The sequence below is a fragment of the Pholcus phalangioides genome, unplaced genomic scaffold (assembly GCF_987345545.1).
Source record: "Pholcus phalangioides strain wild (caught in Gottingen) unplaced genomic scaffold, Ppha-v1.0 ptg000008l_1, whole genome shotgun sequence".
NCBI lineage: Eukaryota > Metazoa > Arthropoda > Arachnida > Araneae > Pholcidae > Pholcus > Pholcus phalangioides.
Window position 1 is genome coordinate 53260778 of NW_028301601.1, and position 72089 is coordinate 53332866.

General features: G+C 38.9%; 2 protein-coding genes and 1 pseudogene across 3 annotated transcripts; 1 reads left to right on the forward strand and 2 right to left on the reverse strand.

The window, feature by feature from the left end:
• Positions 1-5705: 5705 nt before the first annotated feature.
• Positions 5706-8978, reverse strand: LOC149084510 (coatomer subunit beta' pseudogene; annotated as a pseudogene). Its single transcript, XR_016192983.1, has one exon. The product of XR_016192983.1 is annotated as a coatomer subunit beta' pseudogene (transcript).
• A 1386-nt stretch (positions 8979-10364) lies between these two features.
• Positions 10365-32966, forward strand: LOC149084511 (syntenin-1-like). Its single transcript, XM_089234916.1, has 8 exons — positions 10365-10501; positions 12735-12810; positions 18186-18374; positions 21141-21302; positions 24072-24247; positions 26654-26795; positions 27127-27248; positions 31979-32966. Exons 2-8 carry the CDS (start codon positions 12760-12762, stop codon positions 32031-32033), a joined length of 897 nt encoding a protein of 298 aa, XP_089091042.1. The 5' UTR covers positions 10365-10501; positions 12735-12759; the 3' UTR covers positions 32034-32966.
• Positions 32967-56349: 23383 nt separating this feature from the next.
• On the reverse strand, positions 56350-57042 carry LOC149084512 (uncharacterized). Its single transcript, XM_089235324.1, has one exon. The coding sequence runs from the start codon at positions 57040-57042 to the stop codon at positions 56350-56352; it is 693 nt and encodes a 230-aa protein (XP_089091450.1).
• Between the last annotated feature and the right edge of the window lie 15047 nt (positions 57043-72089).

Here is a 72089-nt window from a genome sequence, read left to right on the forward strand (position 1 = left end):
ACTTTAGTGAAGCTATTCACTTTTTGGTCATTCCTCACTTTCTAGGTCACTCGCTGATCTGGTCTTTTGCTCTCCAGGTCATTTTTATGGTCACTCACATGCTTGCATACAGTTTTGTTCACTCAGATGTTTGCAAAGTCGTTAGATCCTTCTTTTGATCACTCACTGTCTTGGTCTTGTTTGCTCTCTAGATTATGGGAGTGGTCATAGTGATGGACTCACATCGTCCGGGGTTTGAATCCCACCGTAGCCACAGTGGTGATCGGCTGTAGATGGTTTTCCAACTTCGAGGCGCGAATGCGAGCCAATCTCCCCCGTTAAAAGTCTCGCTACAGAGAGCATTGCTCTCTGTAGCCTACAATGGTACAAATATTCAATGATTACACTTCACCTCTGAAATATAGATGGCAGCACTGAAAAGCAGACACAATACTATGTACACTGACTACCGGCAAAATTCACTCTGTAGTAAATAGCCCATGACGATAGACCGGAATTGTGCTCGATTTGAACGAAAAGAAATAACTATATCTCATGTTAAGCAAGGATAATATGTAGGGAGGGGTAGCTTCATTGGATCGCCGTGACAGACCAATTTTTCAAATGCAACTTCGGCTCCTGGGCTTGGGAAAAAGTTATTGCTACCATCGCCCCCCCCCCATTCCCCCCAACCGAGTTCTCACCGGACCCAGGTGTTGAGTGATCAACCTTACTTATGAAATTTCTGTATTTGTTATAAATTTAGTCTTAACAAACCGTTTTGGGACGCATGGGGGCATATCCGGGTGAGCGCATGCGTTAAGACGGCACCGCTCCTAGGTAAGACGCCTTCATATACTATGTACTATGTCATATACTATATTATGTATTAAGGAGTTCTACTCCTAGGCAGTGGCATTGGAACCAGAGGTGCACGAGCTCCCACAGTCTTTTATAGCACTGGTCTGAGCACCGCCAGAATTAATCCATAAATTAAAATTTCCTATAAGATCATTCTAGCACCCACAGGTCAACCACTTCTGACACCTATACCCATACGCAATGCCGTCTTAATGCATGAGGCGGTCATATGGAGGCCATTGCCCCTCCTCCCAGCATCAAAGGGTGAGCCGATTGATTTAATGTTATGAGCATATATAGCGTGACCATACGTCCCGTGTTTCCCGGGACAGTCCCGGTATTTTCTGTATTTTTGGCCGTCCCGCTTTTTTGGCAAAAGTGCCCCGGTTTTTCCCGTATTTTACACGAAGTCTACTTAAATTTTTATTCTTTATTGAAGTCAAAGATTGAAATTACTTTTCAACTAATAATTTATATTATGATAATTACAACTATAAATGAAAATATTAATCTTCCACATTTGTCTTGGCGAACGTTTTTTTTTGTGAAATTCATTTTAATCCACTGCAATTTGCAGTAATGCTTCATTTCCTCCCATTGTGATTTTTCCGTAGTTTTAACAATATTTGGCAACTTTGCTCGGTTTTGGCGATAATTGGCAATGTCCCGTATTTGTAATCTCAATATCCCGTATTTCTCTCGAGGAAATATGGTCAGCCTAAGCATATATGAATTGACTATCATCATAATGCCCCCCCCCCAGACTTTCAAGTCTATCTCCTATGTGTTTCTCCATAGAAAGCAGACTATCAACATGATACTTATATATATGTGCTATGCACCTCGCCCATACCCCTCTATCGATTTTTTAACAAATTGGCACATGTCGAAATGTGCGTGTATATGTTGTTAACCAAACGTGAAGTTTGTTTCTGAATAATGCTTGTTATGTAAGTTGCTCATGAAGTGCTACTACCACTACTTAACTCTGTACATGTACCTCGTATACATTCCTCAGCAGAATTTCTAGCGAATCAGTGCATCCCAGTATGTGTGGTCCCTAACATGTTTATTCTGTGTTCTTTTGCTTGTGCTGCCATCTATCCTCAATATTTAAAAGTAAAAATCCTAAATGCATGAATGTTCACACCTTGTAAGTATCATAATGTTGGTCTGCCAGCTCTCTGTCCGGAGAGGAGATGCCATTTGTGTAGTGCCATCTTAACGCACACCCCCCCCCCCCCGGCACGCCATGAATAGATCCGAAAACAATTTTTGAGAGTAATTATGTAAATCAGCAGCAGGAAATATTTCTGCAGGGAAGGGGGGGGCATCACAAAAATTACTTTGTGCTCGGTTGTCTACGACACCCTGCATCAATCTTCCAAAATCAGCAGCAGACAACATGGCAGGTTATACAGTCGAATCCTGTTTTAACAAAAAATCTTGTTGTAACAAAATCTTATATGCTAATCCTTAAATAAATTAACATAGAAACAATGTATATTGCGAAATATGATATTATGAAATGAAAAATCTGTTATAACAACTTCGAAAACAAGTTTCTGAAAATCAACAAAAGAGGAAAATCGGTTACAGTGAGTTAACTTGTTGAACTGATGCAAAAATGTTATGAAAAATCTGTTATAACAACTTCGAAAACAAGTTTCTGAAAATCAACAAAAGAGGAAAATCGGTTACAGTGAGTTAACTTGTTGAACTGATGCGAAAATCGACTTCCACAATACTGGTACAAAAAAAAAAAATTATGGATTACGTGCTTCTAATACTGTATGTTAACCTAGTGTTACCCATGGCTCGGTTTTGCTTGCATAAATTTGGTAATCTAAAAATTCCCCCTTCGTGGGGGGTTTAATTTTGAAAAAAATCCCTTCTAAACGAGTCTTCCCATTATGAAATAAAACTACCGACCAAATATCATGTGTATAGCTTCAGCAGTTTCGGCTCTGCAACATTGCTTCATATATTCATATATATAACATTTGAATCTCCCTAATGAACCCCCTTCAGGGTCAAATTACGAAAGACCCGTTCTTAATCTTTATGTCATGAAATAAATGGGAGGATATAGACTTGAAAGTCTGGAGGGTGGGGGGACACGATATCAATTCACAAATACATTAGATCAGACAACTCCACCTTTGACACTGGGGGAGGGGGGGGGGTGCACAATGACTCTCCATCTGATTCACTGAGCTTTTCAAATTCGGAAACCGTGGAAAGTTTGAGAAAAACTGCATAAAAAATCGTTTTACCTGCATTTAACGCTGGTTTTTTCCCCCCAACTTTCCACCATTTTTTGAATTAGTATATCTTAGTGAATATTGCACTTAGAAACATGGAATTTTTTTAGTTGTCATCAACTTCCTAATTGGGTTCTTACAACCCCTTGCAACATGAATGACATGTTTGAGTACTACATGTTATTTGGAAACTTTTTCTAATTGCAAGTATGCTTCTAAGATCAATGGTTCGCCAGTGAAATGCCATACCCTTTGCTACCTATGCACCCAGTATGTAATGTAGTAAACTTATTCAAAAAATAATAATTTACTGCTTAATTGGTTTGAGTTATTTTTTAAATTTAACTTCATTCCATTTATTACCTCTAGAACGTAAATCAGTAATTTTTTCCCCTCACAATCAAATACAACAAACTTTTCAAAGTAAAAAAATATTAAAATCTGTAGAATTGAAAATTACTTTAAAAAATTGTTATAATGAAATATGTTATTACAACGTTGCGTTATAACAAGATTTAAATGTATTTTGTTTGTAGTGCCCAGCTGAATATTTAAAATGTTGTAGTGCCCTGATTGCTCTTTGTGGAGAGACATTTTTAAACGGGAGTTCAGCGCGTGCGGCATATTTGCGCTTTGAAGTTGGAAAAACCACAGAAAAAAAAATTTGGTCATCCACCACAATGCCACCAGTGAGGTTTGTACCTGGATGGCCGCACGACTGCATAGCAGCTAGAAAGTGTACACCAGTTTTCCCTCACACACTAGTTTTCATTATTTTGATCGCTAAAATCCTACCTCGTCCTATATGCGTGCAAATACAGTAATTTGAGCATATATATATTGGGGGGGGGGGGGAGAATAAGGGCACAACTGCCCAGCTTTTCCGATAAAGGTAGTATACAAATACAACGCCACAACAGGCAAAATGCCCAACGAGGTGGGTGATAAAAAGATGCCCATAAAAATATGGATGTCATATATTTCAAAAATACAGCAACTCAATTAAAAATGCAATTAACACAAATTATAAACAATATATACACATGATAAAATATTATGCAATGCCCATAAAGAATACTTATGGTTGTCTTATTCTAAGAATGGATCGCTTCTCGATTTACCCCAACATGTTTATCGTATTTCTTTTTAAACATGTCAATTGTGTTACAATTTACTACCTCCGGGGGTAAGCTATTAATAACCCTATTAGAGAAAAATTCCCTGCGACACCATACCCTTGCATTGTCCCTCACCAATCGATACTGGTGTCCCCTTGTAAAAGCAGTCGATTGGCGGTGTACTAAAAGTTCATGGTCCATCCTATCCATCCCATTGAAAAAATTTTGAACACTTCGATCATATCTCCTCGACACCTGCATTCATCCAATGTAAACATATTCAAAAAATGAAGTCTTTCTTTATAACTCAAGCCCTCTCTTCTCTGCACCCCTTCAACCAAGTCTATGTCCCTCTGCAGGTATTGTCTCCAAAACCTTACAGCATACTGCAGTCCAGGACGAACTAAGCAGTGAAAAAATGGAAGAATGACTTTAGGAGAACGCGAAGACACCTTTTTGAAAACGAGACGAAGCATTCTATTCGTTTTTTTGATCACCGCTGAACAATGTTCAGAAAACCTAAGCTGTATCAGTTACAGCAAGTATGAAGAAATCAGTTACAGCAAGATTTGAAATTTTCTCTAACTTCAGCACGCATTATGCCGTATATGCATTTTTTTTCTGGTACATTTGTGATATACTTTTATATATACCAGTACATGGATCTTTCAATCTGTTGCCACCTATCATGTACAAAAAGCATCTAAACACACTCAATGCTCAATTTTACGAACCTCCAATTCACGAACATGCTCTTTTTTTTTTACGAAATAGTTCTGTTCCAAACAGCATGCCATATAGAGCTAGTGTTAAAATCCACTCTATATTACAAACTCAAATTTTTATATTTTATGAACTTCGTTTTTCATCAGCTATTTCTTTTTCTGTTAAATTATGCTTCCAGCAGCTTCCGAGTTCATTGTAATCAAAAGTAAATTTCAACATTCTACGTGTCTTAAGAGAAAATAGAGGAAGAGAAATTTAACATACGGGATAATAGCACACTAGCAATACTAAACAGCAGACATGCATTTCATTTACGGAGCTGCAAACAGAAGTACTACAGAGACAGCACGAATGTACGATGAGTGTTTTCCCCATTATACCGTATGTTACAACTGTTAGAACAGGTGCATACTAGAATAACTTCACAGGGCTGGCATCCACGCCTTTTATTTACTGTGACACAGATTTGCATACAGTTTTTTCTTCTTCCCCAGGTTACATTTGCACACATGGTGTTACTTTTCTCCTGATAAATTTCAACAGCAAACTTTAACGTTTGCGGAGCAGCCATTTCGAAACGTGCTGGCGAGTGCTGGCGAGTGTGTGTTTCATGTTAGACCATGCAAGCTTAGATGACAATTGTTTGTATTGGTCTGTACTACTACTTAAAGTTTTTCCCATCTTTTCTGAATCACCCTGTGTATGACGATTACTATACTATATAGACAGTACTATAGAGGTACATAATGATCCTATATTGGGAATTCCCACGAACAAAATTTTATTTTAGCAAAACTAATGCGTGCGAGTACAGTTGTGTTCTTACAGTGTTTTGTGTCATTTATGAATATTATAAATATTTTATACTTCTCAAACTTTGCAAAAGAAAACTACATTGAAAATGATTCATTTTATAAACCGAAAGTTAATACTTAGGTTTTTAAATATATGCATTGGGTTTGGATTGTATTGCACAGCGATATAAACATTTTCAGGGCCGTGGCACTTTCACATAAAAGAGTTGTAAAAAAAAAATTTCTCCAGCCCAGCTGAAGCCCCAACCACCGTTTTCGATTTCAGAAATGTCAACTAGTGTCTGATGGCGTGATTACCACAATGTCTTCCTCTTCTTCTAGTTGTTCAATCAGTTCCAGTTGTTCGGATATGTCATCGTTCCCGAGGACACCTTGACCGAGTTCCTCTTCGAACGAATCCAGACTTTCAATCAATCTATCTTCGGTATCTGCGGTTAATTCATTTCCTGAAGCCACAACGATTTTATCTCCGTCACCATCAACTAATTTTTCCCCCACATCTTCCAAATCTGCGACATATGTTCCAGATGCGAATGCATTTTTCATTTCAGATATAACATCTCTATCGACACTTGAAGCTGTGTCTGGATATGCAGATGCTGGCATCTGCTGTTGTTTCTGTTTCAAAAACTGATCCGCTTTGATGGCATCGGATAAATCAGGGAAGAGGTTCTCGTACTCGACTGGATCAGCAATGGCCTGGGAGGCCTTTTCATTTACTTTCTTGATGTTCTCCTTCCAAATTTTCACCACCTTTGATACCTGGCTCGGTAAATACGTCCTGGCAAAAAAGGCAGCTTCAGGAACACGGCCTGTTCTTAACAAGATGTCTAAAGCTTTTTCTTTGTTTCCAAGGAGAAAATATGACATGAATGCTATATTATTGATACCACTAGCTTCTACGCTTTGTCCCAGCTTTTCCACCATTGCTGCATTGCCGGTTGATGTGGCAAGTAGCAATAGTCCTCCATAATCCTTAGCCTGATGCAAGCACTCTTCAGCCAGCTGGAATTTGCACTGGGACATCGCCAGATCTGCCAGCTGTTTCCACTTGTGATCGGTTTCAGCCTCTGTAGCTAACTCGTAAGCGATATCCAGGTTGCCGAGTTGCAACGCCAACTCAAACTTGTGATCTGCATCAGTTGTTACAGTGAGAGCTTGTGCCTTATAGCCCTGTTTCTCTAAGAAGTGAGCGACTCGAGTTCGCTGCTCGATCGGCACAGATGGAAGGACACCCTGTGCAGTTACAAAATCCTCTCTCATGACTGCAGTTTCGTACTCCAAGACGGAGAGCAACAAGGAATATGATACAACATTCAGTTCTTTGTCACCAAGGTACAAGCGATTGTCTTTGGGAATGTATCCCAGAAGATACATGACCCTGTCCAAATGAGCGATTGTCACAATCTCGCCACCGACATAGTAATTCAGTCGATTTACAGAGGTTGTGTAAATGAAACAATCTCCAACCCACAGGCCTGTTTTCACAGTTTCTTGTACTTCCCCGATAACATCGAAAGCTTCTTCAATTCCATCCTCCGCTATTGTAGACTTTGAATGTTTGGCTTTGGCCACTGCTTCGGCACTATATCGCAGGATGTAAAATGAATCTTCCGCTGCGATACACAAAAGCTCTCCGCTCTCTGACCAGAAAATGTGCTTCGGTTGGATTTCTATCCTGCGTACCAGATCAAGCGTTTCCCATTCGTAAAATGTCAAGCCGCTCACTGACTTAACGCCCAACATGAAACCTCCAAATATTCCATCTGCTCCACCATCAGGTTTGAATACCTTTTTCTCTTTGAAGTTCTTGAAAATCTTTATAGATGTTTGACTCTCCTTGACGGCATACTCAGATGATTCCAGCGCCCACACAAACTCTTGAGCAGAACCAAAGCTTTTGTTTCTCAATGCCATTGCAGTATAGATGATGTATTCTCCGTCACCACAGATGACGACAAACCTACCATTGGGATTATGCGAAACTGTCTGCGGATATATCTCGCAGCTACCCATGTCTTTAATCTGCAACGGAAGTCTCTCGCCATCTTTTATATCTGCATCAGAGACAACTTTCAAATTCGCTTGCTGAAGTTCCGAATGCCTGGCCCAAATTATCTTCCCGGAGCTGTCCATGGACATAGCGGGCTCTTCACGGCCCAACTTGATGATGATACTTCCTTCATCATAACCCAATGCAACGTTATTTGAGCCCCGCAGACACGAAATTGACCAAACTCTCTCCAATCCGTAGTTCAAAGTGTTCTTAAGCCTGTAGGTATTTGCATGCCATATCTTGACTGTACCATCTTCTGATCCCGTCATTATTATCGGCAGCTCCGGATGGAAAGTGACAGCCGAAATATTCTGTGTGTGTCCCTCTAGAGTTTGGATACAAGTTTTATTCTGGTAATCCCATATCTTCACCAACCTGTCATCAGCACCGGAGATGAGATACGGCTTCTCGCCACCCTGATAATAATCAACACAGTTCACACCTTTCTCATGTCCCTCTAGAGTGAAGTTCGGGGACGTCGAACCCAACTGCCAGACCTTGACGGTCCTGTCAAGGGAAGCACTAGCGAAGGTGTTGTTGTCCTTAGGATTGATGGCGATCTGCATTACGTAGTGGGAGTGTCCCTCGAACACTTGAGTGCACGCCCAGTTCTTGTCCCAATTCCAGAGCTTGATGAGCATGTCGTCGCTAGAGGTCAGGACCAGAGGCTGAGTAGGATGGACCACGATGGATCTTATATAATCCGAATGCGCCTCGTACATGTGGACTCTTTCCAACGTGTTGTAGTTGAAGACCCGCACTTGCATGTCATCCGAGCCGGATAATATCCAGTTCTTCCTGGGGACGAACCGGGCCGCCCTCACCGGTAGATCGCACACCTCGAAGGACTTGACTGTTTGGAGCGACTCGTAGTTCCACACGTGTATTTGGCCGCTGTAGAGACTCGCCAACATCCACGGCTCCGTGGGATGCAAGTCGACGCACTTGACGCGATCGCTCCTCGCTAGAAGCTTGCGCTTCACATCCAATTTCAGCGGCATTATTATAATGATGATTATCTTATTGTTAAGGTTAGAGGGAAAATATATTCGCGTCGAGATATTTCGACTTCACATACAATAATAATTAAGGGAGTAGCCTCCTCCGACTGCAGCTGCTTTCGACTTATATACCGTAGTGCCAACACAGGAATGACACGTTTAATAGGTTGTAAACATGTGCTAGGGCCTTTGCAATGACTGGAATTTTGAACAGATTTGATTACTGCGATATTTGGCAGATGAAATCGTTTTACCAAAAAAAACAAAACAAAAAACTCATCAATTAACGAGAAAATTCACCGACAATTCATCGCCACTCAATTTACCGATATGAAAATTCACTGGCAACCGGCCGTCATCAATGGCTGAGCGACAGAGTGAGTGGACGTATCAAGTGAGAGTGTCAGTCACCGAGCTGTGGAGTCACTCACTCCACAGCTCGGTGACTGACACTCTCACTTGATGAGTGTGAGCTCACACTCTCACTGTGTGAGTGGGTTAGTTACAATATAACTGAGCGATTGAGTGAGTGATCGGGCGAGTAAAGTGGGTGAATAGCGATTGCAGGAACCACTAAATGCGTGAGTGACCAAGTGGGTAAGCAATTGAGCAAGTCAGTAACCGTATGAGTGATAAAAATGAGGCAGTGAGTGACCGAGCTGTTGAGTGAATGACTGTGTGAGTGGGTAAGTTACGATGACTGAGTGATTGAATGAGTGGCAGTATGATTGAGAATGACCAGGTGAGCGGGTAAGAGACAATGTGAATGACCAAGTGGGAGAGCTATTGAGTGATTGAACAAGTGACCGATTGAGTAACTTGCTCATTCGCTCACTCGTGTATTCACTTCTTCATTTTCTCACTCACTCATTAATATTGTTTGCTTGCTCACTTCCTCATCCACCTGCTCATCCACTCACTCATTGCCACATTGGCAGTGAATTTCCCCGGTGGTAAATTTTCAATTTCAAAAAATTGCATTGTGTCAGGGCTTCCGTTGCAAATTCAACAAGCGTGCTGCCATATTCGTTTTAACTTTGGAATTTGATCAGCAGTAAAAAAAAAAATCTTATACCATGAATTTGCTGCCATCTATGGTTTAAAAATAGTACCATCCGATAGTTTTTGTTTGCTATTCTAAATAATAGATAATATTACAAGTTCTACTTTTTGTTTGATTCTCATCGATAAAGTTCTCAAATTTTTTAGTAGAGGACAGCAAGAGCGGAAGTGTTCCAACATGGACTTTAAATTTCATCAGTGTTGGCCAAACATATTTTTCCCTGGAAGAAAAACAATAATTCAAGATTTTTAGCACCTTCCGCAAAAATTTAGAATAATCCTTCACAACTTTCAGCGACAATTGTTAATGTCCCGCATTTGTTATCACAATGTATGGTCAGTATTTGTATGACGACACATCCGTTTCGATCAATCAAGGGGGTTGTCTCAGAGATGGTGACGAATCAAGTCATGCGTTACACACCGCGCTGGGAAACCCGTAGTTGCAGGAAATCATCAGCATCAGGCATGTGACAATTGTTATCTAATGACGTAATAGTCATGCAATCGTTCATTTTACGGAGCAGGAATACAATTCTTTTTGACAATATTTTGATCGAGTAAACACCGAATTTTTTTTATTCCTAACACGAAGGAGAGATTTTTTATCGTAGAATAGGTAAATATACTGTTAATCATTTTCCTCTATTTATTAGAAATAGTGTTTTATAAATGATTGAATATTTCTCTTGTAAAACCCATAATTTGTTTACATATGTCTTTGAAGCTTCAAGTGCAACTTCTAGTTTTACTTCCTTAAGTGCATTCAGTGGCGTAGTACGTACACGCTCAACGCATAGCCCGCGGGCCCCCGCCTCATATGTTATGGGCCGCAACTAGGGGGGGGGGAAGTAGGCGGGTTTCGTGCCCCCGGGCGCTAGACCCGAGGGGGCCCAAATTTAATTCTGAAACCTCTCCTTCAACATTACAAGGAGGGCGTCAAAATGCGCTCTTGCCCCGGGTGACCAAGCATTTAGTTGCGGCCCTGTGACATCAAACCAAATTTTGTACAGATTTGGTAAAGAATTTGTAAAAATTCAGAGTGCTGGTGACGAGCGTTTATAGATCTCTTGTGCCAGGTGACACATTTTAGTGATCTCTCAAGTGGCTTGTGACGCATTTACTGATCTGTAACACATTGACATCTTGTAAATGAACCCCCCCCCCCCACATTCCACATACTTCAGTGGCCCACAGCATGTTTATAGGTCCTTTAGTGATCTGCAGTGCACATATATATTTACAGATCACCCAAGTGACCTGGGACACATTTGCAATCACCCAAGTGGCCCACGGTACATCATCACATTAATTTAGTGGCCACTTAAGCAACTCACAAAAAAATTACCGGATAGCTGAAGTGACCGGATAACATTTCCAGATCACTTCAATGAATCAGCACATTCACATATCACTTCAATGAATCGGCACATTCACATATCACTTCAATGAATCAGCACATTCACATATCACTTAAATAAACCACGGCACATTCACAGACCACTTAAATAGTCCGCAACACATTTTGAAACAAATGAAGGGTGGAATACAATTGGATGGCACACTCTAAAATGTTGAGCACCTTTACCGTAGTATGCGATAAAATCAGTTTAATTTTGAACTTTATCCACTCACACGTGGCCCCCCACACAAGGGGTGACAAGGGTTGACAGGTCTCCAGCCCAAGGGTCCCAGGAAAATATTCATAATTTTTTGTTTTCTCTTAAAATCACTGTAGGTGGTACCCCTGTTGGGAAGACCTCAACCTAGGGGTCCTGCTCCAGGATGTTTGGGAGGGTGCCATGCATTCACAATAAGCTTGCATTGTATGAATTTGTGAATTTGAAGAAGTTTATGTTTAAGTAATTTTCACGTCTTTTAACATCATAATGGAGCATTGAATGGTGTCTCCTGTCATAAATAGGGAAGAAATATGAAAGAAGTAATTCATTCATTCTGTCTTTAATAACTCTTTCAAGTTTGACAGATTGAAGATATTCTCTGCAATTACAGTAAATACAGTCATACATTGGCTAACGTAGACTGCCAAAATCTTGAGTTGAAATAAAATTTCTCCATAGGTTTAAGGAAAATAATGGTAGCCCAGATCAATTAGATAGCCTACTCAGCGAAAGTCCCAAAAGATGTTTAGAGGTGTTGCAAGTTTTGTATCCCTCTTGTCCAAAACTTTCCTTATTCGAAGGTATAACAGAAATGGTGAAAGACCACAGAAAAAAGATCGGTACCACAGGGAGCCCCACACTGATCGGTTAGTGCACAAAATCTCACAGTGAGTGTGAAAAGAAAAAGGCTGCCACTTAGAATCAGCAAAAATTGTAGGTCTCAGTCATGGCCCCACATTCTGGAGCAGGGCCCCTAGGCTGGAACCTTTGATGGGCCCCCATGTAAGCATTTTCATGCTCTCCTATATAGTTATTTTATATCATGAAAAATGATGACAATCATCCCAGGCCTGGAGCCCTTTCAGCCCCTTCCTTGTGGGGGGCCATGGTCCAGGTCTGATTAACCCTGGTCTGTGGAAAATGACTGTGGTGCAATAAAAATGATTGAATGAAAATCATTTAATTTGTTCTATGTACAGCCCTAAGTTTGATAATAAGGTTTATGAAACACTGAAAAAATGCTGTAAAAAATAAAGTTAACGAAGGTGAAAATGAACAGCTTCAAAATTGGGTAAATCAGGATTTACAGGTAGATAAGGTACTGATGAGAGATCTTTTTATATTACACTATATATGCAACCATTGCCATCTTTTATGCATGGTATGAATGAACTGTTTCTTTTTTTCATTTTGCCAATTTTTATTCATGTGTGTGTAATTTATTTTCAGATCGGTCGAAAATTGAGGAGAAAAAATGGCTTTGTATCCATCATTGGAAGACATGAAAGTTGATCAGATGATGAAGGTGAGCGAATCAATTTTGTGCAAATATTGTGTTGAATTTATAGTTTCTTGCTTATAGTGGGCTAAGTATAATTTTTGTCCCTGAAAAATATCATATATTAGTTCATTATTAGCCAAAGTGTTTAATTCTTACCATATTTTCTATTCTTGAGGTACATTCTGATGGTATATCTTTAAATGGTGTTTTTGACATAAGTGGTTTTTTCTGAAAAATCTCATAAAAGTGGTTTGAATATAAATTTTCTTTTATTTTAAGTATCTCAGTTGCTGAAAATTATATACAGTATCAAAATTTTTTATTCTGACTGCATTTTCTAACTTTGCGCTACATTCTGATGCTCTATCTTGAGCAAATTTATGAATGAGAATTGCATAACATATGTGGTGGGGGTGTTATTACCTTACAGGTTTTTTTCCTTCACAAAGAGGCAGCAACAGTAGGGACTTTACGGTCATGCTAAGGGCAGGTGGTCTTATAATCCAAAAAGACACCAGCTGCTCCTAAAGGGCAAGGACCAGTGTACTAGTGGTTACATTTCCTCACAGACATTTTCATTTTATTTCCATAGGAAGCAGCTCATTTCATACTGTATATAGCCAACAGGCTGAATATTGAATTATTTTTATATATTTTCAACTTTACCCTCAGTTAATCAAGGTAATCTACTGTACAGTTAATCTACTCTACAGCAGGGTTTAAGCTACGGTTGCATTTTTTGAAAAATACGAAAGAAGTGGTAGCCACTTTTGCAAAAATGCATACAGGAGGTACGGGGCGAGTAGACATCCAACCATCAATCATTGCATTAGCATTGTAGCATTTTGCTAAAGCTTTTCTCCCCCATTTTCGCTTTTTTGCAAAAGGAATTTTTTATCTAGCTTAAACCTTGCTGTACAGTAGTGAAAGCCAGAAATTGGCCAGTTCGTGAAATGGCCTGTGATCCCTGTCCAAATAATTTTCAGTTAGAAATTCCTTGGAATATGGACTGCGTCATCATTTGGTTAGGATGTACAGTAGTAAGTGATTTATGGAAAATAATCAGATATATACAGGGTGATTATAATTAAAGTTCTGATTCCAAAACAAGAATAAGAACTGCAGGTCAGAATGGCTTGAAAATTTTCATGGATCCATTGCACGAAGCAATGGAGTTTTCTTTTGTGAAAGAAAAAGTATTTTGAAATATACAAGTAGATGATGCTGTATTTGGCCAGCAGTATAATCTATTTTGCGCAACCATATATCATTTTGGCCCTTCAACAGCATCAGTGTGTGAATAGCAGGTATGGACAAATTCCAGATGCCAGAGTGACTAGAAAATCTGTCTTGGCACCTGAAATTTTATATGCATCATTGCTAAAATGAAGGGTAAATATGAGAATTTTTTTTTATTTCGTAATTATGTGTTTCTTACAACATGGGAATCAATCATAAAGTTCTGGGGGAAAAGAACACATTACTCAGGATTGTTTTTCTTGGGGGAAAAACATGCTTCGTTCTTAACAAATTTGGCTGGCGCCTTAATTTTTTTTTGATTTGTGGTGGATAGCATAACTTTTATCAAGATGTACATTACAACACCAGTGAAGCAGCTGCTGAAGAACCATTTTGACAATAACATGATACAACACCTGGTGCCATGCTCACCTGAATAACCCTATAACCCTTGCAATTTTTGGCTTTGGAGATACCCAAAAATGTCATGTGCAGTGGTCAGATTGCAAACTTTGGTGAATTGAAAGTACATCCATACATCATTACCATAATACACTCTGATCCATAGTTGAAGAAGCAGTTTTGCTCTTCCACCTCACAGCCCGATTACGGTGGACAGCATATTTAACATTTCTTGTGTAAGTTGTAGTTGTTTAAATGTCTTAATTTTTGTAATGCTCCCATGAATTATGAAATCATGCCATGCTAATTGCATTATCATTTTGCCTTGACTTGCTATCATATCCATTCTGCAAGCAAATTTCTCATGTGCTGGATGAGTACAGCCTCATCTATTTTGCATTTTAAAGTATTTTTCCCCCTTTCGTCATACAAAATTCCATTGCCTCAGGAACATACATACAAATTTTCAAGTCATTCTGACCAGTGGTTTTATTTTACAATGGTTTTAAATCAGAACTTTAGTTATAATCACACCCTGAATATTGTAAATCATTGTTAATTAATCTGCATTAATTATGCTTCATTAAACACGTATTTGCCTAGTTTTTATCAGTTTTTGCAAAATAGCATCCTAATTCAGTGTATTGAAAGTAACTGGAGAAAACATCTTTATTATAGGGTTAGTTATAACATAACCCAAAATATTTCATTGAGTTAAGCTATAAAATAACTAAATTGCAAAAGTTGGCTTTTATTCAAATGTAAGAAATATTTATAGATTAATTAATATATGTGTATGTGTGAAAATTGCATTAATTACATTAATAAATGTTTTATTTTAATTATTAAAAGTTTTAATGATTTTTTAGAAATTTTATTGTTTTTAATGTAAATGCTATTAAAACCAAAAAACCGGTTTAAACCAAAAAAACCCAGTTTTTGGTTTTTAAAAAAAAAGGTTTTTTACCAACCCTGCATATAACATATATTACTGGGCATTAAACATATATTTTTCCTTTCGAAAGCTCCTTTCTGGCCAGATATACAGACATTTATAAGGCAAGAAAAAAAAGCCATAATTTCTACAGCGGCATCTCAAATATTTCTGTATTTTTGAAAAAGAATAAAAAACACACTAAAGCTCACGAAATCGAGAATGGACGAAACAAGTCAAAAGAAAAATGGAAGAATCTTCAGTGACTTTGTATCTGCTTTAGGTTGTTAAACTAAAAAAAAAGTGCTCACAAGTGCATTCATGTATGGTTTAGGAAAGAAATGGAAATCTGTTCAAGGTTTGGGATAAATAAGAAATAACAAAAACTTTGAGTAGGAAATGTGTTTGATTTGATATATATCCATCATAACCACATCTAAAATAAAAGGTTCACCTCCTTGTTTATCTTTTCAATAAAAAAAAATGTAGTGAAACAAGAGTGCAGACTAGTTTTTAATTGAAAGTATTATTACTAACATCCCTATTAAACTATTTTTTTTCCTTAATAGTGTTTTTTTTACAGTTATGCTAATAATAATAAAAGTAAAGTACACATTTTTGTCCTTTTCTTTCAATTTTTGGGTGCTGCCGCCCACCCAAAAATGACAAAACTATTACAGAACAATCATGGCTGCTGCAGAACAATCTGGAAAAATTTAAAGAAAATTGTCAAACTGCTTTGGGAATTTTTACCACAACATTTCCAGTCAGCTGAGGGCTTGATGCAGATTAATGCAAAACATTCTGCTTTGCAACCCCCCCCCCATTTTTTAATGGGGTGGGGATTATTGGTGGGACCACTACTGGTACATCAAAAGTTAAGAGTGGCCCCACACTATTGGGACATAGACTTAGTGTACATTTTTATTTTTTTTACAAAAGATTGAATCGAGTTTTTAAATTTTTATTTAATAACGATGAGGTGTATCACCAGTATACTCACTAGGCATAGATCAAAAGCACAGAATTGTACTAGAAGTACAGCAACGAATGCAAGAAGGGTACAGTATCAAAGATGTACAGTCGGCCCCCCGTGTTCATGGGGTTACTATCTGGAGGTCACCGTAAATACGGGAAATATGTGAATAACCGAAACCATAATTTTTTTCTTGTATATCTCATTTATTGAACAACACGAGAAGCAGGGTTTAAGTTACCGTCGCATTTTGCGAAAAATGCGAAAGAAGTGATAGCCACTTTTGCAAAAATGCACACAGGAGGTACGGAACGAGTAGACATCCAACCACAGTCATTACATTAGCATTGTAGCATTTTGCTCAAGCTTTTCCCCCTATTATCACTTTTTTGCGAAAGGAATTTTTTTATCTAGCTTAAACCCTGATGAGAAGAGCAAGGTAACGCAGAGTTGTAAGGGAATGTAAAAGAGTGCAGCGATTTTTGGTGATGTTCTCTGAAAGAACATTGTGATTTATGTTTGCTGTTTCTTCTTAATATCATCAAGTATGTTGGAATATGATAACAGCTTCCTCTACCAATTTTTTCTACATGGGAAGAGGGTACCATAGAGGGATCTATTGCTGATTTGAACGTGTGAAGCCCTTCCGTTATGTTACTTATGGTGAACTTGTCTTCTACTTATTTAACTTGATCTTCATCTGGTACCGTTTCAGGAGCAGTCAACTGCATTAATTCCTCCTCGATCAATACCTCTGAATTGCTATTAATTAGCTGTTTGACTTCTATATCCATATCATTGAACCCTTCTCCACCCACCTGTTTTGCTAACGTGACAATGTCTTTTATTGTCTCTTCAGTTGGCTCTGTATAAATGGTTGTCCTTTAGCGTACATTGTGGCCAAAGATTAATCTATCCCGAGGTGACTGTTTCTCTCTTCAGAGCTGCCACAGCTGTAATGATGACAGTAATGTCATTAGCGAGCCATCCTAAACATGCACAACTCAAATTTTGTAAACAAAACACATGAATGATGATTTCTGAGTGTTGTGAAAAAAAAATTTTCCAATTAAGGAAAAAAATTGTGAATACGGAAACAGCGAATACATGGGGGAGGGGGCGCAACTGTATACAAGATTTTAGTGTATCCATTAGATTTCATACTTTTTTAATAAGCAATGTCTGTATAGTCCTCCTACCACGAGATGAGATTTGGCTACGGCACGTCATGTCACGTCAAGCGATTCTATTTTATCCTAGAAGGACATGCCAATCGTGAAAGCTCAGTCACTGATGAACTTTTCTCGATGTGCAATCGTTTTACCAAAGAAAATTGAATAAATTCATCATCCGACGTGACATGGCGCAGCGAAAATTCATCTCGTGGTCGGAGGACTATACATGTCTTGTAAGCAAGTTTTTTTTTCCTGCACTGTACCAATCACTGAATGCACTGCTATATGTACAGAGATGCCATCTGCATGCATCAAATACCCGAAATTATGGAAAAGGATGCATAAAACTTTGTTTCACCCGTAGACAATGAAAACAAAAAACATTTATAAGCGGGTAAATTAATCTTTTTTTTTTCAATGAACCTTTGGATTGATCATGTTTTTATAATTGTTGACATGAATTATTTATTTTGTTCATAGGATACCAGTGAATGATGGGGGATATACTTAAATTGTTTTTTGAGAGGGACCCCTTTTTCACTCAAAAAGGACCCAGATTAATTAAGGTACAGCAGCAAATCTGCTGTGTATGAGAATTTCGATGCAGTTTTGTTTTATGATGTTGATAAATTTTATCCGGTTTATCTCAACTGATTTTTTGTTTTGTTTAAAGGCTCAACTGCAGTACGAGATGGGCCAAGAAGCTATCCCAAACCCATCCGCACCCGCTCCACCTTCATACACAATGGCACCAACATCTGTATATGTGGCAGACAACAGATATGCTCACCTGTATCCACAGCTGGACGATTACGCTGGGCTTCAGCTTGCTGAATACGAGAGTGCTCTTATGCCTGTACAGGTGAGTAAAGATCTATATGCAGATTTTTCCTACGGCATATAGCTGGCAAGCTGCTCACACATCATAGACTGGGTCTATTTTTAACAAGTTTTTCTTGTTTTTGCATTTTTCTTTTAGATGTTCACCCCCCCTTCCTACTACTCAGACCATAAACAGGGGTCACTTAGACCCACTTTTATAAAAAAAAATTGTGTAAATTTTATGCTAGAAAATAACAAGAAATACTGTAATTTGTAGTCAGTTCAAACCTTTCTCTAAAAGACTAATATAATAAATCCACTTTCTATAATATTTTTATGAAATTTATATTTATTTTGGGTCAAAGTAGTCATATGTTTGGGTAACATGATGTGCTAAAGTCCTCTTTTCAATAATTTTGAAAGCTTGATCACTTGTGCGATATTAGACTGTTTTTAGAAGGCGTCTTTTTGCTGTTGGCCACTTCCAAGGTTTTTTTTGTAGGCTTCATATAATCCACAATAGTACTTTCTCAGCTACACTTGTAACCAGTCCTTTTCCCAAACAACTACTACATTTCCTCCTTCTAAAGTATCTCTTGGAGATTGTGTTTCTACAGTTTTTGGTGGAGTTGATTCCAATGGCTCATTTTCTGAACAGACTTTTTCATAGTTTTATCACTGCCAGTTCTTGATGTTGGCTCAAGCATTATCCGTTACTTTGTCCCACTTTTTTTAGGGACAAAGTAACCAGTGTTTTTTTGGAGTTACCAGCACTATTTTTTCATCTATGCGTTTCATTAAAAAACCTTGATAGTTCAACTAAACCATTTTATATATTAATCAGGATAATATTGGCTTTAAAATTTGGTACTTACCTGAACTAAAAAATATTCTGGATTCCTCACGCAAACAAAAGTTTGACTACAACAAAACCATATGCAAAGAATAGGGTTATGGAAACAGCACTACTGAAACCTAGTGGCGAATATTAGAACTCTATTGAAGGTGGACTTGCCTAATTAATGATGTGGCCTGTGGAATTGCCGGCTACTATGCGAACGTGAAGCAGTCAGCTTGTAGCACATGATTGTCATTTTTTCATTTTGTAACAAAGTAACACCCCAGGGGGGAAGTAGCCCACGTTTATAGTAGCTTCATTAATTTTGTATCTAGTACACCCTTCAGTAGAGAACTTAATTTGTGAAAGTTATTGCTTGTAGACAATTTTTCAGATGCATTTGTAAAATTTACAACCTTTATTTATTACTCCACACGATTCATTTGTTTGTAAAAATATCGCTTAAAATGAGTTGAATTCAACATGGGTAAAATAGGGTTTTCTCTTCAGAACCATTTTGAAAAATCAAACTTAATTCCTAGCAGCAAAACGAATCTTCGTGAATAAATTAACCATTTAAAATTGATGGATAAATTTCACAAATTTACACTACAGTCGAATACTGTTTTAACGAATACCGTTATAGCGAAAAAAAATCTTGTTTTAACAAACACTTTTCTAATCCCCCAGATAAGTTTACATAGGAACAATGCAAAAACCTGGAATTTCTTTACACCAAAATTTTGTTGGAACCAAGTGATTTCCGGTCTCTTGGAGTTTGTTGTAACTTTTAATTTTTTGATTTTGTATACGAATGAATGAGGTTTTGACTGTATATGAATGAATTTAATTTGCACTTCTCTGACTGTTCTCGACTGATTGTTCTGGTGACTGGATATTTCCCTACCTCTCCTGAGAAGCTTGGAATGTATGGCTCATAACTTTTGAACAAAATATTCAAGATTCAGATAAGCTGCATTCTTCATCCCTGTGAAAATTGATGTTGCAAGCCAGACAATCGTGGATATGTTAAATTTATATGACAGTTCTTTTTGTCTTGTTCTGATCATTTTCCTCTGATTAAGGTTCAGATGGTTGATGGGTCACTAAAAGATGTTCATTAGTGAGCTTAGGTGGGTTGGATTCAAGTGTTTCATGCACATTTATCTCGTCCACAACCTTAAATCAACAGTTTTGTCATATTCTCGACTCGCAATCACTTTACCTAAAAGAAAAGAATTGGTAGACGTGACATGATGTAACCATCTTTTGCTTGGAGGACTATAGTTGTACTGTATAAATATTTTTTTATATTTATGTTAAGTTTTTGCTTTTTTAATTTTAAATTTATCACATCAGGTTTTCAGTGCAACTATTATGCATACAACTATATGTATATATACATCATATCATTTTGGTAGATAGCTTAAGATTTTTTGTGAAAAATATGTATTGTGCAATTTTAAATGGCCGAAATATAGCCAGTATGTAAAATCCGGACAAATATTTTAATTTTAAAATTGAGTGTGGAATTGATTGCAACTCCACAACAACTAAGGTTCAATAAATCCAAAATGAAATGATAATTAAAAAGAAATTGGGAATTTAAGTGTTTCAGTTATGCTAATCTACTATAGTAGGATCGAGCATACAGTGAACAGCAAATCATTCAATATTTTCTACAAATAAAAGAAGAACGACACAGTTACATGGGAAAACTATCAAATGTCATTTTTTGGTGAATAGCTGTATTTATTCTTTGTTGGAAGTAATTTGCACGGATTTGTCTTAAAATTGAAACTTACTGGTTTTTTTTCTTAAAAAGTTATAATTTATTGTTTATTTATTAAAAAAGAAGACAAAGTCTCACAAATTGCACAAACTTTATTTTATCAGACCATTACCAGTTAAGAGTAAATTCTTTGTGGATACTTTTCTCAAATGTTTTGATTTTCGTTTTCTCTGTAGAACACTTCCCTGGCCACACGATCTCCTAGTCAAATGGTTGCCCCATTGTCTGGAAACTCAGCCGGTCTGAAGAGAGCTCAGGTCTCCCATGGAATCAGAGAGATCGTTTTGTGCAAAGACCAGAACGGCAAAGTTGGCCTCAGGCTTCAGGCAGCCAACAAGGTTTGTATTATGCCAGAAAACCATCCAAGCATCAGTTAATTGAATTTCTTGAATTAATAATTAATTTCTGAATTATTGTGTATTTAAGACCTTAAGAGAATCAACAGATGGTAGTATACAGGGCTCCCACTCGTCTTACTTTTCCTGCATTTTTATCAAATCCTATCAGCAAAATCTGTGTAATTGATTTTAATTGAGGAGGAGAATTATTGATATATTGCCAAATATTATAAATGTTGTAGATTGCAATTAATGATTTTGCCAAAGCATAAATTATATCATTTTTAAGGTTATTTGGGAGGAGGGGGGGGATGTGAATTATTTGGTTTATTAATTTTTCATTTGTTTAGTTTGAGGGTTCAACAAGTGGAGTGGCCATTAAAAACTTCTGAGTGGAAAAAATAATTTTGTATTTACTATTTCATGGTCTTGGACAGTAACTAACATTCATCATTCAAAATTATAGTCCACATTTGGTGTATAGGTGAAACAACAGTTTGCATTACAAAGCAGTTGAATACATAGGCCTATTCTAGGTTTGTAGTATTCAACAATTGTCTTGTGTATTTTTAGGGCATGCAGAGGCATAAACATATTTAAAATGCTCAGCAAAGAGCTAGAAATGAAAGTGTTTCATTTGTCAAAAACGATTATATCGAACAGTAAAATATGAACAAATCCCTTTTAAAAAACAGATGGACAACGCAGTGAAATCACCTGGTTCACCTTGACTTATTTACATCAGACCTTGTAATTTACACACTTTGCACTGCTTTTGGAAGTGGTCGTGAAACAGCGTCATTCTTAAAAAAATGAGGTCTTCATAATTTCATCAAAGAAGAGTTAATGTACTGGACTTTGGAAGACTCCAAGAAAGAATGCAATTTATATTGTGAGGAGAGATAAAAAAGAATTATCTGTGATTACTAGTACCTTGTTTTGGCCAAAAATTGTTTTTGTAATCAAGTCATTTCTCTGCTGGCTCGAGTCAATCTTACAGAATACTGAAATAGTTATAAAAAATTTAATTACAATTTTTTTTAGAAATGAAAAAAAAATTATTTTAGGTTTTTTTTAATTATGCTACAATTATGCTGTCTGGCAGTCCCCCATCCTACTTCTTAAGACTTACTTTTTCCTACTTTTTCTAATTTTTTGTGTGGGAGCCCTGTAATGTAGTAGAATGTTTTTTTAGCAAATTTACTCCTTTTTTTAAATGGATTACACTGTTTATCAGCTGATATTTGATCGCTGATTATCTCTAATCAGCTTGAAGATCATATTTGTTGTTGTAGCTCAGAGAAGCTTAATCACAGATGCTTTTACCTTGCAGATAAGATGTTCAAAGTTTGGAGGTTGTAATTGTTCTTATCAGTGTTGTGGGTAGGCTTGGTATTTTTATAGTGGCACTGATAACACTCATTGTCCTAGGTTTGACGTTCAGAATATCGTTTTCACATACATGTGTGGTAAAAATTACTCACCATTGAGCAATAATGAGAAGTTATTTATAATAACTTCTCAGTTATGAATATAATTATATACACACGCTTTCAAAAAATTTAGCATGGTACTGGAAATTCAGTATAAGCTATCTCTGGAACTGTTTTGATTTTCTCAAAATTTTACAGGAACATATTAAATTGAGTACTCTAATCACACACCAATATGCTTATTGACATGAAAAGAAAACAAGTTTCTACTCTTTATGTACATACTCTAAATGAGAAGTATTCTCCAAAGCAGTGTCTAAACCTTTGGTCCACATACCCCTGGATGTTCACTACATGGGGCATAGTGATAGATACAGGAGGAGGGTGATGGGAGAGGGCACCATCCTTCGTTAAGTAAAGAATTTGTATTATTGGCATATATGTGGGAGGGTAGAGGCAGGGCCGCAACTAGATGCTTGGTTACCTGAGACAAGCAGGCATTTTGGTGCCCCCTTGTAATGTGGAAAGAAAGGTTAAAGGGTGAAATTTGTGCATCAGACCAGCCTTCTCCCCCTCCCCCCAGTTGTGGCCCTAGATAGAGGTGGTATTCCCCCAAACCTGTTTATACACACACACTCATCCCCCCTGTTGTTCAAGGAACCTGTATACGCTTATGACGTGGTGTGACACTAACAGACATGTCAAAGCCCTTTGACATCAAAAAGTTTGGAAACTCTAAAGGAGCATATGTTAAACCTGCTTAGAATTAGAAAACAGGTTTTTATTTTGCTGTACAAACAAACCAAGTAAACTTCAACATGGAAATATGACATATCAGAATGGATGAGTGACAGCTTTGATAAGGCTGGGGGGGGGGGGGTGTTCTTGATCCTCTACTGGTCTTTGGTGGAACCTTCCTGTGCCAGAAGTTTTCACAGGCCCTTCTACAGTGAATTTGTAGTGTGAAAAAATAACATTCATATTGGGCCTCGGGGAAATGAGAGGCCTGTAAGCATCCCTTATTAAGATCTCATTGGTTTTGATAGCCCAAATATATTAATGGACTAAGCTGTTGAATTAAGAGCAGAGAAGACAGGAGTTAGGTGCAAGACCCCCAAAATGCCTATTTCTATTTTATTTATTTATTTTTTTGATTTTTTATTTCCCTCAGCTTATCAAGGTGAAAACTTATTATTCATTATCCCTTCTTTTGTAAAATGGAGTGTTTTTTTACATTTGATTGATAGCAACTTGTGGAAGTGAACAATGCGTTTATTTTGAGTGCAATAGGAGACTTTGAATGCAGTTTGCTTTATTTTTGTTCGAATAATTTCAGGGTATTTTCGTGATTTTGGTGCAGAAGAACACTCCTGCTTCTCTGGCTGGACTGAGATTTGGTGACCAGATCCTCATGATAAATGACATCATTTTGGCTGGATTCTCGAGGGACAAAGTGCATGACTTGATCAAAAAAGCTGAACCAACAAAAATTACCATGGTCATCAGAGACAGGTGAAGAAATAATAAAATAATAAATGGTTGACATTGTTACTTTTGTTCTTGTTTATGAAGAGCTATATCAGTGAATTTCAATGAGGCATATATTTGGTTGCAGGGCTGAGAATCAACATTTTCAACTGGTTAAAATTGTTTTTAAATAAATTAATCGACTGATTATATATAGATCATGTTTTAATAGAATATTTTCGAATGCTAATCATTCTTAGCAGAAGTGGCGATGGTAACTATAATATTAATCTATTTCCTGTGCACCTGTTCCTGAATGTATCTAAACAAATATAGGAATAGATTAAGAAATGAAGGCAGCTTGCTTGAATCTATTTAATGTGCTGAATATACTTGTCATATCCTGGAATTTCTTAATTTGGATCTTGCAATTTTTTTAATCAGTTATTTTGGGTTATTTATTGATCTAAAACTAATTTAGATTGCACTGCTACTTTTTTCCCTTTAAACTGTTCTTAAATGGTAATCGTGGGTGGGAGCAGATGTGTTTCCTGAATAATAAAAGTGCTGTTCACAGTGGAGATAATTAGTTTTTGCCTTGTGTTCTGAAACTGAAATCGTCACACATTTTTTTTAAAATGTGTACTTGTTGAGTTTTGTATATCTCCATATCAAAAGATTTGATCAAAATCTTGATTTAAGAATAATATTTGAATATGGTCACTTATTTGAAATGTAATGCATAGGAACATAATTTAAGACATCCAATCCGGTCCAGCCAAATAAATAAAGTGAAATTATAAACTTTCAATAAAAATTCTAATTGAGTTTATTGAGTAGATCAACTAAACTAAAATATTTACATGCGATTAAGAGTTGATTAATTGACCCCAGATTGATTGAACCAGCTTTAGTTGGTTGATCAAAAAAAAAAAAAGTAGGGGAAAAACACACACAAGCGTTAAATTTTCTCCAGGTCCCCATAATTTTATCTCGTACATTTGGGAAAAAATATATATATACTCATCAGCTAAAATAGATATTTTTGACCCTTGTTATGAAGGCCCCTAATGTCTTTGCTAAAAGTTTCTTAAAACTGAAGGCCAAAAGCAGAATATGCAGGAAACTGAAAACTGTGAAGCATGTCACAGAACAATCAATGCTGCTGCAGAACCATCTCGGGAAGAATTTCACTAAAGGTGTAGAAAACATTTATTTATCAGAAAATTTCCAGTCAACTGAGGGCTCGTTGCAGAAGAACGCGAAACATTCTGTTTTGGGGAGGCAAACTTTTTTACGGCAAACTTTGCCTTGACTAATATTCTAAGCTAGTGTTTCCCAAAGTGGGAAATATCGCCCCCTGGTGGGCGATGGAATGATCCGAGGGGACAATAAAAGCTATTGGTTTAACATAGGATTTTATGGTTTGCTTGAGTAGGGGAGGGGGGCGACGAGAGAAAAAAGTTTTTAAAAATGGGGAGCAATGGAACAAGAAGTTTAGGAAACTGTTCTAAGCTCTATAAGCAATGAAAATAGTAAATGAAGGATATTAATATCCTTTATTTTATATTTTAGTTGTTCGTAAAGCTTAGAATGAAATAAAGAAAATTGTAAAAGGTGTACCATAACAAAAACTTGTGACGTTTTCATGGAAGTTATAGTGAGAAACAACTACAGTTAAACCTCGTTACACTGATAAATCTCCCCACAATGATATTTTTTGAATCTTGCTTAGAATTGCCTATACTCTGATGTTAAACTCCTCTTGATACAATGATAAACCTTTACTATGATAAATCCCTATAATGATAATCTCTGAAGATTTTATCAAACTGTTACAATAATACTTATATTTCACTCAATCACAATTAATATATTTTTTAATTACTCACCAGTGTTTGTTCTTCCGAGGGTGTTTTATAACATCTGTATTTTGCACTATCTAGCCTTTGAAGTGTTAGTGAAGTTATGAACTAACTTTGTGTGCAGCACTCAAAAGTTTTGCTTGGGAAATAACTTTACAGGGTGAAACAACCAACTGAATTTTATTCATCAACTAATCGATATAGAATTTTTCACTGTGAATAAATTTGCAGTGAAAATAATTTATAAATGCTTTTTATTGTGGTAGTGACAATGACAATTCAGAAGAGATGCCAACAGCAGCATAAATTTGGTGGTGACCAATGATAATGCTACTTCTTGATATAACGATAATCTCTCTATAACAATATTTCTTTTTCCACAGTGTGTTATATCAAGGTTTCGCTGCATTTTATACTTCTGTTGAGATTAAACTGTATGTGAAATGTTTTTAGACATCCAATTTCGAAAATGTCTGGGATCTTTCGGTCTTGTAGAATTAAACAAGCTTATTCTGGATATCATTACTTATCTTTTTATTTGAAAACCTGTATTTCTATGCTAACATTTTTTAAAATGTTTGGTCAGGCCTTTTGAGCGAACTGTGACAGTCCACAAAGACAGTGTGGGTCACGTGGGATTTGATTTCAAAAATGGGAAGATCACAAGCCTCGTCAAGGATTCATCTGCTGCAAGGAATGGACTACTGACAGATCACCATCTTCTTGAGGTAACAAGATTCATACGAGAAAATTTTTTTTCTGCTGTTGATTTCATTCTTCATATCCATGCTTTGAATTTTTACGAGAAGGAAAGAAAAATGAACTCAACTGTATATTTGATAAAAGATTTGCTTAGATCTTTTGCTTTTAGAAATTTAACTTTAGTTTGTATGACAGAATGTAACACTCAGTTTTTCATGTTCTTGTAATGAAAGCTAAATTTTCATCACCACCTTATTATGTTGTGATAATCTCTTCTCAATGTTTAAATATCTGTAACAAATGTGATGTAAGCATGATTTCTATGAAATGCATAAGTAACGTCTTTCTAATTCATAGGTAAATGGACAAAATGTTGTAACTTTGCCGGACAAAGAAACAAAGGCAATCTTCAAGGCTGCGGACAAGACCATCACTGTGACTATAATGCCCTCCAGCATATTTGAGCATTTGATGAAATGGTAAGATGTTTTTGCGACTTAAGTTGTATTATTTATATCGTAATATTTAAGAACCAACCCCACCCAAAAAGAAAAACTACAGTTAATGAACAAGTGAGTAATAATAGGATTAGAGGAATGGAAATCACCAAAGAAATATTGTGATTTCAATGGTGGAAAATGTAGCTGGAGATGGGAGAAAGCCCCAAAGCAGAATGTGCCAAAATCTGTGACGTACGTCGCAGAACAATTAGCGCTACTGCAGAACAATTCGGAAGAATTTTAAGAAAAGTGCAAAAAATACTATTACGTATGGGAATTTTTACTGCAGAACATTTCCAGTCAGCCGAGGGCTCGTCGCAGAACAGTGCTAAACATTCTGCTTGGGGGGGGGGGGGGGAGAAAGTACCCAGTGTCAATGATTGCGCTGACTTATCTAATGTATACTGACATCATCATGCTGTTTCCTCCCCCAGTACTTTGAATCTATCTCCGATTTTGGTGAGAGAAACCAGTAGCAGTTTTCTCTTTCACCCGAATGGCAAAGGTGGTAAGATCTTCGTTGACCACTGTGAAGGTTGCCATCAGGTTCCAGGTTCAAACAAACGGAAAAATGTAAGCAATAAGATATTTTCCCTATTGAGCTTGAGGCACCCATGATAGATGGTGCTTTCATTTTCAACCACCTCATTAATGGCAGTAAATTACAGTAAAGCGGTATGACTGGAGTTGCTGTGTGGTGAAGTAGTAGTAGTAGAAATTTTTTAAGGCTTTCTTTTTCGAGATGGTTTTAGGAATTGACATTGTATTATGAATCCTAGAAGCGTTTCAATCAAGTGAGCAGAGCACTTGCTCATGATTGGTAACAGGCTGCGGCTTCTTTTGTTTGTCGTCACAATTTTCCACCTGATTTCCAGATGCTAAAATATCATTTAGGGTTCTAGAAATTACTTTCTAATGCTGTTTTGGCCATCATTTTAATTACTCAATATTTTCTCCCCACCACTTGTGGGTGAAAGTATGGGGGATAAATTTCCCCCCAGCTTCAATGATAGAGCTTACTTATCTAATGTATATGCATATGTATGAATTGGCATCATCATCATCCCACAAGCTTTCATTATCATCCCTGCCCAGGCCCGTCATTTAGGGGGGGGGGCAGGCGGCTCCACAGCTTTTGAAAATACATTGGAAATGGGGTATATATATATACATACAAATATATATACATACATTGAGTACATGTGCTTTGTCTCTTACCCCCCTCCCCCCCCCCTGGAAAAAGTTGAAATGACGGTCCTGTCCCCGCCCTAGCCTTTCATGTCTGTCGCTTATGCCACCACTTCTTGAGAAAGAGTTTTCAAAGATGAAATTTCCTACGGCTCTTGCCCCTGCTTTGAGCCATATAATATGAGAAAAATTTGTCTCTTTTATAAAACATGGGAGAATTTTATGGACCTATGCTATGAATCATTCCTTGCGACCTATAGCACTGGATCAGCACCTATTTCTGTGCGAAGCAACGAACACTACTTGTCTTTTCTATCGCAAATCACTCATCTGAAAGAATAAAGCATTGTAAAAAATGAAAATACAACAAATGGGAGACTGAATAAAACAAGATAAGGAGCTTGTAACATGTGATGACAACAGAATGGTATCAAAGTGTTTGTACTGTTCTTTAAGGGTGGAAGATATCTTTATAATATAAGTGACAAAGCTAGCTTTCTTTGCTGAAAGTCAAAATATAAAAATATTTTGATCCAACACCACTGTTCTATAGATAAATGGGCAGAGAGGAAAAACTGGGTTTTATTCAAAAGTTTTGACAGGTTATTATTATAAACCACAATGTAGTGGTAGTATAACATTAATTGACTTATTTTTCAGCTGGGACCATCAGAAATCGACTGCAAATAGGGGGATCCTAAAGAGTTTCTACAATCTAAAGGGGTTTAAAAAATGCTCAATTAAAAATTAATGTGAAAATTAATCAGAATTATAATTAATATGCTAGTTTTTTTGCATTGTAAAAATTTTGGGAATCGCCAAAAGTGAAAGAAATTATACTGAAATTATACTAGAATATATACACAAAGTAAATATACACTAAAATATAATACACTAAATTTTATGGTTAATATTTTCATTTTAAATATCAAACTATGCACAGTTATTTCAGTATACAACAAAATGACTCCAAAATGATTGAAATCAAAAACATCCAGATCATTAACGTAGACTCTGTCTAAAAATTTGTCACATTGTAGGTTTCTCAATAAAATGTTTCATACCACAGAACCATCTCATTTATTATGTTAATATTTTCAAAAGAGAACGTATCCACAATTAGTAAATTTACTGTAGAAGTAAAAATCATTTTTTCTCCAGAATGGGCTGCTTTACAGAAATGGAAAATAGCGGAACAGGTGGGCTTAGGCTTATATGGGAACTGTATAATAATATTTGAATATTATGTGTCTTGATCAATATTCAAGGGAGACATCCACATTTAAATTTGGAAATGGAAATGTTACCTTTTAATTAAAACTGGAGCTGATTTTAAGTGTGAAATTGGAAATTATTACACCGCCTGTTGATTTCAGAAAGTGTTGATTCTGTTTTGCCAAGGAAGGTACCCTTACTACTCTCTCCTGAATAACATAAGAAACATAACCATTCTACAGCAGAACCTTCACTAACGAACACTTTTTTAAATTACATCGACAGGACCAAATGTTATTTTACTATCTATTAACGGACATTCTTCGTTAGCAGACAAAATTTTTTGTTCCATGGGTGTCCATTACCTAAAGCATAGTTACCTAAACTTTTTGTTCCATCACCCCCTTCTTCAGAAATTTTTTCCTCGTTGCCTCCCAACTCAAGCGAACTCATTGGATCCTATGTTATACCTGTAGCTTCTATTGCCTCCTGGGCCATTCTATCACCCACTTTGGGAAATACTGATCTAGAGCGTAGTTTCTCAACTTTTTGTTCCATCTCCCCCTTCTTCAGGAATTTTTTTCTCTCATCGCCCTCCCCCACCTCAAAGGAACCCTTATGATCCCATGTTATATTTGTATCTTCTATCACAGCCTGGACCATTCCATCACCCACCATTGGGTAATATTGCCCACTTTGAGAAACACCGATCTAGATATTCTACTGTAAATGTGACTCATGACTTTTTCATAAGCGCTTTTGGAAAAATGTGCTGTTTTGAAAGAATCTCTTAATGCCAGTAGGATAACAGCTTTATGTTCCCTTCTGAATGGAAAATACCAAAATAAATGATCAAGTTGGATATGTTCCCTTTTGATAGAAACAAACAACTTTGCATTGTGATTTCTACCAAAAATATTCCCCTCAGGATAAACCCTGTTGCATAATCTAACAGAACTCATATCAAAGATTCAGAAATCATTGAAAAATACATTTGAAAAAAAAAAAAAAAAAAAGTGGAAAGGTTTCCTATTGAAAATCAGCTCCTCATTTGAAGTGGATTTCTTTGAAGACAGCTATTTTAATCATTTACTACCGATCGCTTAACAGCCTGATGAGTTTTTATTCATTTGACATTGAATCAGTGAAATTAAAATTTGCAAATACAATCGTACCCTGTTGTAGCGTCACCATTTGTCCAAAGACTGTAGGTGCTATAACGAGTTTGGTGTTATATCAGATCATGCTCAGAATAATGTTTCAGAGAAGTTCCATTACATAAATTGACTCATTTATTATGAACTACTGCATCTACGTGGCTCATTAGTGTTATGCCATAAATAAATTAAGCTATTATATTTATGGCGTAAAATGAGTTGAGGATATTCGTAAAATGATAAGCACTGTACAGTTACTTAAATATTTCTTGACGTAAAACTTTACATAAAAAAGTATATCTAACTTTAAAATTATTTTAATTCTACATGAATTTAGCGATTCATTTTATAAGTACAAAAAGAAAATAAACAAAATGAAATAATGACATTGCTCTTAGTCCGTAGTAGTTTGGTAACCACAAATTTCCAATTTTTCAGATATTCAAAGAAGAACAACTTTCAACATGAATCAAGGAGATGATTTCTTAATGACTGACCTACCACTCGAAATCTAATGACCAGAAATTAAAAACATGCACTGGGGAAAAATTTATCTTGGCAATGTTGAACAAACTGCAGTATGCTCGTTGTTCACTTTCCTTTATCAATGAATCCGTTTCTTTGAATAGGATGGTTGCTTAGCTTTAAGATCCCTATGCACGTTCAGGTATTCATGAGGAATGTGTGCTTTCTAGACTCCCTGACCCAACACCCCCTAAAGGAGACACCCCTTTTCTAAGGGTTGTTGCCTGACTACACCATTCTTTATAAGTCATTTGCTCTAAACTATTGTCGTGTTGACTAAGAGTGAAAAGGATAAATTCTCAACTCCTTTCAAAAATAAAATAAAGCAAAATTATAGAAGAAATGTGGAAATTTTCTTGAAAAACGACATGTGAACTTTGTATACATCCAAACAGTAGTTGGCGGTATGACGAATTGGTGCTAAAACAAGTTTTTTACATTATAATTCCTATATGGAAGATTTGTTCACTGAAAATGTGTGGCGCCAAGTGGGTTTGGGCATATAACGGGGTTCGATTGTAGTTTCATAAAACCAAATAAATTTCATAATTCAAATTTTTGTTTTGGTTTGTAATGTACTTGACACGTACGCATTAATCAACGTTATTGTTTCATTTTCTGTAGCACTGCATCAAGTTTCTTGAAGAAGACCATGGATCACTCAATTCCAGACATATAAGAGGCTTCCGCCCTCCCCTGCTCCCATCTACTCTTGTTATTACCTAGACTGTTTTACAAGTAAATTATTGTCATGCTTCAAGTTTTTTTATGTAATGACAGTCTCAGAAATTCCCGCCACTATTTCGTCGTTTCTGAATAATAAAATTATATCTTTGTATCACATTTCTGCAAATGTACCATGTGTGATTTCTACCTTTCCATATTCAGAAGTTGGATTTATGTTATTTGAGGTTTATTGCAGATTTAGAAGTTTTTTTAAAATTAATTATTTTGCTCTCTCAATATTGTTATTTTGACTATTGTGACAATGTATTGTAAGTTTTCTCACTATCATTGTGTAACTTCAACGACAAAAATTTTGAAGAAAAAATAGAGGTGAAATTTAGAAAAGTCATAACCAAGAACTCTTATTTCTTTTCGATCAAATTATTACATAGTGATGTTTATATGTTGTATGCAGTCAACACTCATTTTTATGAACTCATATGGATGTGAAAAACTAGTTCGTTATGGGAAAGATATTTAAAGGAATAGTATATGGTTTGGGACTGGAAGATTAGTTCAAATTATAGGTTCATAAAATTGAGCGTTGATAGTAGTTTCTTCGCCAAACAGTCTTTTTTTTACTATGTGTATTTTTTTAAAATTTTATTTGTTATTAGATACAGGGCTGTGTGTATGTTTATTTTTAAGTTACAAATTTTCTTATTCCATGTGTATAACCTTAGTCAGCTTTTTCATTGTTGGTACTGAACAGTTTCTATATAGGATAAGGAGCGTGAATATGGAGTTTTGTACAGGGTAATTTTTTGAGCACCAGTGTGCTGAACATTCTTTTTTTTAGCAATGCAATTGTTTTTTCTGAAAACTGGTTAATGTTAATGATTATTATGCTGTGTCTGAATATTGAATAAATAAATAATAAAAATCACTTTTGTTAGTGGTATCTGTTATTTTAGTTGGAAATTTTTCTGTTCACATTGTACATAAAGCATTATAATAGTTACTATTGCCACAATTTTTTTTTTAGTGTTAAATGTGAGTTGACCTTTTAACTTTCCATTGGATAGTAGTACAGTTTTAAAACAAAATACTGGAGGTTCCTGTGTAATTTTCCAGTAAAATGTGGGCTGTACCTAGCTCTGACAGTGCATGTGGTGTTATTAGGTTGAAAGCATACATTGAATATGAATATCGGTGTTTGCATGAAGATTATGTTAAATTATTAAATTACTTTTCAATGCAATAAAAATAGAGTAAAACCCCTCAGATGCTGTCACCTCTCTTATGCAGAAAAATACTTCCCCCCCCCCTTGTATAATGAAAGTATGCAGTTCAAATCCCTGATCAATGGTAACCCCTTCTTATATGGACAGTTTTTTTTGTCCCGTTGGTGACTACAAAAGAGGTTTCACTGTATTCTATAAATGTATAAAAAAAAAAACACACACTGCAGTAAATAAAGTATGCCGTTTTTGCAAAGTTTTGAATATTAACTACAGGCTGTCCCAAATTGTTTGCAGAGCAGATATCTCTGCAACCACATTGTCTTTAGAAACATACTTCCAATTACAAAAGGTTTTCAAATCATAGGCAGAAATAGACTTGGGAAAGTAATTCATCTATACATATATGCATTAGATGAGTCGGCTTGACCTTTGATGCAGGGGAAGGGGGGCAATCCCTCATGCTCCCCTTTCCCCCGTATCTCTGCCCATGTTTCAAATGCTGTGTAGCTACGCAAAATGTCTTCAATTTCTTAAGGGGTTGTATACATAAAAGAAAAGGAAGACTAATTTTTTTATGTAGACTTCTGAGTGCTAAATATTCCGGCTAGTGTAAATGTAAATGAGGCTCTTAAAAGTAATTTACAAAAATTGCATATTTTTAAATACACAATATCAACAGATGTTTGACTCTGTTGTCAGCATTTCGCCAATGATTGAGGGTGTGGTTCACAAATTACAAAAGATAAATTTTCAAAGTTGTAAAAATTCTGTAATTGTTAAGAAATATTCATAGGAATTAATTGTGAATAAAAAAATGGTTGAGTGTTTATTTTCTATTTATGAACAGCCCCTAAAGATAACTTCTGAGTCAATGAACTGAACATGATTCAACTTGAAAGCTCTTGATATATGCTGAGATTATAGTTGAATCTGTTTAACACAACCCAGGGGCGTAGCCAGAAATTTCGTTCGGGGGGGGGGGACCACTTTCATTTTGGGGGGGGACCAAAGTGACAGAACAATGGATTTGGCCATCTTTTTCCCTTTTTTCGGTCATTTTCTCACATTTCGGGGGGGGGGGGGAGAACCAGACCCCCCAAGTCCCCCCCCCCTCGCTACGCCCTTGACACAACCAGTTCCGCCTTAAGAGCATGGGTTCTCGCTAAGTGATTTTTCTCAGGCCCTACCTGGGGCAAATTCTCGGAAATTTCAACTGGTTCTCACTTTTGTGAAGCCGCCTTTTAGGACCCATGGGCAGGGCCGTCTTAAGAGCATCATGGGACCCCGGATCAAGTGATTTTACTGAGGCCCTGTTAAATTATCGAAAAATTCAATTACTCATTTTCCTGAGGCGCCTGGGTGGGCCCAAACGTAAGACGGCACTGACCCTAGGTTGAACTCGTAAAATGGGTATTCACTGTTTGATTTAAATTGTTAGTGCTGCCATCTAGTCTCAAAATTAGAGATGACTAGAGCCCGGAAGTCTAGGCACTAAAAATGGTCGAAATAGGCAGGCAAAAAAGCACTAAAATGGTACACTTTATGGAAGGAAGAAAAAATAACAAAACTCAAAAAGAGGTATTAAGGGTCCAAAAACTAGCTGAAAAATCGATTGTACTTAATCCGTCTATTGTTTTAATTATAGTTTGTAATAAAGCATTATTATCCAAGTTAAATTGATTTCACGTCCACAATAAAATGTTAGAAGACCCTCAGGATTAGGCCACTTCCAGGCCATTACCAGTTGAAATATGGCTATGTATGTTGTTCTATTTTTGTAAAAAGGAAAAAAAAAAATATTTTTTTCATATTACTACGTATGCGGGACTCCTTCGAGCGTGGGGCCTTGTGTGACCGCATCTGTCACACACCCCTGAGGGGGACTCTTGCCAATTTAATCGAATACTAAATATGCATGTTTAATAAATAGCCATGATTGTTTCCAGAGCATTTATATAGTGCAAAAAAATAAAATCAAAACAACATGGGCCTTAGAACCTGTCTGCTCCTACCCCGCCTTGTGTGAGTTATGACATCAACTCAAGACCTCTAAAGCCAGGTTTTCTTAGGAGCAGGTTTCCTGTGCCGCGCGCAACGTGAATCGCCCAGCGCGACACGCCTTCCATTCACCAATAAGAAAATTAGTATGACTTTTCCTACAGAGCGCAATACGGCTCACAACAGCGCTTTACGTCAAGTGTGATTGGCCGACTGCTTCTGGAGGAGTCAAATGCGTCATGCACCGCGCGTTATGCCGATGCTCCCTTCACAAACTCTTGTGTGTTTCCTTTCCCTTCCCTTGAAACCGGAGCATGCAGCGACACAGAGTAGCCAGTGCTGTCTTAACGCATATGGGCACACCCGGGCAGGGCCCGGGGGCCTCAAGGAAAAAGGGGCCTCACAAAAATGAGATTTGGTTGAAATTTTCTAGAATTTACCTTGTAGGGCCTCAGAAAAACCACTTGGCCCGGGGGCCCATGATGCTCTTAAGACGGCCCTGAGAGTAGCTGATGCAGAAGCCATATATTAGAATATAGCCGCCCTGATCTGATGCGCCATGCTAAGAAAACACAAACGCGTAGCGTAATTATGTAACACGTTTCTGCCGGCGCGAAATGGCCCAATTCGGTTTACGCTGCGCAAAAACCTATTCCTAGGAAAATCCGGCTTTAGGACAATCATCGGTCCGCTATACACATACAACGCCTGAGTCTAGTGCCTGAGCGAGGCATATTATGGGCAGCCTGTGCGGAAACGAATTCTAATTTTCCTCTGCTTTTCTAACAAGCTGCGTCCATCTGAAATAAAATCACTCTCGTCTAACACCATCTGGTCAGAGCAAAGTTAATTTATGCCACCACCAATCTCACAGATCACTCGGTTGCGTAAAAATGGGGCTGGAAGTGGGAGGGGCGGGGGTGATTGATAATTAATACTGAGTGTTGGAAAATTTAAAAAAAAAAACAATTCTTTTGGAGTTCTCAATGCCCAAAATATCCAAGTTTTACAGATTATGGCCTCTGAAATTAAGAAAACATGTTAAAATAAACATTTCTGGCGCAAAAATTGAAAAAAAAAAAAAAAAAACATTTTTACCAAAAAGTTTGAAAATAGGTAAAAAAGGCATTTATGGGCATTTTGCCTGAACTTCCGGGCTCTAGAGATGACTAATACAGAACCAGGGAAGACGCAGACAAGAAATAAAGTGTTTATTTTCACTGTTCTAATATACTGTTTTAGCTGCCATCTACTGTCAAAATGACTCAAATCGTGGTAATCAATTTCGGATCAAGAAGCAGAAACTTTTATTCAGTGTAGTTGTTCCCTAGAAGAGAAGCCCACGAGCTGAACTGAATATCAAGCTCAGTTCTTTCTTAACAGCACTTGGAGCCATCAAAAACAAAGCACCTGGAATGAAGCAGACGACAGCAGAAGTTTTCGTTCACAACGGTTCCCTACGATCCAAGCCCACAAACTGATCTGGATGACAAGTTCAGTTCTTTCTTAAGAGCATAAGGAACCATTAAAAACAAAACAAATCACCTAGAATGAAGCAGACGACAGCAGAAGTTTTTGTTTACAACAGCTCCCTGCGAGCAAAGAAACAAACGGAACTGAATGGCAAGTTCAGTTCTTTCTTCTAAGTTTAAGGAGCCGTCAAAAACAAAGAACCTAGAAATGAAGCAGAGGACAGGTGAAATTATAATTTTCACTATAGCCGGGTTTTCCAAGGAATAGGTTTGTTGCGCAGCGTGAACCGAATTAGACCATTTCGCTCCGGTAGAAACGTGTTGCATAATTACGCTACGCGTTTGTGTTTTCCTAGCGAGGCGCATCAGATCAGGGCGGCTATATAAAGTATATGGCTTTGGCATCAGCTACTCTGTCGTCTGCATGCTCCGGTTTGAAGGGAAGGGAAATAAAACACACAATAGTGAAGAGAATATCGGCAAAACCTCGGCGCACGACGCATTTGACTCCTCCAGAAGGAGTCAGCCAATAACGCCGAACGTAAAGCGCTGTCGTGAGCCGTAAAACAGTCATGCTGCTTTTCTTACTGGTGAGTGGACGGCGTGTCGCGCTGGGCGAATCACGTTGCGCGCGGCACAGGAAACCTGCTCCTAGGAAAACCCGGCTTACAGGGCGCATTAGTGGTGACGTCACGACCGGCAGCGCTGATTCGAAACAAACACGAGCTGTGCGAGATTATAAAGGAAAACTCGATATATATATAGGACGTAGGTGAGTCTCAGTTTAAATTATTTTTCTAAAAAAAAATATGATCAAATAAGACTTGTAAGCTCTTGAAATGGAAACTTCAAACTCTTGTGAACACGCAGTGTTAAAAATATAATGATAGTTCGTCTCTAATTAGCCTCGAGAGCTTATTATTTCTCGCATGCTATCCGTTCACGTGCATTTGGCCTAATTGCGCTCTGAATATATTTACTTCATTAAATTCGAATTTTTATTTATTTTCAAATATAAGGGGCCGTTCAAGTATTACGTAAGCAAATTTTTAGCCATTTTTGACCCCCCCCCCCTCTTGTCAGCAATAATTTCGTTATCAGTACTGCCCCTCTGAATCCTGACGCATATTGGTGGGATAAGAGACGTACATGGGGGGGGGGCATAGGGGCCCCCCCTCCCACGTTATTTTTTCAATGCAAAAAGAATAATATTTTTTTTAATTGAAATTTCGGGAGAAAATACCTTTAAATGTTATTATAATCAATTTCTGTTAATTTCAATGTTATCTGAAGGCTATGAACTCAAAATTTATCTTTAATAAATTCATTGCCACCCACCCTCTATAAGCCATATAATGATAAATCACACAGAGTTCCTTCGCCTGCGGACCAAATATGGCCCTAGGGGTTATCTGATGCGACCTGCCCTCTTCAAACCTAATTTTATAAAAATGAACTAAGCGGCACATTTACGGATTGCTTAAGTGTCCCGTGGTACAATTCCAGAACATTTAAGCGGCCCGTGGCACATTTTCAGATCACTTAAATGACCCGGGACACGGTTCCAGAACACTTAATCGATCCGTGACATGTTTAGAGATCCCTTGAGTGACATGATAGTTTTAGAGCACTTAAGTGGCTCCCCCCAGTGCGGTTCTACATCACTCAAACTACCCGCGGCACATTCTCAGATTATTTAAGTGATGCGTGGCACAGTTCCAGAGCACTTAAGCGGCCCGGACACATTTCCAGATCACTTGGATCCGCGAAAAATTTAGAGATCACTAAAGTGGCTCTGTAGGGCACTTATCAATAGGGGGGATGTCACTTCATGTGCCGCCCACAAACTATCGAAAGGTTTTTCTCGTGTTTGGTGCGCCGAGTAAGATGCCATTAAAAATATTTCACATTTTCATAAAGGATGGTTGATGACGTAAGCATTATCCAACCCCCCCCCCCATCTCCCCTTGTCATCAAAAGTCAGCAAATCGGAAACTCCCTCCCCACCATCGATGATGACGTAATACTTGAACGGCCCCTAACTTTCTTTCACCTTTAAAAAAACTCTTAATTTTCTCATAATTTATTACTTTTAACAATTCTGAAATCACTCTTGACAATTCCAAAATTATCCTGATGTTCAATAATTCTGATTTCTATCAGTAGTTTCGCAATTATTGCTTTCAGTAATTCTATGACTACTTTTGATGAATACTAAAATTATTTTTTTTCAATAGTTCTAAAAGGGATTTCTTTCATTAAGGCATTTTTTATATATTCTGTAATTATGTATACCTTTAAGATGCAGAGTTTGACCTCTCGAAATACGTAGCCTATAGATAGGGTTCCCCGACGGCTACCTTTAATGTTTCAAATGCATTAATATAGATTCTGGAAAGCATCTCACAGTTCTAACTAAATACAGCAGCAGTATAGATTTCAGCGGTCAGAGCTTTTTTTTTAAAACTAATTCCCAAAAATGGTCGGCGGGCCTCTGCAAAAAGCTCGAAGGGCCACGGGTTGATACCCCTGGCCATATGGCCCCTCAAGGGTGGGGCTGACAGTGCTCTAGCCCTGGGGCCCGGGGCATTTCTCATCATTTTTGTTTTGGTTTTCACGCTATAAATTAACCATAGAAGGGCCGGTATAAAGTGTGGCCGAAGGCCCGTAAAAGATCCCAGCCCGGTGTCTTTAGTCTGAGCGAATTTGTGATTAGTTTTTACTTTAGTGTCTATAGTCGAATCCCGTTTTAAAAATACCGTTATAGCGAAGAAACCTTGTTTTAACGAACACTTTTCTAATCCCCAAGATAAGGTAACGTAGGAACAATATATAAAACTTGAATTCCTTTATAACGAAATTTCGTTATAGCGCAGTGATTTCTCTGGTCTCTTGGAGTTCGTTATATAACGGGATTCGACTATATTACATTTTTTTTGTTTTCAGGTTTCTTCTCAAATATAGCCCGGAAAAATGTAATAAAGTTTCATAATTTACTTGATTCCATCAAAGAACCTAAACTGATAGAAAGAGGGGGAAAATGCAGTAGAAAATCCGATCACGTCAGATCCATTCACTGTGATAGAGATGATGAAAACATCTCGGGCATTGTGAAAGTTTTTGTAATCACTATGCAAGACATATCATCATTTTTCATGGGGGGGGGGGGGGAATGATCCGAAAACAATTTGTTCGATTCAATCATTGAATAATGATTCAATGATTGGTGGATTCAAGTGATTCGTGGATTTAATGCAAGAATCAAATGCATGGCTGCTAGGATAAATACGACTAAACAAATAGCATGTGAGAAATAAAAAGCTTTCGTAGCTAATTAGAGGAAAATTATTCATATATTTTTAACACTGGGTGTTCACAAGCGTTTGAAGTTTCCATTTTAAGAGCTCACAAGTCTTATTTGATCATATTTTTTTAAGAAAAATAATTTGAACAGAGATTCTCACCTTCGTCCTTTGGCGTTTTCCTTTATGATTTCGCTCAACTCATGTTTGTTTGGAATCAGCGCTGTCGGCCGTGACGTAACGCCAAAATGCGTGCTTGCCCCGACTGACTAAGCATCTAGTTGCGGCCCAGTATGGACCCTGAAACTCGGAGTCCGTAACATCGTGCCAAGGTCTCCTATAATGGGGCCCGGAACAAACGAATGCCACCAAAATTATTGAATTAATAAACACGAGAATTTTTTTTTCAACTTATTTTAGCGGAGCACCCAGGAAATTTTGGGGCACCTGCTCCGGTTCACAACTTGGTGTTTGCAAAGTACTGTTCTCATATATATATATATATATATTTAAATTAATATTATCAGAAAAATTTCAGATTTCGTCCCTGTTCAGGAGTAAATATCTCTTAATGCATAATTTATGTCTACGATAATTTGCTTGAAGGACTACTAGGGGCTAATCACTCGCTTCCACACTTTTCTGGTCAACCTTTTGGTCGTTCACTGACCTGGTCACTCCTATGCTTACAAACTTTCAAGATCAATCTTTTGGTACTTCACTGCTCTGGGGGGGGGGGGGGTACTTTGTCAGCCGGAACAAGTATCAGTTTGGCCCCACTTTACTATATAAAAGGACTAATTAAAGGGTGAATTTGGTGATACGCTCTAGTCTAGAGCCCGGGCATCAGAACTGCCTGCTCTCCCCTGATTGTGGCTTGCACTTATAATATAAAAAAACTATATTTTGTGTATGAATTTTTATATTTCATTGTGTGTGTGTGTGTGTGTGCTACCATCTATTTTTAAAACTATGAGGGAAGTGTAATGATTCAGTATTTGTATCGTTGTAGGTCCGGGGGACAGGAGAAGGGGTTTCAAATTTCACCTTTTAACCTCTCCTTCAACATTACAAAAAGGGCGAAAAAATGCGTGTTTGCGCCAGCTGATCACGCATCTAGTTGCGGCCCTGACCCTAGCCGCATCTCCCTTCCAATATTGAGCTTACCATGCCCCTCCCCCCTCCCCGACATCTCGCGACAAGATATTTTCTCAGTTCCCAACTCCGAGGCGCGAATGCGAGCCGATTTGCCTCAGTTAAAAAATCTCGCCACAGAGAGCTACAGGCCTACAACGGTACAGTAATGTAGTCAGTACACCTCATTCATAGTTTTAAAATTTTATGGCAGATGGCGACACTATAACAAGCATTACACGGAAAACAAGCTCAACGTAAGGTTCACAGCATATAAAATCCACCTCTGTAAGGACAGCTAGAGGCTAGGCTAGTGAGTGACCGAGAAAGTGACCTAGAGAGTTTGTAAGAACGTGAGTGAGCACAAGAGGGACTTAGAGCCAGGGCCGCAACTAGGGGGTGCAGGCGGGTCTGGTGCACCGGGCGCCGGACTAGAAGGGGCGCAAATTTTACTCTTTAACCCTTTCTTCAACATTATGGGGGGTGCCAAAATGCGTGCTTGCTCCGGCTGACCAAGCATCTCGTTGCGGCCCTGCTTAGAGCGTGTGTAAGCATGTGAATCACCACAACAGTGACCTAGCAAGGTACCACGTGACTGCGCAGGCAAAAGAGTGACCTAGTCAGTGTGCAAGCATGTGAGTGACCAAAAGAGTGACCTAGAGCGTGTGTGAGCATGTGAGTGACCAAAAGAGTGACCTAGAGCGTGTGCAAGCATGTGAGTGACCAAAAGAGTGACTTAGCCCCTTCGCTTACAAGCGAATTGGCAAGAAATTCGGATGCTCCTAACCTAACTGCACGTTAGGAAAGGGGAAGAAAAAAACCCCCACAAAAATAAAAAAGAGTAAGACACTATAAAAAAGATAAGGCGATAAAAAAGAATGAAGATGAAAAGGAAAAAGCTTTTCACCCTCGCATACCTAGAACCCCTTTATATGAAGGCGTCTTAATCCATACCTGTTTTATCAAAGATACGTCATATATGAGGAAAGAAAATCACTGTAAGGGGTATACAAAAAACCAAAATAAAAAATTGTACGGTTGCAACAAAGCTTCGGGATGATCAGGAGAGAGGGGGAAAAAAACAGAGTGAACACTTGTTTGAATTCATTCCACTGGCGTTTGGCCGCAATATTACCTCCTTTGATCGTAAAGTGGTTAGGAATACGGGTGTACTTGCAGGGGAGGAGAGGAAGGAGGGAGGCCGAGAGTGCGTCAAGAAAATCAAACTAGAAGGGAGAAGGGCGGCAAAACCATAAATACGAGGAGGAGGAGGCATAGAGATTACTAGAAATGACCTTTGTGTAAGGATTCTCTATTGAAGAAAAGGACTTGAGAGGAACATAATGCCATAGAGAAGTTCCATCTTCCCACCTTTTCCTGAACTCCCAAATGGTTGGTTTTTCAACTCCGAGGGACGAATACGAGGAGGTCCCCCATTTGAAAAAATCTCTCCGCAGAAGAACGGGCAAACTATGAAGAAAATGCTTACATAGTACGAAAAATTCAGATATTTGCCATTTTCACTTCGAAATATGGAAGACAGATGGTAGCACCAATCTATATATAAAAAATTGATTTTCTGTGTGCCTGTATGTCTGTGTGTGTGTGTGTGTGTGTGTGTGTGTGTGTGTGTGTGTGTATGTTCTCTATACAAATCTACAATTTTGGATCGATAGTTACCAAATTTTGCATATGTACCAAATGGGACCCGACTTGAACGATATGCTACCTTAAAATTTCGTCAGACTTGGGCAAGTGCCCGAAAACCAAACGGGCAAAAAACTGTCGGGTAACAGTAGTTTTTGGGCCTCAACAATCACTTTCGGAACGTTTACTTTGGTTACCGTGGTTCCCTAGCAATGCGTTTAAGACGTGTATATGCCTTTACAATGGTTTGTCATTTCTTCAAGGCTGTCAGTATATGTATAATATTTATGCCTTTTTATAATGGTTTGCCACATTTTCAATACTCCCAGTAACGAAGTTTTTTGAATGACGTCGTAATCATCATCATGAGCATGGCTTTGAAGGTCAGGAAAAGGGTGATCCTCATAGAAATCAGTGCTAAAATTGCCGATTTCAATGTAGAAATGCGGAAATTTAGTGGAATTTTCCGCCACATCAATAATTTTAAAAATTGTCTTGAATTCTCGATTTCTGAAATATTGAGTTTGCTTAGAGATATATGAAGACCAGGAGATATATATATACTAGCTACAATACCCGGCGCTGCCCGGGTTTTCTTCAATGAGGCGCTTTTTGGATCATGCGATATCTCCCTCTTTCTTTGAGGGACATGCAAACCGTGTCTAAGTTAACCAATATGGCGACGTCCTGCGCCACTCATGAAAGAAACAAATCTAAATTTAAAGAAACGTAGAAATGAATAGTCTCCCCCCCCCTTTTTTTTGATGGGTGCTAGGTATTTCGATTCCCTCCCCCTGAACTTCAAGTTATCCATCTCTGCCTGTTTCAGCTTCCAAAAATGCTTAATTAAAGCTGTGGAATTTTTTCGATGCACTTTACGGGGCCCGAAACTAATTTTAAAAAAATCATAAACTATATGAATTTAAGCAAATAAATATCAAAAGACAATACGGAGACATTGATTTTCATGCTTGAGAAGATATAAATAAAAAGTTGAAATCAATGTTATTACATGGATATCCAACTCAAAAGTAGATCCGGCAAATTATTCATATTTTTAATTTTCTGGGCTTCGTATCTCCAAGTGAATTCAATATTTCAAAAATCAAGAATTCAATTTAATTTTTAAAATTATTGATGTGGCAGGAAACCCCCCCCCCCCACTAAATTTCCGTATTTATGCAGTTAAATCGGCAATTTTAATACTGATTTCTGTGAGGATCACCCTTTTCCTGATCCTCAAAGCGATGATGGTGATGATTATGACGTCTATTCAAAAAGCCTCATTACTGAGAGTATTGAAAATGTGGCAAACCATTATAAAGGCATAAACTATTATACATAACTGGCAGCATTAAAGAAGTGACAAACTATTGTAAAGACATAAACACGTCTGAAACTCATCGCTAGGGAACCACGGTAACCAAAGTAAACGTTCGGAAAGTGATTGTTGAGGCCCAAAAACCATTGTTGCCGGACAGTTTTTTGCCCGTTTGGGGCGTTTGCCCTGGTCTGACAAAATTTTAAAGTAGCCTATCGTTCAAGTCGGGTCCCATTTGGTATATATGCAAAATTTGGCGACGATCGATCTAAAATTGTAGATTTGTATAGAGAACATACATACACACAGACAGAAAATCAATTTTATATATATAGATATATATATATACATACATACACACACACTCACATATACATATACACTCACATATATACATATACCGGTATATATATATTAAATAAATATATGCGCCTTGGCAGTGCTGAGAATGGTGTCCCCCAACATCTTTCGTCGGAAGAGCACGTGACTCGGTGCAAACAAACACGATCGCCCATAGAGATCAATGTTAAAATAGCCGATTTTATCATAGAAATGCGGATATTTAGTAAAAAAAAAGGCACTTGCAAAAAAGGCAGGAAGTGGCGATCTAGATAGGACAACCCGGAGACCAATGGTCGCTCCATCCACGAGGTGCTGAAAACTGTGGGCCTGAAAAGTAAGGCAAAGTGTGGGCAATTGGAAAAGGGAAGTGACAATGTTTATCACAGGACACGGGCCATTTTCGGCAAATTTGAGGAGGTTCAAACTGATCCCGAATGACAAGTGCAGTTGTGGGTCGACGGGCTCTAAATGGCATTACGCCACAACCTGTGAACACACAAGGATTTTTCATTTCCAGGCTCCGGATGAACAATACGAGACCACCTGGATCAAAGAAATCCTTCGCAGACCTGAATCTACTGTACAAGGAAGCTAGTGGAAATAGACAAATTCCTGAAAAATCACCCAGAAAAAGCCAAACTGGATGAAGATAACAGCCCAGACGAGGAGACGACATCAGCAAACAGGGGCCAACTCAGGCGATCTGCCAGACTGGTCAACAGACGGGTCGAATATGCAGAACAAGATCTCACCGACGAAGAAGATGATGCGGAGAACACGTAAGAGTCAAAGTTCACAGCACTTCACGAAATACCTCTCTCGACAATGGCTGCAGAGGAGCGGCGCAAGAGGATGCAGATGACCAATTTAATATGTCTGTAGTATTTTTTGATGTGGCACATGACTTTTAACGAATTGCGGCTTTGACTACTACTACTACTACTAAACCACACATGCAACTCGTCCATATTCCTCTGCGGAACCTCTAACGAATTGGTACATCCGGGAATGTGCGTGTACGTGTAGTGAAACCTGACGTGAAGTTTGTTTCTGTGTAATGCTTGTTATGTGTAGTGCTGCCATCTGCCACCAGTTTTTCTAACTATGAGTGAAGCGTAACGATTGAATAATTTATCGTTGTAGGCCTGTTGCTCTCTGTGGCGAGACTTTTTAATGTGCGGCTTTGATTGTCGAGCCCGCATGTGGCTCCTCTGGGGAAAAGAGGGACGGGAGACTGGATCGTTCGGAGGTGCGGGAAGTGGCAAGGCGGACGGGATTGGGTCAAATGGCTTCATGCGTGGTCGGAAGTGGCGCACCGATTGGGGCTCTTGTCGCGAGGCGTTCCATGATTTTCTTGATGAAGGGTGGTGTTCCCGTCCTGTGAGGGGTTCTCTCTCGTGCCCGCGGTGGAGGTTCTTGGGGGTGGGGTTGGTCGGGGGTCTCTCTTCGCAGCGCGTATTGGGGCGGTGTGGACCGCGCCGGCGGGGCCTTGTCGCGGGTGTCGGGGCTGGGGGCGGGGGGTCGCGCCCGCGGTGCTGTCCTGGCTTTGTCGAGTGGTGATGTGCCCTGGGATTGGAGGTTTGGGTGTAGGGATGTGGTTGCGCTGCTTTGGGGGTTGGCAGGATCTTGGTCCGAATCGGGTGTGCTTTCCCGGCCGGCTTGCCGGTTTGAGTCTTTTCCGGCACGCCCACGAGCTCACGATCAATGAGCTTATATTGCAAAAAGCGACAGAGCCTGGGCGTGCTCTGTTCTATATAATACTATCTATTTATAAAAGAGAATATAACATAATATTGAAAATGTGAAATAAATATATATACATGTAAATATACATTTGTAAACATTTCTTTCAAAAATTAATCTTTCCTCATCGCACCTGCAGCAAAATCAGATCTCAGTGTCTGACGATTCTCCTTCAGAGATGTATCGACTACGTTGTGTAGTGCTTCGGCCAGACTCTCTGATAATGAATTTTTCTTGATTTCTTTCCAGTGAAAATATGAGTTGGCTTATTTTGTTTCGGCGGCCTGCTGTTGTTAGAAGCTGTTTTCTCCATAGCGCTCTATTTTCACTGGAAGGCTTCTATACTATCCTATGCCTCCTATTCCAAAGTTATAGGAGCTTGTGTTTGGACAAGAAGTGGCGTAGTGTAACGGTGTGCCCCACTTCCCGCATTTACAATTATCGTTTCGGATAATTTTAAATCTTTCGAAGTATGCAGGAAACGGGCGATGTTCAAAAAAATATGTCGTCATGCTTCTACACTCATTCACTCGCCCACACGCTCGCTCACTCGCCCACACGCTCACTCACTCACCCAAACACGCACTCAATCACCCGCCCATACGCACGATCACTCGCCCAAACACACAATCACTCACGCACCCACACGTTCGCTCACTCTCACACTCACTCGCTCACCCACAAAACCGCCCACACGATCGCACACCCACACAACCGCACACACGCTCGCTCACCCACACACTCGCCCATACGCACGATCACTCGCCCAAACACACAACCACTCACTCGCCCAAACACACAATTACTCACTCACCCACACACACAATCACTCACTCACCCACACACACAATCACTCACTCACCCACACACACAATCACTCACTCACCCACACACACAATCACTCACTCACCCACACACACAATCACTCACTCACCCACACACCGCCCATAAACCACCGACATGCCGCCTACACGCTCGCACACTCACACACTCACTCGCTCGCCCACTCACACACTCACTCGCTCGCCCACTCACACACTCACCAACACACCAAGCCACACGCTCGCTCACTTGCCCAAACACAAATACAAATACAACGCCACAACAGGCAAATTGCCCAACGAGGTGGCTGACTTAAGAACATCATGGATCCCCGAGCCCCTACCTACTACTGCTACACCACACATGCACCCCCCCCCGCGGAACCCCCCAACGAATTGGTACATGCGGGAATGTGCGTGTACGTGTAGTGCAACCTGACGTAAAGTATGTTTCTGTGTAATGCTTGTTATGTGTAGTGCTGTCATCTGCCCCCAGTTTTACTAACTATGAGTGAAGTGTTATGGTTGAATGATTTACCGTTGTAGGACTGTTGCTCTCTGTGGCGAGACTTTTTAACGGGGAGATCGGCTCGCATTTGCGCCTTGAAGTTGGGAACCACAGAAAACCAACTTCAGCCGACCACCACTGTGGGGTTCGAACCCGGATTCTCGCATCACGAGTCCGGCACTATAACCACTCGACCACCACAGCGGCAACACACACTCACTAGTTTACCCACACACACACTCACTCACTCGCCCCCACACCCGTCCACACGCTCGCTCACTCACACACTCAGTCGCTCACCCACACACCCGCGCACACGATCGCTCACTCTCACACTCACTCGCTCACCCACCCATACACTCACCCACTCACCCACACACTCACTCGCTCACCCACCCACACGCTTACTCACTCGCTCAAACACGCACTCACTCATCCGCCCGTACACACGATCACTAGCCCAATCACACAATCACTCACTCGCCCATACACCACCCACAAACCACCCACACGCCGCCTATACGCTCGCCCACACTCCCGCCCACATGCTCGCTAACTCGCCCACACACCCGCTCCCTCGCTCAATCAGTCGCTCACTCACTCACCCGCTCAGAGACTAAGTAGGTCGCTCACCCAAGCGCTTCCTCAATCACTCGCTCATGGAATCACCCACTCGCTCACTCATCAAACCACTGCCCTACTCACTTGCTCTCTCACTCACACGCTCATGAACTCAATAGCTCGCTCGCCCACCTCGAGATTTTAACACGAGTTGGCAATTTTGCTCATTTGCGCACTATTGGAATAATTTTAGTAGTAATTGGCAATATCCCGTATATCCCATACTTACAAGCCCAATTTACCGCATTTTTCTCAGACAAATATGGTCAGTTTAATAATGATGATACTTAATTAAGACACAATAGGCGTCACGGCAATCAGTTTGTTGTCTGTAACAAATATAAATAAACAAACTCCACTATTCACCAAAGCCTAAAATGTAGTAAAAAGCATACTCACTCGCCTACACACCCACCCACACGCTCGCTCACACGCCCACACACCCGCTCACTTGCTCAATCACTCGTTCACTCACTCACCCACTCAGAGACTAAGTAGGTCGCTCGTCCACGCGCTTCCTCAATCACTCGCTCACTCATCCAACCACTGCCCTACTCACTTGCTCCCGCACTCACACGCTCATGAACTGAATAGCTCGCTCGGCCAATTCGAGATTTTAGCACGAGTTGGCAAATTTGCTCATTTGCGCACTTTTGTAATCATTTTTAGCGGTAATTGGCAAATTGGCAATATGCAGTATCTTCCCATACTGCCAAGACGGATTAACCGCATTTTTCTTAGAAATATATGGTCAGTACATTAATGATGATATTTAATGAAGACACAATAGATGTCACTGCAATCAGTTTGTTGTCTGTAACAAATATAATTAAACAAATCGAACTTTACCAATGCCTATAATGTAGTAGAAGACCAATACACTTCTGAGCTTATAATAACGCCGTAGCATATAAAGACTCACTAGAGGCCAATGCAAACAGTTTGTTGTCTGTAACAAATATAAGTAAACAAATTCCACTATTCACCAAAGCCTAAAATGTAGTAAAAAGCCCACACACTTACCCACACACACACTCACTCGCCCAAACACACACACTCACTCGCCCAAACACACACACTCACTCATTCTTCCACACTCTCGCTCTCTCACACACTCACTCGCTCGCCCACACAACCGCACCCACAGTCGCTCACCCACACAACCGCCCACACGCTCGTTCACACTCTCAAACACACACTCGCTCGCTCACCCACACGGTCACTCACCCACACGCTCACTCACTCACACACCCATACGCACGATCACTCGCACAAACACACAATCACTCACTCGCACACACACCGCCCACAAACCACACACACGCCGCCTATATGCTCGCCCACACAACCGCACCCACAATCGCTCACCCACACAACCGCCCACACGCTCGTTCACACTCTCAAACACACACTCGCTCGCTCACCCAAACGCACGATCAATCGCACAAACACACAATCACTCACTCGCACACACACCGCCCACAAACCACACACACGCCACCTATATGCTCGCCCACACACCCGCTCGCTCACTCACCCAAACACACACTCACTCACCCGCCCACATGCTCGCTCACTTGCCCACACATCCGCTCGCTCGCTCAATCACTCGCTCACTCACTCACCCGCTCACTCACTCACCCGCTCAGAGACTAAGTAGGTCGCTCGCCCACGCGCTTCCACTGCCCTACTCATTTGCTCTCGCACTCACACGCTCATGAACTGAATAGCTCGCTCGCCCAATTCGAGATTTTAGCACGAGTTGGCAAATTTGCTCATTTGCGCACTTTTGGAACCATTTTTAGCGGTAATTGGGAATATACCGTATATTCCTATACTTCCAAGGCCAATTAACCGCATTTTTTTTAGAAAAATATGGTTAGTATACTAACGATGATATTGAATGAAGACACAATAGATGTCACTGCAATCATTTTGTTGTCTAATACAAATATAACTAAACAAATCGAACTTTTTACCAATGCCTATAATGTAGTAGAAGACCAATACACTTCTGAGCATATAATGACGCCGAAGCATATAAAGACTCACTAGAGGCCAATGCAAACAGTTTGTTGTCTGTAACAAATATAAGTAAACACTATTTATTCCACTATTCACCAAAGACTAAAATGTAATAAAATCCCACTCACTCGCCCACACATTCGCCGACACGCTCGATCACTCGCCCAAACACACGCTCGATCACGGCCCGAAGATCGAGCCTCCCGGCCCGGCACCCCCAGTTCTCGATGGGATCCGGAACTTTCGCCCCCGACATCTCACCCCTGGAACGTTTCTTCCCCGTTACATTTGGCCCCCGGAAATTTCGCCCAGGTACAATTGGCCCCTGTTGCGTTTGGTCCCGAAAAATGCATACCTGACATTTCACCTGCCCTGAACGTATGAGTGACCGTATGAGTGATTGACTGTATGAGTGACCGTGTGAGTGATTGACTGTATGAGTGACCGTGTGAGTGATCGAGTGACCGTGTGAGTGATTGACTGTATGAGTGACCGTGTGAGTGATCGAGTGACCGTATGAGTTACCAAGTGAGTGTGAAATGGATTGTAGGAGTGCGTTAGTGACCGTACAAATGACTAAGCGAGTGGCAGAATGACTCACCACGTGAGTGACCGTATCAACTAGTGTGCAATTGACTTTATGAGTGAATGACCGTATGAGTGACCACGTGACTGAACGAATGGCCGTATGAGTGACCAAATGAATGACCACATGAACGACCAAGTGATTAACTGTATGAGCGATCAAGTGAGTGATCGAGGGACTGAGCGTGTGAGTGACCAAGGGAGTTACTGAGCGATGAAACGTTTGAGTGAATGAGTGACCGATTAAATTTTGTGCAATTTTCCAAGTGAATGACTGAGTGATTGAGGATATGAGTGACCAAAGGAGAGACTGAGTAATTAACCGTATGAGTGACCAAGTGAATGACCGCATGAGCGAGCAAGTGATTAACTGTATGAGTGATCGAGGGATTGACCGTGTGAGTGACCAAGGGAGTTACTGAGCGATGGAACGTTTGAGTGAATGAGGGACCAAGAGTGAGTGACCGATTTAATGCTTGTGTAATTTTCCAAGTGAGTGACTGAGTGATTGAGCATATGAGTGACCAAAGGAGAGACCGAGTAATTAACCGTATGAGTGACCGAGTGACTGACCGAATGGACTTATGAGTGACAATGTGAATGACCGCATGAGCGACCAAGTGATTAACTGTATGAGTGATCAAGTGAGTTATCGAGGGATTGACCGTCCGATGATTGAAATGTCCGAGGGATAAATTTTCATTAAATTTATTTAATTTCATTTTCAATTCACTCGATCACTCATGTATTCACTCACTTGGTCACTCATGCAGTCAGGGGAAGCAAAATGTCACGAGTAAATGTCCAACTCACACTCGATCACTCATGTGGTCACTCACTTGGTCACTTGTAACAACATTCATATGTTCACTCATATGGTCACGCGTGCGATCGGGGCAGGCGAAATGTCAGGAGGTAAATTTCCGATTCACTTGATAACTGACTGGGTCACTCACTTGGTCACTCGTACCATCATTCATTTGTTCACTCATACGGTCACGCGTACGGGCAGGGCAGGTGAAATGTCCGGGGGTAAATTTTCAATTCACTCGATCACTCATATATTCACTCACTTGGCCACTCATGCCATCATTCATATGTTCACTCATACATTCACGCGTACGATCAGGGCAGGCGAAATATCAGACATAAATTTCCGATTTACTTGATTACTCACTGAGTCACTGATAGGGTCACTCACCGAGTCACTCATATGGACACTCACTGGGTCACTGACATGGTCACTCACTGTGTCACTGATATGGTCACTCACTGGGTCACTGATATGGTCACTCACTGGGTCACTGATATGGTCACTCACTGGGTCACTGATATGGTCACTCACTGGGTCACTGATATGGTCACTCACTGGGTCACTGATATGGTCAGGGCAGGTGAAATGTCAGGGCGAAATTCTCGGGGACTAAATGTACCGGGGTGAGATGTCAGGGGCGAAATTTCCGTGGGCCAAATGTACCGGGGACGAAACGTGCCAGGGGCGAAATGTCGGAGGCGAAATATCGGGGGCAAAGGTTCCGTGAACCAGTGTTCTGGTGTGGGGGGCACCAATACTAAATTTCATTCCAAGATACCAGTAGTCAATTTTCACAAATATGATTTTTGTAATTTTTTTATTCCAATTAATTAGATAATTTGTGTATTGAAGTTCCATACGTCTGTTCAGATAGGAAAAAAATTCGCGCTCATCCTATCTGAATTGCCTATTATGTTCAATATTTCTTTGCACATGCGGAGGTTTTTATATCAATTTCTATTCATATTCTCACGACCATATTTTCTATATGCAAAAAATGAAAATTCTTGAATGAATTTTTTGAAAACGCCGAAATTGGAAACTCCTATTCCATTATTTTGAAATCTGCGGCAGGGGCCAGATAGAACCTCTAGGCGGCCGCATCCGTCTCGCGGGCCGTGGTTAGCTTAACCAAAGAAGAAAAACAAAATTAGGTAAACCGAAGAAAATAATTTGGATATTATTTTTCACAAAAAATTGAAAAATGTTAGTCTAAAACCGACATATTTTTATAACATTCATTGTATATTGCGCATATCGTAACGTTTTCTTACAAAAGAGCATGGATTTTTTTCAATCATGAAAAATTTCAATGGAAGTTGACGCCATGAAAATATTTCTAACTTTATTACCATCTGTTTGCAATAAACGTAACTATCCTGAAAACGAAACTTTATTTAATAAAATCCTGTCTATCCTATCGGTGCAAACTAAATCGTTTAGTTACCAATAATAACCAATCGTCTCGAGATAGAGAGAGCTAGAAAGCTTGATTAAATTTCACTACATTTATCACTTTTATATCGGTGATTATACATAATTCCCAGATAGAGTTGGAAAGTTTTATTAATGTGGAAAAATTTATAACTTTCCTTCTCTTCATAAAACCTAATGAATTATTTTTACCCGTACATGATACGTGCACTAAAGCATATTTTGCAATAAAAGTTAAATTGAATTAAAATAAGTTTGAAGAAGATAAACACATTCATAACAACATTATCAGCCATTTAACGCTGGCTTTCCTTCCACCACGTACCAATAAACAAAACCAACATTACCATTCGGAATTACCATCCTGGTCCATAGTTATGTTCAATTAACTAATTAACTTATTGACAATATTATCATATTTACCAACACGAGCTTCGGATTAAACATAATCTTTGTTGAATATGATAAATTCTGGGTTTATGACCGAAAATTTATAAATTAGAGTTTGTCTGATTTTGCTATCCGCTTCCGAGAGTGTCCGTTAACGGGGAGTGAAATACACTAAAGTCCTATTCCACGGGAACGAGGATCACAAAAGTGTCCGTTAACAGATGTCCGTTAGGGGAGGTTCCACTGTATGTAGTCATAGTATATTGTACCCTACGGAAGGGGCGGGGGGTAGGCAATTTCCCTCCTTGTCTTTCAGAATTTTCTCCAGCACGACATCGCGTAAGCGGCAGAGCCTGGTCGTGCATGGTCTGTTCTGTTCTGTATGTAGTCATATACCCTAGTGAAATATTGAACTGCATGTATAATTTAAAAAAAAATTGTTTTTTTTTTTCAACTCAGAATTTCCACAAATGTCAAGAAAGTTCCTATGTATATAAATTTTAGCCAATTTTTTCCATGAATATGGAAATTTTATCACTAGTTACCGTCACTGGGGTGTGTGGGCCTAAGGGTGCGAACATAGTGCACGCTGGTTTCCGGTTCTGCAAATCTGTGCCGTTACGGTCAGATACATAGTTTACCTGTCTTGAACATATATGGCTCGTTGCTTCATAATGTAATTCTCAAAATTGTGTGATCCACTTTGGATGTTATTGGCTTTATTGCTGTAGCCATCGCAACTGATAATTAATTGCATTAATAACAAAATAGTGGGTTTGTCTATTAGTCCCCGTATAAATTTCCATCTTCATCCTCGCCCTTCAACATACAGGGCCAGACCATTTTTTCCCTGATGGTGTATCTGATTAAAATTATCAGAAAAGCTGGCTGTATTCAAAAATTGAGGTTTTTTTTTTTTTCAAATAGAATTGCGCCCCGCCTATAAATTTCGTGAGGTTCATGTTTTGCCCTTCTTGAACATAGATCACATGTTGCTTCATAATATAATTCTTAAAATTAATCTACGTTTGTCAGTGATTGGTACAGAAGGGGCATTTTCGAAATAGACTTGCAGTGCGTTATGATGAACAAAAACGTAGATGGGTTCTTTAGAAATTACAAAATACTGTGTTGATGAATTGGGTTTTCCATGTTTTAACTGGAAAATATGTACAAATACTTATTCAAAAGCCAGGTTTGGGAAATATAGACAGGTACTAACAATATTTCTTTGAGGTAAGTTTCAGTATGTGGGAGGGGGTAATTTTCTGTGGAGTTTTTTCTGACGTATTTCTAAAGAACCTTCAAATAAATATGCACTTTTAAAGGAAAATTATAGTCAATAAATTTTATGCAAAAAGGAAAGTGGTGACATTTTCAAAAAAACACTATTTTTGATTTTTACTGCTTGAATCTAGAAATATGAGGTGAGAATATTCTCGGAGAATGAGAATATTATCAATATTATCCAGGATGTAAAAATTGGAGAATGATCGAGAATATTAATTTTTCTTTTAAATTTAATTTTTTTTTGCTAATTTTGTTTATATTGTGAAATATAAATCAGTTTTCTTCGCCCGAAACATTTACAACAAAACAATTTTTGGTATAATCACCCCCAATGACAACTTTTAGTTCTAGAATATTCTCAGATCATGATGAGAGAGAGGTTTTCAAAGTTTGGTTATATATAAAGGTTTCAGAAACCTGAAAAAATTGTTTTAGAATTAGATATATTTTCAGAAATAAGTTCACAACAAAAGAAATTAAATCAAAGTTGATTGATAAAGGAAGCTATTCTTATACAACCACTTTCATTCTAAGAAGATACAGAACTGTTGTTTTCTTCAATGCACATACACTTAAATTCTGTATCACTCAGTTCTTTTGAAAGTTGTGCAATTCAGCCCTGTTGGTTTAATTTTCTTGCTTTCAATTTCTCATTTGTGGTCTACAAACTTCAACATTTCCATCTTGACGGGAAGCGAGACGGGGACAGAAAATATTCTCTCAAAGGACAACTATTGTAAATTACTAGAGAATATTCTCAAGTTATTTATCAAGATTACTATAATACATGTTATTACATATATTCTTGATACTCTCTGGAAAGATTTTGGTAACTGAAGAATATTCTCTCTGCAAGCACTATTATTAATAACTTCAGAATAATTATTTTCTACATGAAAATTCCCAGTAATTTATGAAAGTATGAAAGTAGTCCTTCCAGAGAATGTTCTCAAGGATATTATATGTAACTATATATTATAAATAACAAGAGAATATTCTCATCAAGAACTTATAAGTCTCAAGTTATTTATTATATCTATTTCACGAAAAGTTCCTTTTACATATTTATTTTTTTTATAAGTGACTTAAAATATATATATTGTATGTGTTGAAAAATAAAGGATACTATATAGTTGAATTGGTCTCAATTTTCTTTTGGTATTCAATGGATATTTTTTTGGTTAAAATCAACAGAAATGAAGTTCTGAAAAATTAATGCTCTTGGGGAAGTTTTGAGGTCAAAAAGGTAATTTTTTCAAATATTAAGTTTTTATCAAAACTCTGACCCTAATTGATACTTGGAAATAATGAATTATAAGTATAAACTTGTCAATTCGAGTGCAAGTCTTTGATAATTTAGCCTCTTTTTGTTTTATATAACATTAAGAAAAAAATATAGCAACGTGGGTCGATGTGTTATAACACACCGGCGTTAGTGTGATGCTGAAAAACGATCTTACAGGGAAGATGGGTTTCGTAGGACGGAATTCGATGACGTCACGAATCTCGGGGTCAGGCTAAGACGCCTTCATATATTAAGGAGTTCTAGGTCAGGCCTTCTGCTTTAGAAGGTATTGGCCCAGCCCTCAAAGTCCAGCCGCTCATTAGGCATGGTTTCAAGGGAGCTGCCTCGCGACCTCACTCCTTCTCCTGGGTGCAGGTGGGCTCGTCGCTCGATCCTACCGCTCCCGTCCGCTTATTATGGAGCCACTCCATGCTCTCTTCCAAAAAGCCGAACAGTTCCTTGATTTTCCTGAGTGCTTTATCATCCTTGGCCATTCTTTTAAACCACTCGTTCTCCAGTTGCGGCCGTGGCTTAACTAAGTGGAAACGACTGGTGTGGACACATTCCGTGGCAAAGTGAATTGGACTTCCCACTCCTCCGCATATACATTGCTCGTTGTCGGAAATTTTGAAACGCTTGAAGTTGGTGGGAAACGGTCCATGGCCCGAGAAGAAGATTGTCTTTTCCCTACTCCAGTAACGTTCTTTCCACTGGACGTTTGGGATGACTCTATGAATAAGCCGTCCGTTTGTTTTTGGATCATTCCATTGCTTCTGCCATTCCACTATTGTCTGCCGTTTAATTATTCTTTTGACCGTTGCCGCAGCGATCTTCTTCTCCTGGGACGTTGTCTCCAGTTTCGAAGCTTCCCGCGCCAACTGATCTGCCTCCTCGTCTCCACGTTCGACCACATGGCCTCTCACCCACATCAGTGCTACATTCCTCCTCTCTTTCAGTATTCTTCTTATGGCTCTAGCATCTTCGTGTCTTGTTAAAGGGTCCTCGATAGCTTCCAAGCTTGATTTACTGTCTGAATATATGGTCATCTTCTCCAAATTATCCTCCCGTTGTTTTATTGCTTTTCGGATCGCCCACAGCTCTGATTGAAATACCGTGCAGTCCTCTCTCAGTTTCTCTCTCCAGGACTTGACTCTTTCACCCCCTTGATACTCCACGTACGCTGCTCCTGTTCCAATGTCCGTCTTGGACCCATCCGTAAATATTGTCCTTCCCTCGTATGAGATGGCTTTTTCTCGCTCCGTCGTTACGACCTGTTGCTCCTGGATTTCGTAAGCTTGGTGGTCGCCCCATCCTATAGCTCTTCCCTCCACCTCCTCTGGTACTATCAGCTTTCTGCAACTGTCACCCTTCTGTTGAGTCTGGATATTCTCGCTGATTTGCATACGAAGTCAGTATGCAAACTCAGTGGGGGTACTCCTGCTATGCTCTGCATTGCCGCCGTCGATATTTTGTGATACGCCCTTGTCATAAAGAACAGGAACCCTCTTTGGATGGTATCGAGCTGTCTTTTCATTTTCTCTGTCGGGCTAGCGTACCACGCGACTGCTCCATACGTTACTGTCTTGGTTGCCACCTGGTCATAGAGCACTCTCCTCATCCTCTGGTTAATTCCCCATCTTGGACCTGCTATGGCCATCATCTTCTGTAGATTTGCATTGGCCTTCTTTCCTTGCTGTCGAAGATGTGGAATCCAATCCAGGTCGCTGTCGATCAGCACCCCAAGGTATTTCATTTCTTTTCTCCATGTGAGTCTCTGGTTTCTCATCCTGATTTTAGGTCGCTTGTCTCGTGTGCTAAACCACACGTAACCACTTTTGTCGAGTGCTGGCTCTAGGTCGTTCAGATCCATCCATGTTGCAATTGTCTCCAGCGCTTCTCCAACTGTTTCCTCTACATCATCCCATCTGGGCTCCGAGAGAAACAGCAATAGGTCGTCTGCGAACGCTTGTACTCTGACCCCCCTCCCTCCATCTTTCTTTTAGCAGCGCATCCATCGTTATATTCCACATGAGGGGGCCAGAGCATGATCCATGTGGGCATCCTCTTGTCTGTGCATGCTCCACTGTCTCTCCTTCTACCTCCCTCAGAACTTTTCGGCCCTTCAAGAGAGTTTTCAGTGTCAGCTTCAGCTCTGTTGGTATCGGCAGTTGCTGGATTATTTTCCGGAGATTTCCGTAACGAAGAGCATTGGATGCCCCCCTTGATGTCAGCTGATATTAATACCGTATGTTCTTGTCTCGCTCTTCTTTCTCGTAGACTGTCTATTATATCACACAACGCCTCGTCCGCCGACCTCCCCATCCGGAATCCGTACTGGTTTGGATGCAAGAATTTTTTCTTGTCCAGGTGATAGACAGTCCTAGTCACCAGTATTCTTTCCAGAATTTTTCCCGTAGGGGATAGTAGTGTCACCGGGCGGTACGATTCCAAATTGTTGAGACGGCAGTGTACCGGCACATTTTTTGTTTTGATAAATGTTCGAAAAAACTGTTTAAATTCTGTTGAACAGCCTCATCATCATCAAGGGCTTCGCGTAACAGCCTTATAACCATCAACGGTTCCGCGAGAGACTTTACGTTGGGAACCCCCTGATGTAGAAAAGAGATATGGCTGTACACAGAAATGGGCAGCCAGAACATTACGGAACTGAAAGTGGCATTTGTCAGATGAACAAGGAATCCAAACGTGTGCTGGGGGAATCCATTCGACTAAAGAAAGTCATATAGAAACGTCCTCTTCACTTGTCAATACAAGGTTCATCGAAAGACTGGTTATTTGTGGAGATGAAGACTACAAGGAAGAAAATTCATCACTGCCCCCACGGGGACTTGAATCCCGGTCTCTCAATTGCCGGACGAGTGCTCTACCATCGAGGCTATGGAAGCAGATAGAATTTTCAACCTTGGCGCGTATATATATGTTGAAAGGCACCGTACATGGACGGCGTCAACAATCAACTAATAGCTCTGGTTGATTAGCTCTGGCTGAGCTATTAGTTGATTGTTGACGCCGTCCATGTACGGTGCCTTTCAACATATATATATACGTTGAAATTTTCCATCTGCTTCCATGGCTTAGATGGTAGAGCACTCTCCGGCAAGCGAGAGACCGGGGTTCGAGTCCCCGTGGGGGCAGTGATGAATTTTCTTCCTTGTAATCTTCATCTCCACAAATAACCAGTCTTTCGATGAATCTTTTAAAGAAAGTCAATTGGAAAAATGTTGATAAAGAGCGAAAAGATTTTCTCAACGCAAAGAAACCGGATTTTTTTTAAGGAACCAGCTTCTCTAGCGATAGGTGGCACTTTTTGGAAGTGTAAGAAAGGAGATGTGTTGAGATAAATAGCATTTTACCTGCTCTAATTCATCCACTCGCGCTTCGCCTTCAAAATCGTTTCGATGTGTAAAAATTTGCGAGTGAAAATACCGTCATAATAAGCCTGCAATTAATCATTCCGCTCTAGGCGCCGGCCCTGCATGCACATTAGATCAATCGACTTAGTCACTCCCCCATGATAAGTGAAATCCATTCGGAAAAAAAAAAGCCAAGAAGGCGGCCTGAGCCGTCTTAAGAGCATCATTATCTTCCAAGCCCTACATGGCCCTAAAATGTTTACTCTCTAAAATAATTTCAACCCGGTTTTTGTGAGCCCCCTCCCCCTTCCCCCCGGACATTGCCCGGTTGGGCCTATGAGTTAGGACAGCACTGCAAGAAGTGCAGGAATTCCGGACGCGAGAAAAAATTACTTTCTACGCTTAAGAAGTGGTATTTCGTTTTTATTTCGATGTCCCACCGATAGGTGGCAACAGCAACTTCGTGGATGAATGATGCTTGCACCTGTGAGAAACATGTGACCCGTATTTCTCTGTGGACAATCATTCTCATTTTTTTTTTCACGCAATTTTAATCAAACTTTTGCAACAACTTTTTTGCAAAAATCATGTCCTCCCACCCTCCATACTGCTAGGGCTGGGATCTTTTACGGGGCCCTCAATAGGGAATTTACGGTGGGGAAAAAATCCTCACATGCCCCTTCATATGGCGATATGTTACAGCAGCAGTTCTCAACCTTTTCTGACTCGCGGAGCCCTTTTCTGTGTATAATTTCTATGGCGGAGTACTTTAAGCCTCTTTTTTTTTGTTTGTTTATCAAATTTATTGATTTATTTTATTATCCTTGAGTGGCCGCGGATCCCCTGAGAAGTCAAACGGAGCCCCAAGGGCTCCGCGGATCATCGGTTGAGAACCACTGGTCTATATATGTAAAATATATAGGTAAATGTACCTATTTTAAACTACATTTCTACATAACTGTGATAACTGTAATATATTGTAAACATACTGGCCCTTAGAAGACCCCCTTTTTGAAGGAAAGATGATTCACGAAAATTCACTCGTTCCCCCCCGAAACACAATGTAAGCAACTTAAAGATACTGGCCTAGACAGCACCAAACTAAAACAGAGTTTATACTTCTCTCGTGAACGATGTGTGAAATGTCTGAACTTGTTGAGAAGCCCTTGAACCGGGCGCTAACTCCCAGAAAAGGGGAGTATCAATGTAATAAATCTGCACAAACGCTTCAAGCAATAAACGCTAGCAGACGGCGAAAACCAATGAGGGGGGGGGGGTATGAAGCGCAATTGGGACTCCGATAGACCAAGTACGGCTCTATCTATCTATCTATATACAGGCTGTTCCGTTAATGGAGCAATAAACTCAGAGGGCTGTTAGTAGGCATCAAGAGGAACAAAAATTGCAATTTAATATGGTGTCGCAAACCACGTTGAGAGGGTGAAAATCGCGAAAAAACGTCCAGAGGAGACGAAAGGCGATGTCAGCTGACCGCTGAAAGCGTTCGTGGGTTCGTTCACCATATCGGACATGCTCACCATATCTGGGTCACCTTAAATCACTCGTTTATGCGACGCCTGTGGACATACCGGAGGATCTCATAGCGTGGATTCTCGTCGCTGCGGCAGGCATCAAAAGCATACCTGATATCATCGAGCGCGTCCGGGAACCGTTTTTGCATCGTTGTAGACTGTGCAATGATGTCAGTGGCCGCCACTTCCAATAACTCTTATACTAATCAATCAAATAAATCGTTTTGTAGTTATTATTGTACTTTTTGTCGTTCCAGCGTGACGTCGAAACCTGCATGCGTTTTTTTCGCTTTTCACACTCTCAACGTGGTTCGCGACACCATGTTCCATAGTAATTTCTGTTTCCCCCTGATGTCTACTAACAAGCCTCTGCGTTTGTCGCGCCATTAACAGAACACCCTATACATATTATTTTTTTAATTTCATCCTCCTATCATGTTTTATATTTTAATCAAAATTATTTTTCATCCACCACCGATTCCCCAGTTGTTTTTGGTGCTTGCATTTGTAAAAGTAAGCGAAACATAAAATATAATTTACATTTTTTTAAATTAATTGAAAAATTAAAATAAATTAATCAATTGAAAATTAATCAATTCAATTTGAAAAATCAACTGAAAACAAAATAAATTTAATTGGATTTTTTAAATTGAAAAAAGTTGCAAGTTCTTTCTACTAATGCATAATTTAAAGCTTGCGCCCATAGCAGGAACAAAAAATGGCGCATTTTCGAATTTCACCCAAGACCTGGCTACGCCACTGGTAATGATAATATTACATAGTTGTCACATGTAAATCCCTCGGCAGGTCATTTTAGTTCCAAGACAAAAAAAAACAGCGATGTTTTTGGAAAAACTAGTTCAAAACTAATTATTTAACCTGGTATTTTAAAGTACCGTCAGGATAATAAAGGGTGAAGAGCCAATTTCTGTCGCACGTTAGATCATGATTCCGACGATAGCGACATTTCTAGTGAGTCTTTTCTTGTAGAAGAGCAATTTCCCATTAATTTGTCATTGTGACTCAAGTGATTTTGCTTCGTCGCCTGAGATATCTGGCAATGTGCCACGGGCCACTAGACTGATTTGATAATCATTCGCGCACCACTTTAGTGATTTGGTTAATATTCACAACACTAAAATCATTTTATTGTAGTTAATTCTCAACCCGTGGGTAGCGGCCACGGGTTGAAAATTAAATTAGAGGGGAAAAAAGTTTTTTTTTTTCCGGTTAGCCCTATCACCGGTAGAATAAAGAGGACATTGAGTGCGAGTGTTGGTGTGACTACAATTGATTATGTGTGTGTATTTTACATGGTTTTTCAGAAAACATATCATTTGAATGAATCATTGAATTTCTGAATAACGTTGCACAAACAAACTGCATTTAAAAGCCAGTTTCTGTCGCATGTTGGAGCATGATTCCGACGAGACCGACATTTCTGATGATTACGTTCTCGTAGAAAAGCAATTTCCCATTAACTTAACATTGCGTGCATGAGCTCGGAAAAACATCTCTTAAAAATAAAACATTCTTTCTAAATATTTAGAATAAATGTCCTCGCAACAGAAGATATTGGAGACGTCCGCTCAAAAAAATTAATGATGATTTGCGAATAATTACTCTAGTAAACAAATCATCAATAAACAGCAGTTTTACATTGCTTTAACATTAGAAGATGTCATACGATGAATCTGATGACGTCACTAAAACCTTGAAACCGAAAATCGAAAATCCGCTTTTACGGCCCATCTGACGAATGACGTCATTTATCTCTTCAGTGATTCGTTCCTCGTTTCTTCGCCCCTCCTACAATTGATGTCTCTGCACTTTCTGGGCTTCCCATTCGTTCTTCGATAATGACGTCATGATCTGAAGCTCGATACCCAATTCTGCCAGTTTAATCTTTCATTGATTTTGGAATTATGTGTTTCCTTAATTTTGGAATTATCTTTCCTTAATTCTGGAATTATCTTTCCTTAATTCTGGAATTATCTTTCCTTAATTCTGGAATTATCTTTCATTAACGCTGAAATTATCTTTCCTTAATTCTGGAATTATCTTTCATTAATGCTGAAATTATCTTTCGTCAATGCTGGAATTATCTTTCGTCAATGCCGGAATTATCTTTCGTCAATGATGGAATTATCTTTCGTCAATGCTGGAATTATCACTTTCTTTAATTCTGGAATTATATCTTTCTTTAATTCTGGAATTATCTCTTTCTTTAATTCTGGAATTATCTTTCGTCAATGCTGAAATGATCTTTCGTTAATGCTGGAATTATCTTTCGTCAATGCTGGAATTATTTTTCTTCAATGCTGGAATTATCACTTTCTTTAATCCTGGAATTATCTCTATCTTTAATTCTGGAATTATCTCTATCTTTAATTCTGGAATTATCTTTCGTCAATGCTAGGATTATTGCTTTCCTTAATTTTGGAATTATATATTTTTTTTCCTTAATTCTGGAATTATCTTTCATTAATGCTGAAATCATCTCTTTCATTAATGCTGAAATCATATCTTTCATTAATGCTGAAATCATATCTTTCATTAATGCTGAAATCATATCTTTCATTAATGCTGAAATCATATCTTTCATTAATTTTGGAATTATCTTTTGTCAATGCTTCAATTACTGCTTTCATTAATTTTGGAATTATCTTTTGTCAATGCTTCAATTACTGCTTCCATTAATTTTGGAATTATGATTTTTTAATTAATTTTGGAATTTTCGCATTCATTATTGCTGAACTGATCTCTTTCATTAATTCGGATTTCGTAAATCATCTTTTATTAATTCTAAATTATATCTTTCATTAATTCTGAAGTTATCTTTTATTAATTCTGGAATTATCACTGATCAACTACGGAATTATCACTTTCATCAATGTTGAAATTATTTCTTTCTTTAATTCTGGAATTATCACTTTCATCAATGTTGAAATTATTTCTTTCTTTAATTCTGGAATTATCACTTTCATCAATGTTGAAATTATTTCTTTCTTTAATTCTGGAATTATCTTTCATTAATTCTGGAATTATCTTTCATTAATGCTGGAATCATCTTTCATTAATTCTGGAATTATCTTTCGTCAATGTTGGAATTATCGTCTTCCTTGATTTTGGAAATATATCTTTTTTTCCTTAATTTTGGAATTATCTTTCATTAATTCTGGAATTATCTTTCGTTAATGCTGAAATTATCCCTTTCATTATTCTTGGAATTATCTCTTTCTTTACTTCAGGAATTATCTTTCATTAATGCCAGAATTATCTTTCATTAATGCCAGAATTATCTTTTATTAATTCTGGAATTATCACTGATCAACTACGGAATTATCACTTTCATCAATGTTGAAATTATTTCTTTCTTTAATTCTGGAATTATCACTTTCATCAATGTTGAAATTATTTCTTTCTTTAATTCTGGAATTATCACTTTCATCAATGTTGAAATTATTTCTTTCTTTAATTCTGGAATTATCACTTTCATCAATGTTGAAATTATTTCTTTCTTTAATTCTGGAATTATCTTTCATTAATTCTGGAATTATCTTTCATTAATGCTGGAATCATCTTTCATTAATTCTGGAATTATCTTTCGTCAATGTTGGAATTATCGTCTTCCTTGATTTTGGAAATATATCTTTTTTTCCTTAATTTTGGAATTATCTTTCATTAATTCTGGAATTATCTTTCGTTAATGCTGAAATTATCCCTTTCATTATTCTTGGAATTATCTCTTTCTTTACTTCAGGAATTATCTTTCATTAATGCCAGAATTATCTTTCGCCAATGCGGGAATTACTGCTTTCATTAATTTTGGACTTGTCAATTTTTCTTTAATTATGGAATTATCGCTTTCATTATTGCTGAAATGATCTCTTTCATTAATTCAGAAATCATCTATTATTAACTCTGAATTATCTCTTTCATTAATTCTCGAATTATAACTTTCATCAATGTTGAAATTATTTCTTTCATTAATTCTGGAATTATCTTTCATTAATGCTGGTATTATCTTTCATTAATGCTGGTATTATCTTTCATTAATGCTGGAATTATCTTCCGTCAATGCTGGAATTATCTTTCGTCAATGCTGGAATTATCCCTTTCATTATTCTTGGAATTATCTCTTTCTATAATTCAGGAATTATCTCTTTCTATAATTCAGGAATTATCTCTTTCTATAATTCAGGAATTATCTCTTTCTATAATTCAGGAATTATCTCTTTCTATAATTCAGGAATTATCTCTTTCTATAATTCAGGAATTATCTCTTTCTATAATTCAGGAATTATCTTTCATTAATGCTAGAATTATCTTTCGTCAATGCGGGAATTACTGCTTTCATTAATTTTGGAATTATCAACTTTTTCTTAATTTCGGAATTATCGCTTTCATTATTGCTGAAATGATCTCTTTCATTAATTCGGAAATCATCTACTATTAATTCTGAATTATCTCTTTCATTAGTTCTGGAATTATCACTTTCATCAATGTTGAAATTATTTCTTTCATTAATCTGGAATTATCTTTCGTCAATGCTGGAAGTATCTCCTTTTCTGGAATTATCTTACATTAATTCTGGAACGATCGTTAAGGCTGGAATTATTCCTTCCATTAATCTAGGAATTATCTTTCATTAATGATGAATATCTTTCGTCAATGCTGGAATTATTGTTTCCATTAATTTTGGAATTATCTCTTTCCTTAATATTGGAAATATATCTTTCCTTAATACAGGAATTATCTTGAATAACGGAGATTGCGCTGACATTCACCGAGTCACGTGATCTACGGATGAATGATGTTGCGGACAACGTTCTCAGCACTGCCAAGGCGAAGACCGCTGACGTCATACTCACTCCCAGGGCCGGATTAACCAGTAAGCAAAATAAGCACGTGCTTAGGGCACCAGGGGAAAAAGGGACACCACAAACAAGCTATCAAATGGGCATTTTTTTTTCCCAGCGTCAGCATCCAGCAAAAATCCTAGAATTTTCAATTGATTGCACAGTTGAAAACCATTTCAAAAGGGTAGCAGAAATGCACAAATACTTCTAATATTGCAAACTAGAAACCACGTTGATGCTGAGTTTTTGAAATGAGATTTCGTGCAATTTCCATAAAGTGAGCTTGGGCCTTCTTAACACCTCGTTGGGGATGGGGGGGGGGGGGACAAACTGATTTTTCTCAGCCCCCCCCCCCCCCCGAGAAAAAAAAGAGAATTATATGACTCCTTGGTTACATAATCACAATATTCATTCAGGAAATACAGGAAATTTGGAGCTTAAATATAGTAGAATACGGAATATCGGTAATTTTCACCAAAAACTTGGTCGAGAGACAGCGAAATTACCAGTTATTTTCATGAATTATTAATTATAGGGCAATGAAGAGTTTACTGGAAATCTCGCAACGCTGTTCACGGGGGAAAAAAACTCTTAGAACACAACAAATATGTTTCGATGAATATCTATATTTATACGTAATTATCATAACATAATTTACAAGTGATGGAAATTATCTTCCATTCATAATTTCAGTAGAGATTGCCAATTTAAATATGCTTCGTTAAAGAAACAAAAAAACTGGAAAAGTGTATAAAAAAAGTGAGAACGACCGAAAACACGGGAATATCATTAAAAATACGGGACATTCCTGTGTAATATGGTCAAATATGAATTGTTTCAGACTTTTGCTGGTACGTCAATCACTCGCCTTCATTCACAGTGTGAAAACGAGGGGGTGTGTTACCTTGATTGAGAGTAATCCAGGGAAGTGGAAGGGGATACAAGAGATCGGACGAAACGGGACTATTTTGACCTAAGGATGAATCGGGAAAAGACGAAACGGGACATCACCAAAGATCCCTGGCCAAAGTCCGAAAAGTTTCAAAATTTTACAGTCAGATATGACCGCTGACAGGTTACTGCTGTCAAAATTTGACAGGAAGCTATGTGCCTATATAATTATATATAAATTATTTTTTTCTATCTCGTCACATGGAGCTAATCCAATACAGCTACGTATATATCGCCACGTATCACACATTGGCGTGAAAAAAATATAGATTTGGCGCCCACCGGACCGTTTTTCATCAGCACATCGAACTTTGGCCAAAATTCTCGTCCAATTCGCGAATTGGCAGCATTTCGGGCTTCGGTAGTAGCATACATAAAAATTTGAACACGTGACTCATAGTTCACGGGACATTCCGTATTTTTGACCGTCCGAACTTTTTGAAAAAAAAATCCCTCTTTTATTTTTCTCCATTTTCAACAAGGCTTAGTTGAAGTTTTGAAATCAATAATTAAGATTATTTACATGACTTATAAATTATATCATGATAATTATGACTCAGTATGACTATAATTAATTATAATCGCATAAATATATTCATCCCACATTATTGTCAATGAAAATGCAACGACCCCGCGGTTATAGCGACTCGTTTTTTTCCCCCGTTAATCAGTGTTCTTTGTAATAATTAGGGTGATTATGTTACGGTAAATGTGATAAATCCGTTTATTTTGCGTAATCACCTACCATTTCTGTAAGTTTGATAAACTTACCTAAATTTATCACTTTTACCGTCGATTATGCATAATACCCAAGCGTCGTCCATGACATGATGAATCGTACAAAATTCATCACATTTGCAGGTTATTATGCATAATCGACATTTCGTATTGGTAAGTGGGATAAATCGGTCCCATTTCTGTGATAACATTTTATTATCCAGATGACTATCGGAATCAGAAACTCTGATTTAGCGAATTTTTCCGAACATCTCCGAAATAACACCTATAATTAGCTCATATTTGAGGAATTCTGAAACATGACCTCGATATAACAAACGCCTGTTTGACAAATTTTACGATTGTTACGATTTACATGCAATGAATCTTTTTCCCCAACGTTAGGTATAAAAAACAGACGAACATTCCCTGGATGTAATCAGCTCTAATCTCAACAATTTCTTGAGAAAACGTCATCAGCATGGAAACAAAAATGACGCTTAGTCGAGCCGTTAGGAAGCTAGCCTCTCACTACGCAGGTCTGGGTTCGAATCCCGGTTCGGGCATGAATGTTTACTAACAAAGTCCCTGGACGGATCATGCTGATCCCTTGGGAATACGTGAGGATCACAAATTTAATTTAATTCGTCGTTGTATCCGAGGTGGTTGCATTTTATCGACGCTATAAGCAATGTTCATTAACATTACTCTTTATGGGAATGAGTACGAACAGTCAATAATTACAGCCGAGGTGTCGTTATAACCGAGTTTGACTGTACGTTGGGAGTCACGCATATGCACACAACACGTTCTGTATGCACAAATTCCTTGGAAATTTCCCAGAGAAATGTTTACGAGATGCATGCATGTGCGGTTAAGTAGTACGGTAAAACCCCTCTTAACGGGGACACTCCACTGATGGAGTCACCCCCACTTTTACGGCCAAATAATATTTTCCCTTGGTGTAAGTATACCATTGAAATCCTTGATAAACGGCCACCCATTTTTTACGGACGAATTTTATTTTCGTCCCACCAGTGACCGCAAAGTAGAGGTTTTACTGTACTTAATCATCTCATTAATTACACTAGTAAAAAAATTAATAGTTTCTAAATCTCTTAAGCTAAGCAAATGGGTGGCTTTCCTTGGATCGGCGTGGAGTCACTTCTGTTATAATTGGAGAAACCGCGAGAGAGACACCCAGACTGACGCAAAAATCAACGTAAGCACTTCTCCCCCCTTCCGCCGGGGGGAAGGGGGAAACCGGGTATCTCAAGTAAAACCAGAATTTATTGATATGCCAAAGATTAAATGTAGTGCATCGTAATGCACATTATGTAAATCGAAGAATCAAATAAATCAAGTGAAGGTCAAAGTGCAACGGGCACCAATAATAAATTATAGAAAGTTGTGTAAAATCATGTCACAGGAGCAATCAAAAGTTTGATCGATCAAGGATTACATGACAGAGGGGTGGAGCACCCCATTCCGCCGCTCAGACAATGCAAACGGTACTAGTGCCCTCTCGTCGAAGCAGTCGATTGACGGTGTATTGATATCTCATGTGGTCAATCCTATCCATCCCGATGAAAATTTTACGGGAACCACAGAAAACCAACTTCAGATGAACCAACTTCACCACCACTGTGGTGACGGTAGAGTTCGAATCCGGGTTCTCGCATTCGAACACCACAGTGGTTTAGTGTACATACCTACGTTTGACTGCAGTAGCCTTGAATGAAACGGTTTCTGCTCAGCTCTGCGAACCCTTAGCCCACCACCTCAAAACCCGGCACCATTGGCACAGTGACTCGAAACAACGAGCCTGTGATACCATTGCCACGACGATGTTGAGTGTAAGTGGCTGAGCAACTGACCTCCAAATGCAGAGAGGACGAACGCAAAGGGTTCGCTCACTCAAACTGCCGGGGGTCACGATGCCCGGTACCTCTCCGGTCCACAGAGCTAAGCCAAACTAACAGGGGAGAAAGAACAACGAACCACAAAAACATCGAACGAAGACATTGGGAACCCTTCCCAGAGCTACCTAACCGTGTCAATGCCCACGACCGAAGCCCGAAAAACTGTGATTCTTACCTGAATCTGGATTAAGCCTCATACAGAGGCCTTCCTGCGAGGTTAGACGCAAACGCGTCTTACCGGAATGGAATCTCCAACACGAATGAATGATTTTCAACAGACGTTTCAACACCTCCAAAATGTATTTTTAGGAGATTCCGTTGCTCAATAATGAGCGAGAAAGTAATTCATTTGTTGAAGAAACACATTGTTATTCAACTATGGTAAGAGCGAATCACAGTGGTGCGCAAACCGTGGGTCGTGCCAATGAACTGAGGTGAGGTTGGGGGGGGGGGGGTTACTCTATGGAAGCTATTTTCCTAAGATGTTTTGTAACGTGTGCTTCAAAAGGGATACACATCCGCGTTTCAGGAACAACTTAGATAGTATAGATCAGCGGTTATCAACCTTTTTTTGACTTTGGGATCTTTTCCGGGCCCCTGGTTAGACTTTTCACGGGCTCCTTCTGTAGTTAATTTATAGCGTGAAAAAGCAAAAAATGATGAGAATTGTCCCGGGCCCAGGGCTAGAGGCCTGTTAGCCCCTTCTTTGTGGGGGCCATGCATGGTGGCATGAGATCTTTATTTATTTAATGTATATATCATGTACATATTTTCTGTCTTGCTTTGTAAATATTTTTCATAAACAATAAAAGAACCCGCATTAGCCCCCTCCCCCCCCCGAAAGGGATTCGGCAGTAAATTGTCCCTAGACGATTTGCCGGGGCTATTGTCGGCGAATTGAATTGAACTGAATTGGGCCAAATGCGGCCCTGAAGGTTATCTGATGTGGTTTGTCCCCTCAAACCTAATTTTGTAATAATGAACTAAGCGGCACATTTACAAATCGCTTAAATGACCCGTGGCACATTTTCAGATCACTGAAGTAGGCCTCAAAGATCACTTAAGCAACCCGGGACACATTTGCAGAACACTTAAACGATCCGTGGCACATTTAGAGATCCCTTGAGTGACATGTGGCACAGTTTTAGAGCGTTTAATCAGCCCCCCCCCCCTCCAGTGCGGTTCTGCATCACTCAAGTTACCCGCGCAACATTGCCAGATTACTTAAGTGATCCGTGGCATAAATTGCGGATCACTTGAGTGATGCGTGGCACAGTTCTAGAGCACTTGAAGGATCCGTGAAACATTTAGAGATCACTAAAGTGACTCTGTAGGGAACTTATCAATAGGGAAAATGTTAGTTCAGGTGCCCAATAACTATCGAAAGGTTTTTCCGATTTTGGCGCACCGAATAAGATGCCATTAAGAATATTTCATATCTTCATAAAGGGTGGTAGATGAAGTAAGCATCATCCAAACCCCCCTTCGCCCCCTTGTCATCAAAAGTCAGCAAATCGGAAATCCCCTCCCACCATCGATGCTGACGTAATATTCGAATGGCCCCTTACCTATTATACGACACTCTCTTATCTATAGTAATTATGGATATTAAAACAGAGTAGGTACGAAGTAGATTTCTCTTTTTCATCGTCACCCTACCTGTTCTCTTTCGCTCTTACATGTCCATAGTAGAAGGATACATCATATGTGGGGGGAAAAACACTAATAGGAGTATAGAAACAAACGGAGGTAAAAAGAACAATTTTTTTTCCTGATAGGGTTGCTGCAAAGCTTCGCGGTGATGAGGAGAGAGGAAAGAAGACAGAGAGAATATGTTTGAATTTATTGCACTGGCGTTTTGGACGCAATATTACGTCCTTGATCGCAAAGGGCTTAAAGACTTGAAATTGTGAAAATGAAATACTTTGTATGATTTATCATTCTTTTTCATTCTTGGCCCGGGAGCAGGTCAGTGAGCGACCAAAAGAGTGACCCAGATCATTTGCAAGCATGGGAATGACCACAAGAGTGATGTGCATAGCGAAAGACAAAGTCAGTGAGTGACTAAAAGAGCGAGCTGTTCGCAAGGATGGGAATGACCAAAATAGTGATGTGCATAGCGAAAGACAAGGTCAGTGAGCAACCAAAAGAGTGAGCCAGAGCATTTGCAAGCGTGTGAATGACCAAAAGGTTGATAGCGAAAGAACAAGTGAGGTTGTGACCAAAAGAGTGACCCAGAGTGTTTACAAGCGTGGGAATGACCAAAAGAGTGATGTGCATAGCGGAAGATAAGGTCAGTGAGTGACCAAAAGAGTGACCCAGGGTGTTTGCAAGCATGTGAATGACCACATCATTGACTGATCGAATTAAAACAGTGACCTAGATAGCGAAAGACCAGAGGGCAGTGTGCGTGCTTAGAAGTATGGGAATGACCGAAAGAGTGACCTAGAGCGTGTATAAGCATATGGGAGGAATCAAAAGAGTGTCCTGGAGAATGTACAAGCATGGGAATGACCCAGAGTGTGTGTGTGTGTATGTGTGAGCATGTGGATCATGGACGGAGTCGACTGATCTAATGTATATGCATACATATGGACTGACATCATCGTGCCCCCCCCCCCCAGCCACCATAATCGTGTGTCCCCCAGACTTTTAAGTCTATCTCCCCCTACGATGCGGGGATAAACAAAAGAGTGACCCGGAGAAGAGGGAGGACCAGGTCAGTAAGAAACCGA

Coding starts and splice junctions, on each gene's coding strand:
- LOC149084512 (XM_089235324.1), bottom strand. CDS start 57,042: ATGACCATATATTCAGACAGTAAATCAAGCTTGGAAGCTATCGAGGAC.
- LOC149084511 (XM_089234916.1), top strand. CDS start 12,760: ATGGCTTTGTATCCATCATTGGAAGACATGAAAGTTGATCAGATGATG. Junction 12,811..18,185: donor AAGTTGATCAGATGATGAAG/GTGAGCGAATCA, acceptor TTTTGTTTAAAG/GCTCAACTGCAGTACGAGAT. Junction 26,796..27,126: donor CAGATCACCATCTTCTTGAG/GTAACAAGATTC, acceptor TCTAATTCATAG/GTAAATGGACAAAATGTTGT.